The sequence below is a fragment of the Globicephala melas genome, chromosome 12 (genome assembly GCF_963455315.2).
Source record: "Globicephala melas chromosome 12, mGloMel1.2, whole genome shotgun sequence".
In the NCBI taxonomy this organism is placed as follows: Eukaryota; Metazoa; Chordata; class Mammalia; order Artiodactyla; family Delphinidae; genus Globicephala; species Globicephala melas.
In genome coordinates this window covers 81,229,693-81,301,781 of record NC_083325.1, presented here as the reverse complement: position 1 = coordinate 81,301,781, position 72,089 = coordinate 81,229,693, and positions in this window count along the sequence as shown.

The window sequence follows — 72,089 nt, the reverse complement described above, 5'->3', positions numbered from 1 at the left end:
AGAACTGTTTAACTCCACGTCGGGTACATTTCACCTATTAAACTACATTGTCTCTGCTGTCCAACCTCATCATTTATAGATGAGGACAAAAGGAACAGTTTGCTAAGATGCATGGCAGAGCCTAGATCTCTCAACCAAGACTCTGGACACCCATTTCCTTCTCCTTTGGGACACCCACATATTTTCTTTGGTGCATTTCCCAGGGCACCACTCCAGGCTCTCCTCACTAAGCCTGGAAGGCATGAAGCTCTCTGGAGATCCCAGGCAGTATTTGTGGACTGCTAGCTCTGATGCTCTCAGCAGAGAGAACACAGGCGTAGGCAGGCAAGAGGCCCTGATAGAGAGCAGAATGAGGTGTAGGGTACCACATGGAAACCCTGGACTCCTCATCCGACATTCACACTGGAAAGACTCTGGTAGCAGTTAGGACCGTAGGGTTTATTGTGATCATTTGAGTCTAACCTTTGTCTTCCTTTCCCACCTGCTCTTCAAGCAATCCCTAGTTTGAGGGCTCAGAGACATAAAAAGTTGGAAGGAAATTAGCACCTTACTCCACTCTGAACACATACACATTTCTCAACTTCTTGACTTAATAACAAAGAGAATTTTCTCCCACAATGTCAGAATATATGGATACAAGGAGCCAGTTCCTAGCTCCTCCCAGATCAGGAGAGTTTCTTTCCTTTTTCTATAACTATTGACCCTGCATCTTCCCCTGGAAGTACTTGACTCAATTTAATGAGCTCACCTCTGTCACCTTCATCTTGCCTACATCACTGGGGTTCTGTTGAGTGAAAACTACACCCTGTAGAAAACACCTTTGTCTGCTCCTGAGCACCTACGACCCAGAGTCTCAGTTGCCAGGGATCATAGAATCAAGGCAGGATCAGCTACGTAATTTGTGCAGCCCAATGACAAATGAAAATGTGAGGTCGTTCTTCAAAAATTACTGTGCATTTTGAGACCTGACAGTAGAGCGTTAAACCAAGCACAGAACCCATTTGAAGTTGGACACTCATGGAGCCAGCCCTCAGTAGAGCCATGGACATGGGGCAGAGATGGAGAAGAGAGGAAAGGTAAAATTGAAAGATTATACCTCCATCTACTGAGTAGGGTGATCACACTTACCTTGCCAGTTGGGCAGCAACTATCAGTAATATACAGAGAAGTGTTAGATGTTATTTAGGGGAAGTTCCTTTCCCTGAGAAAGAATCTGGTTCAAATCCCTCTTTCGACAGAGGAGGAACCGGAAGCCCAGAGAAGAAAAATGGCTTTTCACCATTTATCCAGATAATTCATTTGTGGTGGAGCAGGGATGGGGAGAGCAGGTGTCCTGATTCTCAGTCTGGTGGTCTTTTCACTAAACCAGGCCATTTCTCCCCTCTCCAGCTGCCTTGAATGTTTCCTGCTTGACTAATGCGGTAGGGCCTTGCTGCTCATTGGCAGATGGTTTGGAAACTGAGTCAATCATCTGTAAGACTGGCCACCACTTCCTGCCCAGCTACTGGGTCCCATGACTGGACTGCACTGAAGTAAACATTATCCTTTGTCACAGGATGCTTGGGGCGAGAGGATATCTTCCTCAAATGATTTATCACATGGTTTGCGATGATGTCACTTTCTCTGTGCATAGTCACTTTGTGGTCACCAGATGGCTGCTTTGGGCATTGACAAATGCCCACATTGATGTACCTGGTAGTAGTGTTATTCAAAGGCTATACTGTAGACAAAGGTAGGGTCCACTGGATCCCTTTCTACTGAAATACCACTGACCATGGCTTTGTCAGTGCTTACTAATAACAATGATACAACAAAAACACCCTCCGGAATAAACTTGGGGAACTATAAACCATTGTCATATTAGATGTCATCACTCTGATAGCAGAGGAAGGGCAAGGCTACTACGATTTTATTGTAATTTTTCAGAAGAGAACACTGGCTCAGAATGACCTGACTATGTGTAAAGTCACATTTGTATACGTAGTAGACATGGTGGTTTCTGAGGAAGGAGATTATATTTGATTAAGTTCTTTATCTCCTGGGCCGAGGAGACAATTATGAACTAAATCAATGATACTTTTGATCTCTAAATTTTACTCAGTCAGAACACAATAGGCAGACTTCCCTGGTGGTGCAGTGGTTAAGCATCTGCCTGCCAATGGAAGGGACATGGGTACGAGCCCTGGTCTGGAAAGATCCCACATGCCGTGGAGCAACTAAGCCCATGTGCCACAACTACTGAAGCCAGCACGCCTAGAGCCCGTTCTCCGCAACAAGAGAAACCACTGCAATAAGAAGCCCGTGCACCACAACGTAGAGTAGCCCCTGCTTGCCACAACTAGAGAAAGCCTATGCGCAGCAATGAAGACCCAACACAGCCATAAATAAATAAATAAAAAACAAAACAAAAAATACCCGCAATAGGCTAGATTGAAAACAAGATGGAATTCAGGGTCCTCTATTCCATCCTGTCTTCCCTGATGCTCATTCTTGGAAACTGAATCCTGGCAGATCTCTCTGCCATTAAGACCTTAATCCTGGTGCTGCTCTTACCAGGATCCTGGTCAGTAGGATGACCTTTGGCAAGGATGTGTGGTTTGGTCTTACGTTCCCTAGTGATCGTGTTGGAAAATTATGGTGCTAGTCTCAAAGTCATATGGATTGGTTCTCTGTGGACAATTTTACCATAATTTATGAATACAGCTGCCATTTTTTCTCTTATGACTCTTGACTCTGTTGTTTAAGGGCCCAAGATTTTACCCCAAGCTTCAGAACTGTATGTGTCACTATCTGCTAGACTTGATTCTTGGGTGAATCTCAAGCATCTCAAACTCACAATGTCTCTGAGCTCCTCTCCCTCCACTCTAAATATGCTTTCCCTATGGATTTTTCTATCCCAGCTGATGCCAACATCTTTATGTATCTTCACTCTTTCCTCCCCTTTCTCTGAAATAATGACTAGGTTACAAAATTCTGTATGTTCTACTGACCTCCCTGCCTCCAGTTTTCCTATTTCCAACCCATCCCCTACCCTGACTCCAGAGTGATCCTTGATTATGTCTCTCCCCAGTGAATATTTTCCCTTTTATTTATTGTTTTGCCAAGCACTATTCTCATTCATAACAATCCAAAAGTAATTATTAATACTATTTTGCAGATGGAAAACTGAGGAAAAGAGTGTTTAAGTCACTTGTCCAAAATTGTACAGCTACTAAATAAAAAATCAAGGATCTGAACCTAGGAAGTCAACTGCAGAGTCTCTGCTCTCGACTACTACATTCTTTTTATGGGCTGAATTTTGTCACCCTAAAATTCATATGTTGAAGTCCTAGGCCCCAGTACTTCAGAATGTGACTCTAGTTAGAGATAAAGCCTTTAAAGAAGTAATTAAGTTAAAATGAAACCATTAGAGTGGGCCTGAATCGAATCTGACTGGTGTCCTTATAAAAAGAGGAAATTTGCATACAGACATGAAGAAAGACCATGTGAGGACACAGCAAGAAGGCAGCCATCTGCAAGCCAAGGAGAGAGGCCATGCAAGAAACCAAACTTGGGACTTCCCTGGTGGTCCAGTGGTTAAGACTCTGCACTCCCAGGGCAGGGGTCATGGGTTCAATCCCTAGTTGGAGAACTAAGATCTCACATGCTGCATAGTGTGGCCAAAAAATAAGTAAAAAAAAAGAAAACTCACTGACACCTTTCTCTTAGACCTGCAGCCTCCCAAACTGTGAGAAAATAAACCTACTGCTTAAGCCACTCAGTCTGTGGTATTTTGTTATGGCAGCTCTAGCAAACTAATACAGTCATACTGCCTCTCACTGAATATGAGTAAAGACTAAATTCCTTCAACATGACAAAGTCCTTCTCCTTCTGATTCATTACCCTCATGACACTAAAAATCTGTATTCCAGACACCCTGAGGACTCAGCCTTCCCCTTCTATGCATTCCCATTATTTCATGTCTTTCTTTATGGCCTCCCTCTGCTCATTCAATAACTTTAGTCCTTTTTTATCTGAAAACTTGCAATTATCTTTTAAAATTTGACTTGAGTGACATCTCTTCTCTGAAACTTTACTAGACCCTCTGTTTGGAAGTCTATTTGGTCTCTCCTGTCTCTATTCTCCCACTAACATCTTGCATGGAAGTCTGTTCACCACTCATCACACTCCATTTCTTCAGAGACCATGAATGAACTCCCAGTGAGGGCCTTGCATTGTGCTGAACATTGAAGATGCAGAGATAAACGTGGTGAGTGCTTGCCCTCAAGAAGGTTATTCTCTAGTGAAGGAGCCTACAATAATCCATGGTGGTGTCAAGTCTAGAGATGGTCACTTAATCCAGCCTGTAAGGCATCAAAGACTTCTTGGAGGAGCTGAGGCTTTAATGACAAATATGAATAGGAACAAATGGAGAGGCACAGAGGCCATTCCAGAAGAACAAAGCAACATGAACAAAGCATGGAGAAACAGTGGAGTGTAATCTTAGTTCCTTCCAATGGACTATAATCTTGAGAGCAGTTATCATGTCCGATTTAATTCTAGGGCCTGCCCAAAATATTTGGTAAATAAATGATTATTGAATGAACAAATGCATGAATGAATCAATGACTCAATGAAAGAATAAATGAGAAGCAAAAAAAAAAAAAATACCCTCATATATCAGTTAAAACCCTTTGGTTGTAAGCACCAGAAACCTACTCCAATTGATGTAAACAGAGAGTTTATTAGAAGGCTGGGGTGGAACTCATAGGATGGGAGGGAAAGTGAAAACCAGGCTGGAAAGGCAGGAACAGGCCTCAGAACAGGACCTGCTGGACAGGGTTGCCCCTGTGGGTGCCACGGCTGGAACACTTGAACCTCCATGTCTTATCTTTTGGGTACTCTCTCTCTCTTCAAGTTCTAGGAAGGGAGATCTAGCATGGGCTTACCTCCTGGCTGAGCCAGATCTCTCTGTCTCTGATTTTATCCAGTGGTAAAGAAAAATTTCCCAAGTAAAAATCAGGTTTCACCACCAAAAATGTGCAATAGATTTTGAGGAATCAAGAAAAATAGATAACCACTACATAGGAGTTTTCAGACACTTCACAGCTGGCTCTTTTTCATGCGCTGAAGCATCTTTAGAAACTTTTTCATGTTCAGAGTCATGACTTGTTTTTGCTACTGCTTTCATCAATCAATTAACCCAGTATAAAGTTTAGACAGGGGGTAAAACTACCTCAGGAATTAATGCATCCTCTTCTAGCACTTACTCCTGTGAGGTAAGGTGCTTTCAATAACTCCCTTCTAAGTACCAGGCCAGCTTCAACACCTTACATTAGTTGCTAATTTCCCCAGTACTACTCAAGAGCAAGTTTAGGTGTTTTTATATTCCTGGGTCTGTTTTATCTGGATTAGGGAATATTTGTGAAGGTACTTGATTCATTATCTAGTGTTCTATAAATGGGAATTGATATTTCTTTTATATTCCCACTAGAGAACAGAGGACTTTGTTTCCCTTATTTTATCAATTTAGTATCAAAAAATTATAAACAGTGGTTCCACAAAGTCTGTTTATTCCCAGAGTTTAGCATAATCCTTGGCTCCCAGTTTAGACTCCAGGAGACTCCATTTCTGTTGTTCTGGTCTTTGATTCTATGGCATTATACTTTTATTCTTAACTGGTCTCCTGGCTAGTATCTTGCTACAGAGAGCCCTTATTTAGATGCAATCCCTTTTTTGGATATATCTCAGGACGAAACTTCACCGACAAGATATAAAAAGCATAGGATTTACTAATGCCATCGTTCATCACTCAGAAGGAAACTTGCATAAGGCCATAAAAGAGCTCAAAAATTTCCTTTCATTTCACATATTAATTTGTTGAGATATTTATATACCTCCCAAGTCCTAAAACTCATTATTTTGCTAAAAAGTAAATTCTCACCTACAAAATACCTTGAGAAAGAATTGCTGTCTTTCTCACGTAGGTGGAATTCCAGTGTGCTTTCATTTTTATGAGGTCAGATGCTTATTTATGGAGGTCTTGATGGTGTGTCCAAGCTCCGGCCCTGGCTTGCCATGGGACCACCACACACCTACAGCCCTTAGTTTCTACATCTGTAAAATGGGAACCATAATACCTATGGTGCCTTTCTGTCTTTACTTTTTGTTACTATTTTTAAAATTGTGGTAAAATACATATACATAAAATTGACCATCCTAACCATTTTATGTGTACAGTTCAGTGGCATTAAGTACATTCACATTGTTGTGCAGCCATCACCACCATCCATCTCGAAAACTCTTTTCGTCTTGCAAAACTGAAGCTCTGTACCCATTAAACAGTAAATCCCCCTTCCCTCTCTCCCCAGTCCCTGGCAACGACCCCTCTACTTTCTGTCTCTATGAATCTGACTACTCTAGGTCCCTCAAATAAGAGAAATTATACAGTGTTTGCCTTTTGTGACTCAATCACTTCACTAAGCATACTGTCTCAAGGTTCATCCATGCTGTAGCATGTGCCAGAATTTCCTTCCTTTTTAAGGCCAACTAATACTCCATTTGGATGCATCCATTTGCATTTAAAGTAAGTAAGTGCAGAGGGGGAAGGACTTATTCTTGCCATTTTGTTATTTGTTTTCCGTGTCTTATAGCTTTTTGTCTCTCATTTCTGCCCTTACTGCATTCCTTTATGTTTAATTAATTTCTTGTAGTGACACATTTTGATTCCCTTCTCGTTTCCTTTTGTCTATATTCTATACTTTCTTTGCAGTCACTATGGGGATTGTATATAACTTCCTAAAGTTACAACAATCTGTTTTAAACTGATGACAGTTTAACTTCGGTTGTATACAAAACTTTACTCCTTTACAGCCCCACCTCCTTTATGTTATTGATGTCCCAAGTTACGTTTTTATATATTGTGTAGCAGTGAACATAGATTTATAATTATTTTTTATGCTTCTGTCTTTCAAATTCTGTAAAAGCACAAAAGTGGAGTGACAAACCTAAACTACAAGAATACTGCTTTTTATTTTTGTCCATGTGTCTACCTTTGCCAGGGAGCTTTTCTCATATATTTTTATATAGCTTGGTTTTTTTTTTTTCATTTTTAAGATTAAGTAAAATTAAATATGTAGAATCACCTAGTTAATATCAAGTACATAAGAAGTAGCTGACAAATGGTCGTAACCTGTCAGTAAATACCTTTGACTTAACTGATCAATCAATTGGATGAATGATTGGATTTCATTCTGCAAAGTGAGGCTTATAACAGGCACAATATATTTCAGCGAGTGGGATTTCTTTGACCACCTGATATGAATGTGGACAAAAAGAAATCAAAGTCAGTCAAAAAACGGGTAAGCCAGGGACATACCTTGACTTTTTCTCCAAAAAGTTCTATGGCCCTTGATGCTAGGTTTCTGGCTTATCACGTAGGTAGGGTCACTGGGGTTAAACTCTATTTTAGAAGATGTGACTTTAAATAGTTTTCCTTTTCCTTTCACTGCTTCAGGAAGTCTCACTCTGAGTCAATGCCAAATGGGTTTGGATTTCAGCGTTTCCCGTAAAAGGTGGTAGAAGAGATGATTCATAAATCCCCTCCTGACCTTATTTATCTCCTGCTCAAGCTGCAGCAGGTGAGCTGTTGGACTTTGAAGCATGGGATTATTACAGAGAAGTAAGTGTGGAAAGGAAAAAAGTGTGCTTGTGAAAGGATTCAGGCAAAGGCATATTTCAAATCACTCATGAACCTACGTAGGCTATATAAACAGACCAAATGAAAAATGAGTGTATAACATTATTATTAAGTGCAATTATGCACATGACATTCGGTGGAACCAGGGAAAATGTGTGATTGCATTTGTTGGATTCAGCTACTGCTTGATTTACAAACATCGTAGGGGGAAAAGGGGGGAATATTTTGCCTGCTACATTGAAAACAATGTGTCTTACAGTCATAGGTTTTGTGCTTTTCTTAAGGAAATATTTATGTCATTCCTTTGTTCAAACGCATATTGTGATGTTACATAGGAAAGAATAATGGAGCTGATGTTGAAGACCTGAGTTCTAATTCTAGCTCAGACACTAAGTACACAGCCCTAAAAAACCAAGCCACAATGTCTTCATCTGTAAAGAGGGGTCAAATATTGGTATTGGGCTTTTTTTTAAAGAATAAATGGATACTATATTTACAAATACCCAAGATAGTGCCATGTACACACAAGCATCAAACAAATGTTAGCTATTGAATAAATACTGGGTTTTTCTTCCCAAGTCACTCCAATTGTTTCCTCCCCTTTAAAGATACATATTATGTATCTTGTATCTAATTATAAAATTTCTACCTGTGTTCTAGAACAATCTTCCATCAAGAAAAAATGGTCATCTGTGATTCTGTCTGATTCTGTGAGATTACATCCCTTGTATTTTTCAGGAAATGTATTTTAATTCTAAAACAAATTTCTATTTTGTAAATGTTTATACATTTGGAAAGAGAGTTGACTTTAATCCACTTATCTGCACACAATGCTAAGATTAGGTTGTCGGTTATATACAAGTATTTGATTATCATATTGAGAGTACTGCATATCATGACAATCCTCAAATATCTTGCTAAGAAAAAGCAATTATCATTGCTTTTTCCCTTCTTCAATAAATCACTTAAATTGATGATTATAATAAATGACAAGTCTAAATGTATGAAATGACAAAAGCTCGATGCAACTTCATAACATACATAGGTCATGATTACTCTTTTATTAAGATGCTGGAGCCTGTATATGAATTCAGTACAAATACACATGATCCCTCTACAAAAAGCAATACGTTTTCAAGATCCATTGGAATTCATCTAATCCATTAGTATTTGGTTTTAACAGTTTAAAATGACAGGATAATTCCAAATCCTCTACTCCTTTTGATTATATTTGGACTGCTTCAATTAGACGCAGGTACATCTTCTTCATTTGTCTCTATCACCTGACTTCCCCCTCACAATTTACTGAGGAAAGGAGGCCCTATGGAAAGCAATGGTGCCAGAAAATAAGAAGTTGAATGCAAATGCATGATAACACGGCGACGCAGAAAGCAGTTGAACCCACTCAGCGAGTAATCAGAACTAGAAAGCATGGCCTGCAAACGCTACCAGTTTTCTGTAATTAATGTATCAATATATTAGTCACTGGTTTCACATAGCCCTGAGTATTTTCCAGAGCTAGACCACTATCATGTCACTAAAGATGGAGAGAATAAGGATAGGAGGAGAGATGAAATGGGAGAAATAGCATTAGACGAAATTGAAAGTAGCTGCCTTATTTTAGGTGGAAACAAGGTTTACTCAATCATTCACAAGATTATCTCAGTTTAGAGTTCTCATACTTTGACGATGGGCTTTAACTTAATCTTCGTAATGAGCCTGTGATAGAGGAATCATTAGACAGAACAAGAAACCAAGTCTCAGGAGAGAGAAAAAAGAAAAAAGCCTTTGCATAAAATCACCCAAGCAGAACCTGGACTTAAAACCAGGTTTTCGTGTTGCAACGTTCTGGCCAGGTTACCCCAGTTACATATTTTGACTTTAGCACTGCGCTGGGGTTTATGGAGATGCAGGATGAATAAATCACAGCCCGTGCTCTCAAGGAATTTACAGTGAGATGCAAAGATAAGTGCCGAATGTTTCATCTGGAGACATAGCTTGTGTGTGACTTCAGAATGGATGCTTAATGCCTAGGAAGAAAGGAAATTCTGTGCCTGACCCTGTGCCGTGTGTGCCGGTGATACTGTGAGGCAGATCGTGGCCATTTCTCAGATTCAGTCATCCAGAAATTTTGTCTAAGTTGCCCATTATTATCTCAGACCAACCAAGTGGGACAGATGAGATCCAAACACACGTCAGCTTCCAAAACCATTGCTGTTGACTGCAAACTATATGCTCTCTCACTTCACTGGGTTCTGAGTCCCTAGCCTTGGATTAGATTTCAGTCTTGATACTTACACAAGGCCAAATATCATACACACACATACATATATATGATATAAATGAAATATTAAATATGAACAAACTGACCTGGGATCCAATCCTTATCCTCTCTGCCATTAGGTTTCATCACTTATAAAATGGGCATAATTATGCCGACTCTGTAGCATTTGGTGCTCAGAATAAACTAAATGTCACATGTCTAGTGCACATCTGGAAAACAGTGAGACTCATAAATGTTTATTTCTTTCCTTCCTTCCTGAAATCTGCACAAGTGGGGCTGCATTTGTCTTAGCACAGTCACCTTGTGCTAAGACTTGCATGCTCTAGAAAGACTGAATCATATCGCATCACTGCAGAATGGGCTTGAATTCATTGCACGGCTACTTAATTCTGTTCTAGGTGTATTAGCACAATTCTTCAATAGTTCAGCCGTGCATAAAACTATAGTAATAATAAGAGTGTGCACTATTTTAATAGCATTTGATAATCACAGTAGCAGGGAGGTCAGATGTTATTATTATTCCCATTTTACAGATGGTCAAGACTCAAGGAAGCTAAGTAGATTGTCCCAAGTCACAAGGCATCAGTTCAGGACCCAGACCAGCATCCTCTGATTCCAAGTTCACCATCCTTGCCAGTGTATGACACAACACAGCACACATATCAAATCAAAAGGGACATGTGGTTATTAAGAAAAACGAAGTGAGCAGAATTTCAACCTTTGAGAAAATGATAAAGGAAAGGTTTTGTTACAGGGTAGATGTCATCACCAAACACGACAGAACACTATTATATCTCCAAAGCTGTGGAAAATTCCCAGGCAACAAAGAGAAATCTGCTACTGCCTGGGAACAGGCGTCTGCCTGACCTCTGCTTTCTGGGGATAGAAGTGTGTACTGAGGTCAGGGAGAGGACCCACTGTCAGCAGGAAGAATCATCATTATTTCTGTTCGGAACGAAGCAAAAATGACATCTGTCAAGGCCATTGTTCTTTCGGATGTGGTTTGAATGAACAACACATAATAAGGATGGGTTGACAACACTTCACTGAAAATAAGAAATCCCAAGCCACAGAATGTAGAGTTTTAGAGCTTTGTGGGGCCTTAGAACCCGAGAAAAGGACTTGCAATTCAAAGAAAATCCCAGCTTCAAGTTCATGCTGTGCCCTTTCACCACCAAAGCTCAGTATCTGCAACTGTACATGGATTTGTTATAAAGATGGATGAGCCCATGCACATAAAAGCACATTGAGAAATAGGAAGTGCTTTGCAAATATGGGATAGTTTTAATTTTTATTTCTTTGATGGGAAAATAAATGATCAAGACTTGCCCAGCTATTATTATGAGAGAAATGGACATGAACTCAGTATTCTAGAGTTCACTACTCATTCCAAGACACAACGTTGTCACAACAATGTAACCACCATTGTCCAAGTTCCTACGATTGGTACTGGGATAAAGAGAAAAATCAGTAAAGCTGATGCTTCCTCTGACCACTGGAAGGGCTAGGCTGGGACAGCTGTCTTTGTTGCTCACTCAGCTCCTGATATTTAGCTGTCACTTATTACCTGTGACACCAGTACATACCAGAGAGTCTGGTCTGAATAGAAGCTCTGTAAATGCAGAATGAATGGTCTCTATACTCCAAAAGCTCCGACTCTAGTTAAGGACCAGATTCAAATAGGTGCTGTGGTAGAGAAAACTGTGCCTTAGAGAACCATAGAGGGAAAGATTCACTCCTGATCTACAGAAAACATGACAGTGTTAACAGCGTTAGGTGAAAAACACAGGAATAGGGAAGGTGTTTAATAGAAGTACAACAAAGGATCGTGTAGCGTAGAAAGGGAATGTCTCTTTCTTGGGGACAGGACAGACTATGCTATGCTCACATCTGTGTCCTGTGGACACCATGCCAAGGGCTGAACTTAGCCTTGAGATAAGCAAGTGGCATTGCTGGAAGGAGAGGCCACGTTTTCACCCTTGCCTATGTCTAGACTCATTTTTGTGCCAATCCCAACTCCTTTGACTTTCTACAACATGCTATTGCTGTTTCACTCCTTCATTCCTTGCTACATGTTGCTTTCTCTACATGGAATGACATTTCTCATCAGACATCTACCCTTCCCCAGCTCACACACTCAAATTCATCCTTGAAACTGCACTCACACATTACTTGTTTGGCAATCCCCTGTTTAATCCCGCTAGAGATATTTCTTCTTTGGCCTGAATATATGTCTACTGTTATGTGTGTCCCCCAGAATCAAAACTGTTTCTTCAGATATTGGCTTTTCCTGATATACCATGAGGACAGGGACAATGCATTCCACCCAAATACTCCCACGGAGCATAATAGCCCAGGGCCTAATGGCCTAACACAGAGTTTGTCCATAGGTGTTCGTTAGAAAAATGCAGTTTTAGTTTTTTAAGGAAACTCTGTACTGTTTTCCATAGTGGCTGTATCAATTTACACTCCCACCTACAGTGCATGAGGGTTCCCTTTTCTCCACACCTCCTCCAGCATTTATTGTTTGTAGATCTTTTGATGATGGCCATTCTGACTGGTATGAGGTGATACCTCATTGTAGTTTTGATTTGCATTTCTCTAATAATTAGTGATGTTGAGCATATTTTCATGTGTTTGTTGGCTATCTGTATGTCTTCTTTGGAGAAATGTCTGTTTAGGTCTTCCACAAAGTAGAAATAGAGACACAGATGAGAACAAATGTATGGATACCAAGGAGCGGGGGTGGGCAAAATTGGGAGACTGGGATCGTCACATATTCATTATTGATACTATGTATAAAATAGATACCTAATGAGAACATATTGTATAGCGCAGGGAACTCTACTTAATGAACTGTGGTGACCTGAATGGGAAGGAAGTCCAAAAGGGAGGGGACATATGTATATGTATGGCTGATTCATTTTGCTGTACAGTAGAACCTAGCACAACATTGTAAAGCAACTATACTCCAATAAAAATTAACTAAAAATATAAAGTTCTTGTTATTTTTAAAGGAATAAAATAAAATAGGTTATATCTGGAGGAAAAATAAAAGAAAATTGCATAACAGAACTGATGGCTTGCTGCTTAAACCCTCACCTGCTGGTGATGGATACGTCAGGTGGGCTGCAGTGGACAAGCTGTCCAAGACCCGGGCTTAGTTACGAGGCTGCAGCATCTATACAGGTTTTGAGTATAACTTAAAGATTTTAATTTAATTTTATCTAAATGAATAGTCCTGCCTCTGATTCTCCAGTTCAAGAAATAGAACAGTCTTTTTTACAGACAACATAGTAGGGGATTTAGTAGTGAGGGCTTTGGTAATTTCCCGCCTGTTAATGGATCAACAACAGCAGTCCTAGTATATCCTGGGCTGTGGGCACTGAATGGTAATTCTCTGGTTGCAGCTTCTGGCAGTGTATTTACTCAGCTGTTAGTGGACCCAGAAGGTGGGAGTGGGCCCCCCAGCCAGCTATAAGAAAAGTACCAGGGACTCATTTATTTACTGTTAAACTGTAACCACTTGGCAGGAAATCTGGTCCCACTTTCCTAGGTTATGGTTGGGTGCTCATGAGACATGGTTGTTAGGAGAGCAGCTGGAATATTGAAAATGTCAAAGAGGAAATTCAGAAGTTTGAGAATCTCTGCGCAGTTTTCTCATGGGGTAGAAGGGGACATTATGTAGAATTAGACCACATTTGTAATCTCCGAGGTTCCCTAGATTGGACTTACCTTGAACTCACACCTGTCACAGCTCTGTTTGCTCTTGTAGGATACGATTTCTTGATTTGGGGATGACAGCAGGGTCTCACAAGGGATTCTGTGGGTGAAAAATGTATATAAAAATACCACATTTAAGTGGGCAGGGAGATTATCTAGTACAGTGGGGGAAAAGGACAGATCTTTGACAAGTATATGTTTTTAATCTTGATCTTGTCATTTAGTCCTATGACCTTGGGAAAATTTATGAAATTCCATGAAGCTTAATTTTATCATCTGTAAAATAGTGTGATAGTATCCACATCAGGGGGCTGTAAGGATGGGTCTGATGCTAAGTAGCATCTTGTCTGACCTGTGGTAGTTGACAAGGGAAATACTTGAAAACATGCCAGGGGTTGATTGATTCTACCTGGTGCCACAATAATTGAAATACTTTTTTTTTTCTAATCTCATCACACCTATTGATACATATCTGGTTAAAAGTTTATGTGTTTCTTGGGCCATTCAGCTGAGTATAGAGATTATATCCCCATTTTTCTTGTCCGTACATTCTTGTAGCGCAACTACACAACGTCCAAGAATGTATTGACCAGGATGCACTGGGAAGACTACACTGGGGAGAGAAACATACCACTAGGAAAGCCCATTAAAAGGTGAGGGTTGATGGTGACATAAAGAGGGAAAATGGCAGTTAGATGGAGACAATTTGGATTAATAGCAACAGCGACAGTTACTCTTTAGAAAATAATTTCTATGTGCTTGGAACTGTGTTAAACACTTTTCAAAGTACTTTCGTTTGACCTTTGGAAGAACTCCCTACAGAAGAAATGATCCTCCTGTATCAGATAAGGAATTTGAGATATAAGTTTCTTATCTGAGGGTGTGCAGGTAAAAAACATCAGAGCTGAGATGTGAACTCAGGCATGTTTGTCTCCAAAGCCCTAGCTCTTAAATGGAAGTCAGTGCTTGACCAGATATAGAATATGAGCAAGAGGAAGAATTATGGAGGTTGTGAGATGCAGTTTATGAGCCAGCCTATATCCACTTAAGCCTGTTACCCCTGGTCCTTGACTTTCTGTGGGTACATCAGCCCTAATGATGGCTAAGGTCTCTCTTGTGGTTTTGAAGTCCATCTGCTACCCACTCTCCATTGTCTAATGAGACTGAGTGTCTAGTTTCCTGAGGGAAAGGGCCACTGAGCTCTCTGAGGAACTCAAGTATCCACATCTGATCTCCCTGGACCCATGGAGGCTTGGGTTTTGCCAGTGGTTTCCCAGAGGGGCTGAATGAGCCAAATAGGAAGAGTGGGGTGTTCTCCTTAGGGGCAAACTTCATTTCTCTTGGTAAATACATATGAGGGAATTGTTGGATCATGTGGTAAAGATGTATGTTGTGTTTCATCTAAGAAATTTCTGCCTAACTCAAGGTCACAAAATTGAATCCTATGTAAATATTATTCAAAATGATTTATAGTTTTATATTTTAAGTCTATTCAATGTTTTGAATGAACTTTTGTATATGGTTCAAGTTATAGATTGAAGAAGTTCATTTTTTTTAATATGGATATCTAATTTTCCAATACCGTTTGTTGTAAAGGCTGTCCTTTATTTACTGAATTGTCTTTGCATGTTTTTCAAAACCTGTCAATATATGTGAGGGTCTACTTCTAAAGTCTCTACTCTGTTCTATTGATCTCTCTCTCCATCTCTATATCACACTGGTTTTAAGACTCTACCTTTAAGTATGGAAACTAGATAGTGTTGATATTTCAGCTTTACTCTTCTTCAAAGTTGTTTGGCTCTTTGCAAAGGGTATTTGCATTTCCATATGAATTTAAGAATCAGATGTAAATTTTCACAAACAAGCTTTTAAGATTGTGATTGTATTTGTGGAGAATTTGCATCTTAACAATATATAGTCGACTGATATACGAGTAGTATATATCTCCATTTATTTATGTGTTCTTTAATTTTTCTCAGCAATGTTTTGTTGTTTTCAGTCTACATGTCTTATATATCTTTGACTAGGTTAATCCCTAAGTATGCTGTATTTTTTATGCTATTGAAAATGGTGTTGCTTTAACTGACAATTCTACCAAGTAGACTTCAGGGCAAAGGAGAAAGATGAATTTTTTAAAAATATGACTACAAGGATTGCATCTGGGTAAGAAGACAGTTTAGGAATGTTTTTCACAGGAAACAAAAAGTGAATGACTTATATTTTAGATTTGTTGAAATTAGTAAAAAAGCCAGGAAGGGCCTATAGGTAGGTGAAAGTTTGGGTCTAGAGTGAAAAATGGAATCTTAGGTAGAATTATAAATCTGGGAATCATTCTATTGAGGTAATGATTAAAATTATAGGTGAGATTAACAGAGCCAATTAGTCCTGCAGAGACCAGGACCTGGATGGGTCCCCAGCAGAAGAATACCATCACTTAGGGAATGGAGGAATGGTTCCCATCCAATAAGACTCAGAGACAGTTTCAGGAGGGGTGGGGAGGGGAGAGTCAGGGCATTCCAGAAACCAGGAACAAGGGTTTCAGGGAGGCATAAATAGAAAAGATGAGGAACGAAAGCAGTCATTAGAAGGTCCTTGGTGAATGGTGAAGACTGGCAGGACTAGAAATCTCATTTGTGTTAAAAAGTGAATGGGAAATTAGGCTGTAGAATCAGCAAATGCAATTGACCTTTTCAAGAGGTTTGTTCGTAAAGAGAAAGAAAAGCAGGGAAGCTATCTCCTGTGCACTCTTGGAGAAGGTTGCTTTCTGGGTTTGGTTTGGCTTTGGTATGGAACAAGGAGAAGAGATATTAGTGCGTGCTTCCAGGTGAGAGGAAAGCTCTGATAGAAAGTGAGAGCTGAGAGAGAGAAGGGTGGTGTGTTGTTTTTGGAGGAGATGTGAAAGGGGTGGCAGATTGACAAAGTGTTCATGGGAACGCTACTGTCTCTGCACTCTTGAGTACACAGTCTGTTAGACCTTAGCTAAGTCTCTCCCACTCCCTCGACATTGTTTTCATTATTTAAACTTTCAGGGGTTTGGACTGTGATCTCTCGTGTCCCCTCTGCTCTATGACTGTCTAGATTCTGTAACGTACAGTGTTGACCCTGTCTTATTCTGGTTCCCACTGTACAAATGCTCCCTGATGAGCTCTGACACTGGTCCAGAGATAATTTATGCAGGTCCATTCCAGAACCCTGACCCAGTGAGCTCCTTGAATTCCTTCTGAGTCATCTAATTCGATGGCTTTAAACATAGCATGAGTGTTTGGTGTATCTCTCCACACTGGGCATCTGTGAAAATAAGAAACCTCTTTAAAATTTGCCAGAACAGTGCAGAATTACTGAAAAGAAGATGTGATTCCTCAACACATCCTTTTTTGCCAATTTTAGACAATATTGTTCCCTGAGGTCATATAAGAAAAAAGGGATTATTTCAGAGTAAATGTTAAATGATCTTAATGCCCTTTGGAAGCACTGAATGTGCAGAGGGTGGAGAAGGCAAAATCAGGTTTAGTAAACGTCTACTGTTTGCCAGCTACTGTGCTAAAAGCTTTAACTACTTTTCAGTGAATGCTTGGATAATCACTGGAAACATATTATGTTTATTTTACAGACAAGGAAACTGAGACTCAGAGAGGTGGGGCCATTTTCCAAGGCCCCCTCCAGATAATAAATAGCAAGGCAGGTATTTGGGCTTAATGATAATCTTTCCTGACTTCTAAGTCAGAACATTTCCCAACACAACTCATATCCTCACCATGGCACCAGTGGCTGGATTCATATTCTAGCTGCCCCCTTTTTAAAATTGAAGTATAGTTAATTTACAATGCTTTGTTAATTTCAGGTATACAGCAAAGTGATTCTCATATATATATATATATATATATATAAACTCTTTTTCAGATTCTTTTCCATTATAGGCTACTACAAGCTATTGAATATAGTTCCCTGTGCTGTACATTAGGTGCTTGTTGTTTATCTATTTTATATATAATAGTGTGTATACATTAATCTCAAGCTCCTAATTTATCTTCCCTCCACCCCCGCTATCCCCTTTGGTACTCATAAGTTTGTTTTCTATGTTTGCGAGTCTATTTTTGTTTTGTAAATAAGTTCATTTGTATCATTTTTTTAGATTCCACATGTAAGTAATAGTATATGATAATTGTCTTTCTCTGTCTGACTTAATGCACTTAATATGATAATCTCTGTATCCCTTTCTAAAAACTTTCCCAGAGATGTCCAAGAGTACGGGGCATATAGTATGGTCTGTTACGAACTAACAGACTTTTTATCTTTGCTGGTCTTCAGTTTTCTCATCTGTAAAATAAGGGATGATTTCTAACTGGATTTCTGCCCTACTTATACCCTAGTAATATTGTGAAGGTCAAATAATGTGATGTATATGAAAGCTTACTGAAATCCAAGGTGCTGTATTTAAGGTATGTGTTATTAAGACTATTAGTATTTCTTACCAAGAGCTCTTCCACTTGCACAGTGGGTACTTGGTAAGTCATGGCTAATTGATGGTGGAAGGGAAAGATCTCGCCTTTTTAAATGCCATACCACATGCCTTAAGGCGGAGGAAGATAAAAAAAAAATGGACCACAGATAGCTAAGTGTAAAGGTTCTGGAGAAAATAGATACTGTCAACTTCTGAACTGGAGGCTCTTCAATCTTAAAGCATTGGAAGGTTTTATACTCTGTTTTCTTTATTGTTTTATTTTCTATATTTACTAAGAAGAAATGTCAATACACTATGCTAGGACTAGACACATGATATCTCATTTTATTTTTAGGATAACCCTGAGATGTATTTACTGAAAATCCCAATTTATAGATAAGATAATTTTGTCAGAAAACTAAGCTGCTCACCCAATATTCTTAACTGATAAGTTGTAGAGGTATAGGAATGGAACCATGTAGGATGCCCACACCCCTGTGGTTTCCCTTCTGCTGCATTACCTTTGTTTTAGCTGGAGAGAGTTTTCCTGCATTAATTTTAGTAGTGATTGTAGGGAAAAATGAGGAAGCCAAACAGATACTTATCCACCCACCTCCCCTAGTAACTGTGGTTTTGCAGGCTGTTTTAATAAAGGCCATTTTTCTTGGGGAGGGATTGATCGAAAATATCAGAAACAATATTTTGATACAAAATGGACCAAACACGTAAAGTAGAGTCAGGAACTATGGGAACCAACTAGGAGGTGAAATGAACAGTAAATATGGAATAAGAAACAGGCCCTCCGTCATTCCTCAGGAGAAGATTATTCAAAGATCATAATAACATATGATCATAATAATACGTCGTCAAATAACAATAACTCACTGCGTGAGTTAGCTTGGGCTACTGTAACACAGACTGAGTGGCTTAAACCACATACTTTTATTTCTCATAGTTCTGGAAGTTGAGAAGTCTAAGATCAAGGTGCTGGTCTGCTTCCTGGCTTGCAGACTTTCTAGCTGTGTCCTCACATGGCAGAATGAGAGATCTCTCATCTCTTCCTGTTCTTATAAGGACAATAACCCCATCGTGGAGCCCCACCCTCATGACCTCATCTAACCCTAATTACCTCCAAAATGGCCCACCTCCCAATACTATCACATGGAGGGGTAGAGTTTCAACATAAGAATTTGGGGAAGACACAAATATTCAGCCCATAACATACATGTGGAACAAGTGAATGCAAAATACGTAGAACCACATTTAAGCAGGAAAATGGGGTTATAAAACTGATAGTGAGGAAAATAATCAACTTCCCTATGAACCTGAGGGTACTGAACCTATTCATTATTTCTAGTAATTTTTCTGTGCATTCTTGTAGATTTTCTACACATATAATATCATATGCAACTAATGACAGTTATGGTCTCTCCTCAACCCCAACCTTATACTTTTCCTTTTTTCTGTCTAATTGTGCTGGCTGGGGTCTTTATTATAATACTGAATACAACTTGTGATAATGGGAAACCTTGTCTCATTCCTGATTACAGAGGGAACTCTACATTTTTTCAATGTAATTTTAAAAAAATTCTATTTTTTGGTTTCAAACATTATCTCAGATTAACAAAGTTTCTTTCTAACAAAACATGTTCAGATATTCAGGAATGAATTTCAAATTTTAATAAATAGGATTATTTTTATCTATTGTCATGGTCATATTAATTTTCTCATTTTTTTCTGTTAATGTAATGAATTACATTGATTCACTTTTAAATGCAGTTTTGGAACAAATGCTGTTTGACGGTAAGAACCCCTGGGAAATTTTCCTTTTTATTATTCTGTAGAAAAGTTTGCCTAAGATTAGTGTTTTTTTTTTTTTAACAAGCCATAATAGAAGAATTTATTCACAAATCACAAATCTGGCAAAGGACTTGTATTCAGAATATGTAAAGCACTCTCAAAATTCAACATTAAAAAATATACCCAAATTTTACAAACAAGAAAAATTTTGAGTACACACTTTGCCAAAGAAAATATACAAATGGAAAACAAGTTCAACGTCCCTAGTCACTAGGAAAAAAAATTAAAATTACAATGAGATAACACTACACACCTATTTGAATAGCTAAAAGCAAAAGAACCAACAATACCAAGTCTGGCAAAAACATGGAGCAACTGGAATTCTCACACACTGTTGGTGAGAATGCAAAATGGTCCAGCCACTTTGGAAGACAGTTTATCTCTTATATAAATATACACTTGTCACATGGCACAGCAGCAATCCCACTTTTAAATATTTATACAAGAGAAACAAAAATTTAAGTCCACAAAACAGCTGTAAGCTAACATTTAAAAGCACTTTATTCATAATTGCTAAAATATTGGAAACCATCAGAATGGCCCTCAATTGATAAAAACTGTTGTACACATGTTCAACACAATACTACTCAGCAATTAAAAGGGTCTAGCTACAAATATGTGCAACAACATGAATGAATTCCAAATGCAGGATGTTAAATGAAAAAGCCAGACCCAGAGAACACACACTAGTTGATTTCAGGTACTTATGTGACATTCTGGAAAAGGCAACAACCATCGGTCAGAGAACAGATTATCAATTGCCAAGGGCTGGAGTGAAAGAGGGGTTGATTCCAAAGAGGAAGCACGAGGAAAATTTTTTTTTGGTTATGAAACTTCTGCATCTTGATTGTGGTGATGGCCACAGGATTCTATATATAAGCAAAACTTATAGCACTATACAGAGGAAGCAAGGAAGAAAGGAAGGAGGGGGGAAGGAGGAAAGAAAGTTTGTTGTAAATTTAATAAATTTAAAAATAAAGAAAAACTTTAAAAAATGATTATATATTTATCTTTGCACAATAAACTGTGTGTGTGCCTAAGATTAGTATTATTTATTAAAAATTATTTTATAATTTACCGATGAGTCATCTGGGTTTGGAGTTTTCTTTGTGAGGTTTTTAATTTTGTATATTTAATCTCTTTAAAATTTATGAGCTATTCATATTTATGTTTTCTTCCTATGCAAGAATTAGAAATTTGTTTAGGCATTTGTTTGTTTATTCTTCTAAATTGTTGAAATTTTTCAATTACCTTCAGATATGCTATTTAAAATTCTGTAGTATCTGTAACATAGCCCACTTTTTCTTCCTAATCTTGATATTTTGTCTCCTGTTTCCTTGGTCAGTTTTTTCTGGGGTTTCTCCATTTATTAGTGTTTTGGCTTTGTTATTCTCTATTGTATATCTATTTTCTTTATCATTAACCTTCTCCTCATATCTTTATTGTTTGCTTTCTTTGGGCTTAATTTGCTATTCTTTTCCTAACATCCTGAGATAGATGTTTAGAAAATACTTATTTTTCAGCTTTTGTTCTTTTCTAATGTATTTATTCAAGCCTATAAATTGCTAAGCTTAGCTTTAGCTACATCTCACTAGTTTGCTATGCCATGGTTTTATTGTCACGTTATTCAAAATGTTTTAATACGCATTATGGTTTCTTCTTTGACCCATTGGTTCTCACAGTATACTTCTTAATTTCTCAACATATGTGAATTTTCAAATTACTTCCTAGTGATTGATACCTTAATTGTACTCTGGCTAAAAAATATTCTCTGAATAATTTTTGTTCTTTTAAATGTGACAAGATTTTATAGTCCAGCTATGGTCAGTTTTTAGAAGTATTCCATGAGAAGTAAAAGGAGTATTGAATAATAAATGGGTGACAGTACATGGTCAAGGGTTCCAGTTCTGATTGAGGTGGGGTGAGTACATGTCCATTTTAGATCCAAAGGCAGCCTAAATCCGCCTGTGTACCGTGCACTAGACGGAATAAAACCCGTCTCTTCCTGGCTTGAGGTGACAGAAGGGGGCTTACAACTGAAAGACAGAGTAGGAAAAATTCTCTTATTTTTCTTCTCTTGGTCCTGATCCCAGGCAAACCCCAGATTTATATATGGTAGAAAGGATTTACTTTACATTCGAAGCTCATTTTAAAGCCTTTGTTGAATTCATTCCTGCTGGAAAATTGCAGATAATAGTATTTGTTTTGTATTTTGCGAAGCTGAAATATAGGGAGTGTGGGTGACTTTGTCAATGATACACATTGCTCATAGGACCAATTTTATCCCAATTAAATTAAGCGAATGTTCACTTACAGACTGTGTGTTTTATCTGAAAATTACAGACTTCATTAATAAACCAAATTCATAGATTTCAAGGTTTTTAGTAGAAGGAAAAATTGTTTAGAAACAGAAGTTGCTAGACCTTCCAATTACAGCTCTTTTTCAAACACTCCCTTTGCCCTGGGAATCTATTGCAATTACCACCTCTGCCAATGATCAGGCCTCAGAGGTTCACAGCTTTGCCTGGGCCATGGTAAGAACATGCGTGGAATCGAAATTCTCTGCAGCCGGCTGGGATTAGAACAACGTATTCAACATAATTGTATCGAATTATGGGAAATCTGACAATTTGGTTTATAAGCCTCCTCTTCATCATTTGGGTCCACATTCTACACAGTCCCGCCTGGCACAGGTGAGTGTAAATCCCTAACCAGGACAGGGTGGGAGCGAGCCAGATCCAGACTGAGGCAGAGCCTGAGCTCCTGCTACCCTGATCCATGTACATCTTCTTTCCTTTCATCCTTCTTCCCCTTGCCGAATACTTAGTGCACCCGCTTAATGGGAAACAAGGGGTCACTGCAGTAATAGGCCATAGAAAATAGGGCACAAAGCAGAAACCATCGTAAGGAAACATAATAAGCCCGTCATATATTTTAATACACTACATAAGATCAGGAGTCTCTTTTCTTCCAGATCTCTGTGCAACAGACTTTGAGGGTTATATGGTGTACTGGAATGGATAAGGTTCCCCCCCCAAATTCATGTCCACCAGGAACCTCAGAATGTGGTCTTATTTGGAAATAGAGTCTTGTAGAAACCAGGTTTTTGTTGAGATGAGGTATTTGTGGATTTGAGTGGGCCCTCATCCAATGCCTGGTGCCTTTACAAGAAGAGAAAACAGAGACACACAGACACACAGGTAAAGCAACGTGTGATGACATAGGCAGAGATTGGAGAGATGCTGCCACAAGCCGAGAGACACCAAGACTGATGGCTGGTGACAGAAGCCAGGAGAGAGGTCAGGACGAGAGTCTCCTTCTGAGCCCTGAAGAAGGCATTGATCCTGCCGATGCTTTGATTTTGTACTTCTAGATTCCAGAATTGAGAGTAAATTTCTGTTGTTTTAAACTACTAAGTTTGTCATCATCTGTTACAGCATCCCTAAAATCTAGGACAAATTGAAAAGATATTGTTGAACTAAGATGGGACAAATGAAAGGCTGAAGGAACTTTGCAGAAAACTGTTTGATCCTACTTCCATTTATAATAAAACTGGCAAAGATTTTGTATTATCTATTACTTACGGATGTATAAATACCTAAAACACAGCTATAAATATATTTACATATTTAAAGCAAACACTCATATTTTTATCTGTAGATACAGTTTTCAAAATATCAATTATTTCTGATTCTTACAATTACTCTGCAAAGCAAGCAGGTCACATGTTAGGTAGTTCATTTTATAGACATGTCAGATGGCCCACAGGAAGACAACTTGACCAAAGATCCCTTATCGAGTTAGTGACAGAGCTGGGCTAGAATCCTGATCTTCTGGCTCTCTAAATATTCTTTGAATAATGGAGTAATCAAAATAATATCTTTACTTGAAAGAGGAGGGAACGGAGGCTCAGAAGCACAAGTAACTTACCCAAATTTGCTGAGCAAACAGCACAGACAGAACGAGGAACCAAGGCTTTCTAACCATTAGGTCTGTGTTCCCAAATATCATCTCCTGCATCCCCACTTGGCCTGTGTGTGTGTGTGTGTGTGTGTGTGTGTGTGTGTGTGTGTGTGTGAAGTGATGACATCAGGGACTTGGGTTAAAAAAAATGTTCCCTGTGACTGCTTATAAGTGAATTCTATAGCATAAAGAAAAATGAGGAGAAAATATTCTGTTGTTTTTGATTGTCCTTTGATGAAATAGTCAGGATTTAATGCAAATAGTTTGGGCACCTCAATCAACACAGAATTAGTATGGTTGAACTGAAAGTCAACCATATTTAACCTTACTTTATAGCTACTTTGTGCTATGTTACTTAAAAAGCTTTAGTTTAAATTAATCTGTCCACTAACTGAGGTGAATCAAATATCTTTGAGATGTTCAGAGACTGCTTGGAACTTAAAATGCTCAACTGGAAGGTCTCCCTTGCCCACCTCACCTACCCTTGCACAGTGATGGTCCAGCATAGGTGCAAGCACCTCCAGGTCATGACATTCACCACTACCCTGAGTGTTAGAAAGCTCTCTCTTATTCTGGTCCTTGTTTCCAAAAAGAAGCATCTAATCTCCCCTGCACATGAAATGTGGGTTTTCCTTTTTGTTCAGCTATTCAAGTTCTAACATTCTGGTCCCTCCTTGATGAATGTCAACACATCTATTGGTTCATTGATTCATTCCACAAAAAAATTGGTATTGGACTCAAACTATGAGAGAAAAAGTATTCAACATCTATGTAACATTTATCATGAGACAGGCATGGCTCTGAGAGCTTTATAAATATTCTCTTTGAATCTTCTCAACAACCTCATGAAGTAAGCACTATTATTCACCTGATAATACATATTTAAAGTTTAATAAATATGTTTTCAATAAATGAGCCAGCAAATGGATAAATAGATGGATATACAATAAAAATTATTTCATTATATGGGTTTCCCTAATTCTCTCTTATTACTCTTTTGATTTTAAACCCAGGGACATTATATGATACCCAGAATGGACAATGCCATTAGGGGCACACTTTGGATTCTAAAACAAATGCCTCATTCTGAACCGTCCTCAAGAGGCTGTTCCACAAGATGCTTTGAGTTGATAGGCTCTTCTGAAATTGTTCAGATGAGTGGGTGACAGGAGACCCTGTAAAACCCAAACCACAATGAAATGCATGACGTCTGCCTAGGGGCAGCTATATTCTATAATCAAGACAATTCTACTCTGAATGGATCCTAACCCTTTCAGATATATTCACTCTGGCTCTAATTAGCTCAAACCCCAAATTATACATGTAGCTCATTTCTTTGAGGGCTCTTCAAACTCCGTGATGATTACGGGTTGCAATTTCTGTTGCCATGATAAGAATGACCTTCAGCATTCCCTTCAAATAATTGCACCTACTAGCGTATGAACAGAGCTGGCCCTAGTGACTCCGGCTGGTACAATTCTGCTGCATATCAATATCATTAAGCAGTTCTGAAAAAGAAATGGCCTCGATCTCAGGGATAAATGTCCATTTGCAAACACCTACAAATTAACTTCTTTCATAAATACCTACAGGTAGTTTTCAAAATGTTCAAGAATAATTTCATTTTTGAGGGAAAATAAATAAAGGCAAAATACAGAAACTTGGCCCAGGTAGAAATGGATTTTATTCCTATAAAATTCCATGAAAAACCACTAAACTTTTGGGATAATACAGACTGTTTCGTTTTGGTTTCATTTTCTTTTTTTTCAAACAGTGATAATCACAAAGGCCCAGTTTAATTGCGTCAGTGTGTCTATGTGTAACATGCTATCCCCGATTCTCTAGACAGAAATTATTTCTTCTTTATCTAAATCCATCCATTTAAAAATTTCTTCTTGTCCCACTCTCCAATGGAGGAAAAGTGTCTCCTTGAGTTCAGGGGATATATGACGTTTACGTCTGTTTTATTTCTTCATCTACCTGAAACGGGATAAACGAGGCAAAGTCCCTCCTTCCATGGAGCTTACAGTAGAGTGGAAAAGTCAGACAGTTTTCAGACAGTTAAAATTCAGCCTATATTCCAGGATAGAAATAAGACCAGGGGCTCTTGATTCCCCCCAAAATCATCACTTATTGTCCATATTAAAAGAAATTCATGTTTGTGACTGAGTAGTAGGCTTGTCTTCCTGATTCCTCCACATACATGAATGTGGATCTCCAGGACTCTTTTTCTTTCCTAGTGTCTCTGTCCTTTTTTTGCCCAAGTTGACACAATTCCTTTAAAGATTCTGCAGGGTTCCCATGTGTCAATTTATAATATCCACCATTAGACATAGGTCACACTCACAAATAGCCTTGTGATCATCTCTTCTCTAACTTGGACTCCCTCTGAGGCTGGCTTGGGACACAGTCCTTATAATTCATGGAAGCTCTATTGAAAGAGTGTGTGAGACATGCCCTTAAGATCCTGGATGAACTTTCACCTCTTTTAAAGGGTTTATGAAGCACCAATTTAAATCTTTCTGAGGTGTTGTCAAAGGGTTTTTACAATCACATACTTGCCTTTACCTTCATTCTAAGACTTTTTTTTTCTGGCAACACTCTCAATTTGATCTTTGCTCTGAGGACTTTTCTTAACCTGAAAATAGTCTGCTGGGAGAGACTAAGGATAAAATATAGGGTTTTTTTTTTTGTTTTTTTTTAACCCAACACATCCTGAATACTTTATATTTACTTTAAATTTTTCTGAAAGCTAAAAGATTCTTTTTTTATCTCATCTCTTTCTATTTTCATCTTATCATACATGGCTAAAATAAACCAGATGGAAATTTTAACAATCTGCTTTAAAATCTTAGAAAAATCCACCAGTTTGTTAAGTATATTTTCTAATTTCCCTGAGATTACAGGTGACAGTGTTGACAAAATTTTCTCTGAACTCCCACCTTCTCTCAAGGCCCTCCCAGTTGTATCACTGCCTGGGCCTATAACTAATGCCACATGTTTTGGAATTTTTCTTATAGCTGTGTCCACAACCTCTTTCAGGCACCGAATTCTGTTGCAATCATTAATGCTACATCACAGACTACCTCAAACCTCAAAACAATCACCATTTTCTTATGCTCATGGATTCTGTAGGTCAAGAATTCAGAAGGGGCCCATCAAGGATAACCTGTTTCTGCTCCATGATACCTGAAGTCTCAGCTTATAAGGATTTAAGGCTGTGGTGACCCAATTGTTATGGGCTGGGATCAACAAGTCTCATTCACTCACTGTCTGGCAGATGAGTGGAGAGGATTTGAAGGTGAAGATGAAGATGAAAACTAAGGTGCCTATGTGTGTCCTTAGGCAAAGACAAAAAGGTCCTACATCTAACGGAGTGATTCCAGCTTCACCGCCCTCAACAGTGCTTGGTGTGGACCAGCATTGCTAACACTGTCTTACCAATACCTGCATCCTCTGGCCTCTCTCTCTTTCCTTTGTTTAACACTTGCTCAGCAAAGCCCCATCCTTGGGTAAAGTGGTTACTTACCTTTACCATGACTATGCCTGGAAATCTTATACTTTCAATAAATTTGATTTCCACTTTTTCATACTTCTTCTTCTCTCCTTGAGCTTCTGACCTTTCTTCTCCACCTTAGTCTGAGTGGAGACCTAACACTTCATAGAAAAAAGGAAAACTAACACAACATTGTAAATCGACTAGATTTCAATTAAAAAAGACAAAAAGAAGAAAAAGAAAAGCCTATTTATAATGACTGTATGTGATACACTTAAAATCTGAGCCATAATCTCTTAATAATAATAATAAAAATAATAACGATTATTATTATTAACCATATGTCAAAGGATTAAAAGAGCAGTGATGTTTCCTCAGTGAAATTTCCTGCAATATTTCAAAAGGGCCACTGGAGAACAAGAGGGAGATAGACCCTAGTTCCTGACCCTGAGCTACGTTTAGATCTGATGGTAAGTAGCACACCTTTGAGAGGTTGACCAGTTAAGATACAAAACAGAGGGCATGTTAGTAAAGAGGTTGGAATACAGGGCTTGGTGTAATAGGGAATCAAGATTCCAAGGGATACAATGGGAAGACTTGAAAGGGAGAGGAGAAGTGGGAGGTGGTGTAGGGGACAAAAGGGCACAGCACGGTGCAAAGGCAGAACAGGACAGATGCCTGCATGGGCCGTTTATCTTAGAAGGTGAACAAGTACATTAGCCATTTGTGTTCCCATGGTGACGACCTAGGCCTTCCTAGGGACAACAGCCACACCGCTCTCCAGAGTGGACAGTGTGTGAGCCCAGAGGACTTCTGCTCTCCTCCTCAAGGACACGTGCTGAGGATTCCCTCTGTTTGCCTTTACTGCTCTTTATGTCTTTTTCTTCTCTGACAAATGGATTCATCCTCACACTTCAAAGACTAGAAAAATAGTACTCAGAAATGAAAGTGTTTCTAATTCTCTAGGCAGAGTTAGCAACTATATTACAGTACTTAATACACTGTAATACAGTGAATTACTTACTGCCTTTTTCTCCAAGTAATTTTTTCAGAGCTATGTATTGCCTTTTATCCCTACATATTCTCACTCTTAGCATACTTCTTCAGCCATAGTAGGAATCCAAGACATATTTGCTGAATGAAGATTCCAACTGCATGTGTACGTATCGGTCTTCTCCACTAGAGTGTGTGCTCTTTGATATAAAGGATTTTTATTTTATTCATTCATTCACCGCAGCTTTAGAACATTTTCTGCCACATAGTAGGTGCTTATTAAAAGTTTGGAGAATAATAAATTTGTCTGTATTCTTCCCTCCTATTCACACCATGATTTCAATGGCAAAAGTTACTTTGATAACTGATGAGGAGAACTGATATTGGTATAAATGTTTCCCTGCCAAATTGTCCTCCAAATACATACAGCTTACAAAACGAGAAAGTAAATTTCATTTGTATTCAGCGATGCTGCAATCTTTCCAATCCGGTTTAGCCTAGACTCACACGACTGAGCTAGAATGAGGTTTAGGAATCCCGAAGCTCTGCTCACTCAATCTGCAGGTGTGTTCCCAGGAAGGTACAACAGAAACGATAGAACTTCCATGCTTTTTGGTTCCTGTCACCTTTCCTGTTTTCAGTCTCGTAGAGATTCGTAATTGCTAGGGAGATCTCTCCTGGATGTAATTTTCTTTTCATTAAGATTAGAATTATCTGGGTAATGAAATGCTATCTTAACATTTCCAAGTATAAATCACAAATTCCCAAGAAGTAATTTCGTATTTATTTACCTAAGAGCAATTTTAGGTTTAGAATCCTTTGAATCCAGTTCAGCAGAAACTCATGGGTCCTTGACTCTGAGCCAAGTGCGTGTCAGGTACTGTGGAAAGCATCAGGGAACTGTATCCCACGTGAGGCAGCAGAAGCGTGGTTGTGGATGTGCCCCTACCCCCATCCCAGACAAATGCCCCTAAACCTATGTGAGACACACTCTGGCCAAGAGAACTTTATCAGATACTGTCCTCTCTGGACACAAGAATCATGACCTGAATTATCTCACTCAATTTAGGTATTTCCTAAAGAGTGTTCTTTAGAACTCCAGCATTTTAAGATGCTCAGGAGGGCAGCGGGGAAGCAGGTGGGAAACTGGGTTCCTTGTGTTTGGAAATGCTGGATGCTGTAACTTCCTCCTAAAGAGATTTTTAAAATATCTCATGGAATTTTATTGCACACATTTTGAGGAGCAATACCTGAAAAGCTTCTTTTGACTCTGAAGGGATGTTTTTAAAAATTGTTTACTTTAAATTATTGAATCTACATTCTGTAATGAATGTAACTACTGTATCTCCCAACAACTTTTCCCAAATGATTTTAGTTTTCATCGATGATACATGCCTGAATCAACTATTATATTGGTGGTTGGAAAATAGTGATTTTTCTAACCATTATTATTTCTACATTTATAAGCTGACCTTCTTTCCACTTCCCCCCTTTTTCTCCCTATCTTTTCTGCATAATATTTATGGGTATATGGATTTTAAAAAAAATCAGTGTGATCCATTTCCGAAATTAGTCTTTTTATGTTCAAATTATCACACATTTAGACAATAAGAGCCTCTAAAAATGGCTTCGGTGTTCCACCTGAGTTTCCAATTTTAGTTTCAATTTCAAGTTTATTCAAGTCATTGCAAAATCTAGTTTTTCAGCTGTAGAACAAAGAAGCAGAATCAAGAAAACACACAAAGCAGTTATGTTTTTTATTTTTTAAAGCATTTACAAATTAAAGCATTATCTCCTTAAAAAGTTAAGTGGCAAAATTAAAATGTGGTAAAGGGATCCATGACCTGAATCCCCTGATTCTTTGGTGTTTTGCTCTCTGCCTTGCCTACCACCAAGTGTCCTCTGCCTGCTGATACTCTGATCTTTCCTGGAAAGTCACAACAGGGAGAGCACAAGGGTTTTTCGATGAAAGTAGCTGGGAGAGGGGAGGGAGGAGGGTGGCAGTGCTGAGTTTTGTGCTAGTTAACATAGGACCTGAAAGTTACCATATGCCTCACATTCTATTAGTTCCAAGTTACATCATTGACTTACATCATTTGGGTTAAGTCATTCAGGGTTACATCATTATTCTTGAATGTTCTCACGCTCACCACGTTTGTATCTTTCCTAAGCAAGGTGGCCATATGCCTATCGGAGTAGCTGAGTCTCATTTGGGGTGACATAACCAGGGATTACAAGCAAACAGGATGAAGCAAACTTTATTATATTTTGAAATACACATGCCAACCACACTCCTTTATTCATGGCCCCCTAGGCTTTGAGCACTTTTTTGCCTTATGGTCCATGAGATTGAAGATTTATTGCAGCCTTTCCCCGTCTCAGATCTGGAATTAGCTCTTTCTTAGGGAAGTCTGACTCCCTGGAATTTAGAAACTAAGATATGGGTGCCATGTATGCTCATTGCTTCTGTGGCATCCCTGGTTGTAAGTCCTTTCAGTAGAAAAGCTAGGAAATATTTATATATTTAAATCACAAGTTCATACTGATATTTCCAATTCAAATTTTATATCACAGGGTTGCCTTTAATTTCTTTTATTGTATATTTTTATTTGACTTCTTCTACAGCAAAAACCTTGGATTCTCATAATATCAACATGCTTACTTATTTGCTTAGCTATAATATAAAGAAATACTTCCAGATTTTTAGTATCAATTTAAATATTAACAATAAGACTGCTAAGTAAAAATTAAATTTTCTTGATTTTTTTGTCCTTAAATAATATTATGCTACAAATGCACATTCAGAGTACCACGTTCAATTACTTGAATTAGTCTCTTTGATTATGTTAAAAATTGAAATACAGTTAGAAGTTTACAATTTTTATGTTTTTATTAAATTGGATTTTCCAAAACTCCATAATGGTTTTGATCCTAAAGATGTTTGTTTCTTTAAAAGTAGAGGGTTGTACCTCTTAATTATTTTCCATATCTTGTTCTTTATTCCCTTTTATCTCTTCCATATGTTTCTTCCCACTAGAAGAGTAATACTAATGATAATTAATATGGATTGAGCCCTTCATTTAATACTAACAAATGTAAAGAGCAGTTACCATATGACAAGCATGATTCCAAGCGGTATATACAATACAGTTGATCCTTGAACAGCACAGGTTTGAACCGCACGGGTCCACCTACACGTGGATCTTTTTTCAGTAGTGAATACTGCAGTACTTCACGATCAGCGTTGGTTGATTCTGCGGTTGTGGAACCAAGGATACAGAAGACCGCAGATATGGAGGAACCACAGATATGGAGGGCCAACTGTAAGTGAAACGTGGATTTTGACTGGATGGAGGGTTGGAGCCTCTAACCGCTGTGTCACTCAAGGGTCAACTGTATACTAACTTAGTCCTGACAAAAGAAATAAAAAATAAAATTGTTTTTTTTTAAAGAAATCAATTAATTCATTTACTTTATTTTTGGCTGCGTTGGGTCTTTGTTGCTTCGCTCGGGCTTTCTCTAGCTGCCGCGAGCGGGGGCTATGCTTCGTTGTGGTGCGCAGGCTTCTCACTGCAGCGGCTTCTCTTGTTGTGGAGCATGGGCTTTAGGAGCGCGGGCTCAGTAGTTGTGGCTCGCGGGCTCTAGAGCGCAAGCTCAGTAGTTGTGGTGCACGGGCTTAGTTGCTCCGCAGCATGTGGGATCATCCCAGACCAGGGATCAAACCCGTGTCCCCTGCACTGGCAGGCAGACTCTTAACCTGCACCACCAGGGAAGCCCAAAAATAAAATTCTTATTTTCATTTTGCAGATGAGAAAACCAAAGCATTATATACAGTAGTAACTTGCAAAGGATACACAGCTAGAAAATGAGGAAGCTGGGCCATTTCATATAAAAGATTTAACATTAAACTATACCCCTACTCTGTATATTACATCTTTCTAGAGATTGCACTTCTTGGTAAAAACCATAAGAATAGAAAAAACGAGGATAAAAACAAATGTAGGCTTGGACTGGATGAATAGAAGCAGAAGCAGAAGCTCTGAATTAAGGTGATTGCAATAGGACCCTGGGGAGACATAGTATATGCCTGGCATATAATGTCCCTCAGAACATTTATGAAATGACCACTGTGTGCTAGGTGCTTTCATATAATTATCTGACATAATTATCACCAAAGTCACTTTAAAATAGCTTTTATTAACCCCTGGTCCAACAACCAATAAGTTCAAAGATGAGATTGCATACAGGTCAGCTTGAGGTTCTTTTACTAGGATATTGCTTCTGTAGCTTAAAGGAAGCCTGATACTCACGGGCAATGCATTTTGGTTTACCAAGACACGATAATGAGATTATCTTTCCTGGGGAAGGATTTGTACCTCAGTAAATAAGAGAGCTACATTCACTACAAGCTCATTGGTCTTGCCTACATAGAAATGACCATATAATAAGCATCAAAACTTGGAAAACCAGATAATAGCTCTTATTTCTTCTGGGCTTGAACCTGCAATGTCTACTGATTCTCTGCCAAGTTTTTGAGAATGATCAGGGAAAGTTGAAAGCAGATCAAATTAATTCATTTTAAGATCAAAAGGGTATGCATATGACATGATTTCATTAAGAATTAAATAATCCACATGATTTCAAGGTTAAAGGCAAAAAAACTACTCCACATAATGGCTTAACAGTCCCAGAAGGAGTTTGAATGAGGAATAATGGCCTTTAACTAAGAACAGGCCCTTCTAGGTTTAATAAGAAGTGATTTCTCTTAATTGCAATTGCCTTGAAGAAAGGTATTCAAGGTCTCAGAATCTGATAAATTGTAGCTAGAATTGACATAGGAGATTTAATTGGGGGGGGGGAGAATTTTTTTAAAATTCAACCAAATCTAGGATCTTCTGACAGAACTGAGCAATTTTACTCTGCTTAATGTAGACCCTCAGGAATATCAAACCAAATTGAAGAAAAATAATGTGTGGAAATTACTGAATTCGTTGAGTGCGTTGGTTTTTCCCCATAGCAGAGCTGTAACTTAAGAGCCAGACTAATGCCTCTGCATGAGGAGGGGGCCTTATGAGAGCAGGAAGAGAAGCTTGAGGAACTCAGATCACAGAGCCTGATGGTGAGAAGCTCTGAGAAGAGGATGCTGAGAGACCAGTAACCAGTCAAAGATAGGAGACATTTGGGCAAGACAGATGGACCCAAGAGCCGATGCAGTGAAGATATGGCATTTACTGTGAGCTGGATGGAGGTCCACAGTTCTGAGCCTAAGTCCTTCTAGAAAGCAAACAACCGGATAGGTCATCGTCTAGAGTCTATGACTTGGTTTGCCGGGAGGGTTGTTTAGTTTTGTTTTTCAGGTAAGAAAATCATTTGACTCTTAATATGTTGGGCCCAACATCTCTCTGAAAATCTGGTGGAAGGCAATGACCTCTATAAAAATATGCATGTATTTATACTTTCACAACATTTTGCTTATAACATCAGGTGTTTGTGATCTAAAGGCCATGCTCTGTACTGGTTAAGAACCTCTGATGCACAGGACCAATAAAAGCAGGTAACTCCATTCTCGGGGATTTAGTGTATGATATTCCTTTACATTTATCTTCTGATCTAATCTCTACCACAGCCACATAAAGTGGATGTCTCTATCTCCATTTATCTAGAGGAAGAAATAAAGTTCAAATAATTAGAGTAATGAATAAAGTTCATGTGACTAATAGGCTGTATAAGATAAAAACATTTACTAAGTATCCCTGTGCTCTCCCGTGCTTTTTCAATCTCCATTGTAATTAGGTGAGGCCACGAGACTAGTTCTAGCCAATAGATTGAAAGAAGAAGTGATATGTGTCATATCTGGGCTAAAGGTAAATAGAGTCAGTGAATGACCGTCTAGCTTTTCTTCCCCTACTTGCATATTGAGAGGTTGGACAAGTTATGCTGCTATAACATACAAGCTCTAAGTGCTTCTCCGCCTGGGGACGGCAGCAGCTCTACTGACTGTAGTTACTCAGGTACCCAGGCTGAAGTGTGGTCCACCTCGGCACATACTTCCATGACTGTTGAGACACTTTTGGTCTGTCTTTCAGAAGTGACAAGCATTACTTCTTATTTCATTAGCAAGGAATTTCACGTGGCCACTGTGATGGCTAGTTTTATGTGTTCACTTGGCTAGGCTATAGTACTTAGTTATTCAGTTAGACACTAAGCTGTGTGTTGCTGTGAAGGTGTTTCGTTAATTAGCCTACTAATGATGGGGAGCCTTTAACAAGTTCTTTCCCTTCTAGCCTCTGATTCTTCTCCATCTAGATCTGGGTGGGCAGATTCACACCCACCAATAGTGCTAACTCAGGTTTCCAAACACTTAAGGTCAGTAAAGTTGGAAATTAGGGTTTTGTGAGCTGTTTCCCCACAGCTGTTACTAAAAATTTCAAAATACAGAAAATTCAGAATAATAGTATAATACATACCCGCATACCCTACACCTACATTTGTTTATATTTTGCTATATTTGCTTCCTTTTTCCCTCTCTCTCTCCCCCTCCTCATTCCTCCAGCATTTTTGTTAAACCATTTAAAGAAAATTGTACATATCATTCACTTAAACTTTACATATTTAAACATCCATCTCCTGTATATCAAGGATAATCTCCTTCATAACCACAAAATTATTAGCAGTCTTCAAAAGGTTAATAATTTACAATACCATCTAATATGCTCTCCTTATTAAAATTCTACCATTTGCACCCAAAATGTATTCTATCACTTTTATTTATTTATAATTTTGGAGCCAGAATTCAACCAAAGTATGGTATTTCATTTGGTTCTTATGCCATTTCAATCTCTTTTAAGCTAGAGCTATACTGTTCCATATAGTTTCTGAGTAGCACTGACCATGTTTCAGGTACTTAATACCCACAGATAGCTAATGGACACCATGTTGGAGTTTCATTATTGCTGGAAGTTCTATTGGATGAGTCTGAAAACAATTCCTGAATATTTTCTTTTCATGATACCGACTTTTGGAAGAGTTTAAGAGTGCTGTCTTATAGATTTCCCATGTTCTGGGCTTGTCTGAGTTTTTCTCCTTGGTGTTTTCGAACTGGAATTTAGATCTAAAGCTTGATGAAATTCAAGTTCAACGTGTTTTGGTGTGAATAATATGCAGGAAATGTTATATTCCCTAAGGTATCTCATCATCAAAAGGGTAATAATACCAGGTTGTACAATGTTGCCAATACTATATTTTATCACTTGGTTAAGGAGGTGATCATCAGATCTCTCCATTGTCAAGGTATGCTTTTCCCGTATAATTACTACGTAATCCATGAGCTGACATTGTAACATCATGCAAAGATCCTGTTTCATAAGTAGACATTGCCCAATAATTTCTTAAACCATGATGATTCTTGCTTGAATCAATTATTATGTATTCAGGGTTGCAAAATTATTTTTTAAATACAATTTTGTATCCTTTCTATGTTTATTAAAAGGCATTATTTTGTACAGGAAAGCTTCATTCTCTCTATTTTTCCTTTTCTTTTTTGGAATAAAACTATGAATGCATGGATTTTTACTTATTCAACTTTTAAAAATCAGTCTTTAAAACCAATCTCTCTCAATTTTATTCTCACATATCCTAAACGTGGCCAGTGGGAGCTCCCTTGAGCTGGCTATGCAGTCATCTTGTCATGACCACATTAACCTTCAAGCACTTCTTTTTTTTTCTGGCATACCAAGATTTCTCAAGCTCATCTTGTACTTTCTCTGGCCTAGACCTGGCAACAGCCATTTCTCTAAGAAGCCCTGGTTATTTCTTGATTGGGGAGTGAGATTTGGCATCCAACAGGTGTATGAGCACTGTGTCTGGGAGCTATTTTAATATCTAAAAAAATCTAACTGTTAATGAAAACATCAAGTTTCTTTTCTTTCAAATGAAATGACATCAAATTTGTTTTTTATATACTAGGTGGATTATTCCATATGGATTAGAAACCCTCATGAGTATTGCCATTGACTGAGGTTAATTTATAAAGGAAAAACAAGGCTTTACCCCATCACCATTGCAGTAGGATAATCTCAGTCCCCTTTCTGTTCTACCTCTTTATTTGAAAGAGCAAAACTCAGCTTTTAACTATCTCTAATAACATTTTAAATTGCCATTCATCTCAGGATTAACAGTGTAGCAAGATTATGGTGAATAATCCTGAAGCTTCAGGCTAAGAAAATTTCTCAGAGGGACATGAGTTATTCCAAACTCTGGCTACCTAGTTCTTGCTTGGTAAATGGACCATAAGTTATCACAGAATGGAATTTGTTAAAACTAATTTGCCAGAACATTTAGGGTAGAGCCTCTTCTGGCGAATTATATCTTTTAACAGGCTTTGATATAAAATGTTATTTTATATCTCCTTTCCCAAATGTTAAATGTTTACTTCTAAAACTTTAAACAACAAAACACCTGTTAAGTACTAGGTGTTTGATAGAACACTTTTACATATAACATCATTTCTTGATTTTAAGGTACCACCAATTATAGTATAACCATAAATTTAAGAAAAAAATTAAGGACAAAATGTTTTAAAATCAATAGAATATATTGCAGTAACTGATATGACTATGCATATAGTTGTCCAATTAAAAGTCATTTTTTTTAACTTTTATAGTGAGATCTGATTTAAATCTCTTCATGAGAGGCTAAAGACTCATTTGAAAAACTGGTGGCCATTGGATGACATTCATAGATTACTGAACATGATGGTACACTCCTTTTCATAATCCACGCTCTGATTTAGACTTTTCAACAACTGACAGATCAATGTCAAAACGTATTGAAGAACAACAGGACTTTGTATGCATTTCCTCTTTGAGTCATCTTGGATTTCTTTAGATAATATTTTAAAATAATTTATTGAGGGCTTCCCTGGTGGCGCAGTGGTTGAGAGTCCGCCTGCCAATGCGGGGGACACGGGTTCGTGCCCCGGTCCAGGAGGATCCCACATGTCGCGGAGCGGCTGGGCCCGTGAGCCATGGCCGCTGAGCCTGCACGTCTGGAGCCTGTGCTCCGCAACGGGAGAGGCCGCAACAGTGAGAGGCCCGCGTACCGCAAAAAAAAAAAAAATTAAAAAAATAATAATAATAATTTATTGAGGTATAAGTTACATATTGCATCCTTTTAAGGAGGTATGCTTGGAGGAGCTCTGAAAGATGTGTATACACATGGTATCATTTCAATAATTCAAACACAGAATATATCATCACCCCAAAAGTTTCTTTGATACCCCTGTAGTTCCTCCAACTCCAGGAAGCCACTTTTTGCCCCTATAGATTAGCTTGTATTTTAAAGAATTATCTGTAATAGGATCATCCAGAATGTGTATTTTGTTTCTACAATATTTTGAGATTCATCCACATTGGTACATTCGTTCCTTTTTATTACTGAGTAGTATTCCATTGTTTGGAAATAGTCATGTTTTGCTTATCTGATCACTTGTTGATGGGCATTTGGGTTGTTTCCAGTTTTTTTTTTTTTTTTTTTTTTTACAATTTTTAATGAGGCTAACATAAATATTTATGTACAAGTTCTTGTGTTTCCATGTTCTTGAGTAGATATCTAGCAGTGAAATGATAAGATCATGTAGTCAGTGTATGTTATACTTCACAAGACACAGTATGTACTATGCAGCTTTTCTCTGGCTGTTTAAAGGTACTCTCTTCATCTTTCGTTTTCAAAAGTTTGATTATGATATACCTAGCCATGCTTTTTATTCATATGTCTTCTCTTTGTGATTTTCTTTGAGCTTCTTAAATGTGAAAATTTATATCTTACACCAAATTTGGGAAGTGTTTGACCTTTTTTTTTTTTTTCTTGCGGTACGCGGGCCTCTCACTGTTGTGGCCTCTCCCGCTGCGGAGCACAGGCTCCGGACGCGCAGGCTCAGCGGCCATGGCTCACGGGCCCAGCCGCTCCGCGGCATGTGGGATCCTCCCGGACCGGGGCACGAACCCGTGTCCCCTGCATCACCAGGCGGACTCTCAACCACTGCGCCACCGGGGAAGCCCCCGACCATTATTTATTCAAATATTTTTCTGCCCATTCTGTCTCGTCTCACTTTCTGGGACTGGGATGACAGTCCCACGTAGGTTAAGCTTTTTGATATTGTACTACAGATTCCTGAGGCTCACTCTTCCTCCCTCCCTCCCTCCCTCCCTTCATTACTTCCTTCCCTCCATCTATCCCTTCCTGTGTTTATTCACTTTACTAAATTGGATAATTCCTATTGATCTATCTTCAAGTTCATTAGCCATCTTCTGTGATCACAAGTCACAATTTTATTAAATCCATCCCACGTTTTGTTTTGTTTTTAAATTCAGATATCGTGTCTTTGAATTTTAAGATTCCTTTTGGTTCTGTTTTGTATCATCTATTTCTCTGCTGAGATATCCTACGTTTTTATTTAAAATGAGCTTATTGTCTTTAGCCTCCCTAAACAAATTTAGAGATGCTGCTTTAAAATGCTTGCCTGCTAATTTCACCATTCATTTAATCTCGAGTTTTTGTCTCTGTGACTATTTCTTCCCTTGAGAATGGTCTCTTTTTCTTGGTCCTTCTTCCATCAGGCAATGCTAGATTGCACTGTGGGCACTGCAGAGGATTTGTTAATGAGACTGCAGCTTTATTATTTTCCTTTTAAGATTGTGATGCCTTTGTTTGAGCGGATAATTCCTTTTGCCTAGACTCAAACTGAAATCTTGTCTCACCTGTGGTTCAAATCATAATCACTTCTTTTATCTTTCAAGGAGGTTGCTTTGAGCTTGCCCCAGGAACCGGCCAGAATCTTGCAGAGTTTGCACACAGAACCTGGGGCTTCCCATCTCTAACTCTCTCTCTTTTAGGATTCTCCCCTCTCCTCCTGGTGGTTGCGGTTATCCTAGGTTCTGTTGTTCTATGCCTCAGAGCAGAAGGACAGTGGGATTTCCATGGGAACTTTAGCCATCCCACGCAGTCGCACAATATGATTACTGTCTGGCAAAATCTGTAAAAATGTGGAACTTATATTATTCCCTTATTCAAAATTTCAATACCTTTCCAGGATCTGTCTGCTTTTGGTCTCTATTCAGAGACTTCTAGAAGTTGTTTTGTGTATCTTTTCTTCCCACATATGTTGATCTATTAGAAGCTTACACTGCTGTGTCGAAAGTGGAACAACCTTAGCTAAAAATTAAATTGCTGGCAATTATATAGTTGCTAGTGGAAGTCAAGGTGAGGACAACTTGTTCAAGTTTGCTGCCTACAGTAGTCAGAGTAAGGACAGAGTGGAGGATATTTTAATGGGATGAGACCAGAGCTGGTAAGGCAAATGAGGAGGTTTTTCAGGGGGTATGCCAGGAGAGGATAAGTGCTTGAGATTGTGAAGAGGGGATGAAAGATATTTAAGAAGTAAAATTGACAGAGCTTGATGTGCCAGGATTTGGTGAGTGAAAGAGGGTGGTATTTGAGACTGGGTCTCGGTGCTTTTCTGGATGAGTGACTACTTGATTATAATGAAAGAAATAGAAGGAGTTTTTTTTTGTTTTTTTTTTTTCCATGGGAAGGAAGTGGGTATAAAGAATCTGGTTTTGGAAATTTTGAGTTGGAGAAGCTTGTGGACAACCAAAATGGGTATGTTTATCATATGCAATTTGATGTGTGGGTTTGGACCTTTCGCAAAGAAGTCAAGATTCAGGAGTCATCAGCACATACGTGGCAGTGGAAGGAAGCCCTAGTAGTCACTAGGATTTGTTTCTGTGGGCAGTGGCAGCTGCCAGAGCCTTGTGGACAGGACATTGAAGGGACCCAGTGGAACGCTTCATCTGGTTTAGTGGAGGGCAGCCTGGACTGGTTGGGTATGAGCTTGACAGTAGGTAGGCCAAGTAATAAACTTACTTCAGTAACCTAAACGTGACAGCATCCAAGGTGATACGCCTCAAAATAAAGAGGGTGCAAGGGGGAATAGATAGAAGTAAGACTTTCTGGAACGTTAAAGTGAACAGAACTTTTGAAATACTTGTATGTTCTCTTAACGTGTTTCACTCTTTGGCCATGAATGAAAAAAAGCAAAAAACCAAAAGAAAGTTTCTCACAAGTACATCACCTGTAGCCAGTGCCCATACAACAGCATTGCTGATCTGGTGATGGGAAGGAAGCCCACGATCCCATGACGTAGATCAGGCCAAACAGAGCAAGGACTACACTTGTGGAGGGACCATGGATTTCAAAGCAAAGGCCTAGGGAAACATAATGAACCTCCAATGATCAAGTTCAACCCTAGAAAGTCTTAAATTATTCATTCTTTTTATCACTTGCAAGCTCTTTCCTCTGACATTCTACAGGGTTATTTCTCTCCTCTGAATCCTTCAGAGCCTTGCTTTTATCACTTGTAACATTAAAAATAATCCCTTAGACTTTGGACCTGTCAGTTATTTATAGACAAATGGCAGGGCTGCCATGCCAAGGCTGCAGATACAGAATGCTTGAAGACTCCTTTAACCTTTGCATTATTCATGTCATGACAAGCCTAGCTTTTCCTGAAGTCCTTTATCTCCACCTTCTTTTTACATTCTTGAAGCTCTCAAACTGAATTTTGGGGGTGAGAATAGTTCTCATCAGAAGGTAAGAGGAAAAACAATCTCCTTATCAGGAATAGAGCTATTTTTATTCACAGGCAGCTCCATATAATGGATTTAGATTTTGTTGATGAGACGCCATGATGCAGTGAACTGAAGCAGCCTCTGCAATTCAAGAAAAGTTGGGTGCATCCGTGCCTTAAAACAGGGACATAGACTGTATACCTGCTATGTTGTCTTCTGATGGAAAATCAGACTTCGATTTCTCTTATGGAATGTATGTGTGTAGGTAGGTATTATCAAGCACTTATATAATGCATTCCATATGGTCAAGCTGTCTTTTAAGTGATTTACAAACATCTACTTGGGAGGTAATTAAGTTTAGATGTGGTCTTGATGATGGAGCCTTCACGACAGGATTAGTGTCCTTATAGGAAGAAGAAGAGAGACCAGAGTTCATTCTCTCCAACTTGTGAGAACACAGGGTGAAAGCAGCCGTCTATAAGCTGGGAAGAGAGTCCACATCAGGAACTGAACCAGCTGGCACCCTGATCTTGGACTTCCCATCCTTCACGATTGTGAGAAACAAATATATGCTGTTTGAGACACCCAAACTGCGGTATGTTTTTAAAGCAACCCAAGTAGCCTGAGACAATGCTTCATCTAGATGAGAGGAAAAATGTCCCAAGATATAGGTTACATAGTATGATTTTGTATTTCATAAAGGTAGGAAAGAGAGAGGGAGAGCAGGAGAGGGAGGGGGAGGACGGGGTGGGGGAAAGGGAAGGGGAGGGAATATCCTACCTGACGAGAAGTCATTCTCATACAGTATTGTTAGGTGTATAATTTAGTACACAATTAATGAAAGGCAGTAAGAAAATAGGTACCAAGTCTTACAAATATGTCTACACTTACAATGCACAACATTTAAATTAAAATTCTCCAGGAAAATCTGGAGGTAGGATATGGTTATTATCGCAAGAACCATCTACCAGCCATGACTGAGGTATGTATTTTATTTTAGTTTGCCTTAGTCTTCTAACCACAAGACTGGGTGGCTTAAAGAAGAGAAATCTATTTTCTTACAGTTCTGGAGACTCTGGAAGTTCAAGGTCAAGATTCCAGACTACTTGGCTGCAGCTTCCTTGGTATTCATGCCCCTCCTTTCCAGGGTAGTCAAACTTTCTCTTGTAGCTGGTTGATTTTAGCCTGGAATTTCCCATCTTTCCTTCGGTGGTGGGATATTTCTGCTAGACATTGGTATCAGATTCTGGGCCCAGGATGGTTTACTTTCTCTCTCATGGAGGTAGAGGATCTTTATCTCCTAGGTAGTTTTCTTTTTACTAACCTGTATGAGGGCCACTTATATCTCTTATGTTCTGTTACAGGTGAGAGGATTTGAGTTTCCCTGTGGGAAGGATTGGCCCTATTTAGAATTCAGGCTACATGGTTCTGTTCTCTGATGGGCTCAAGAAAACTGATGATTTAATGTGATCAAAGTACCTACATTGTCAGAGTTACATTCTCTGCAGCATTCTTCATCTTAGGTGGAAGCAGAATCCCACCTTTTTAAGAGATTAACTGTAACACAAGGCTCTGAACTGAGAGAAAGAACGTGGGGGAGTAAGGAAGGAATGAAGGGAGGAAGGTAGGTAGCCTTTTTATAGCATTTTATCATTCATAAAGTACATTCCCATATCCTATGTTACTAACAAAATTCTACTGAGCTGTTACTGAGCCAGGTGCTTCTTAAGCCAGATCCCGCCAGTGTGAAGCATTTCATTTATCAAATCGAATCTTACAACATGCATGCTACCATTATATTCACTTTACATCTATTGAGACCTAGAAAGTTGATTTTGTTCAAGATTGTCCAACTAGGCTTTTTATCAGCATCATTAAGTTCATTCCTTTTTATGTAAGCCACCCCAAAATATCTGTGCTATAAGTATCATTGCTTTATTTCACAGGAGAGGAGTCTGCAGTACAGAAACAAAAAGTGACTGCTACAAGATCGTAGAGAAGAAACGTAAATGGTGGAAACAGTTGGAAAATAGGTGCTTGATTCTGAGTTATGAGTGCTCTCCATTCTACAAAGATATTGGAAATGGCTTGAAGCAGGGCTCATGGAATATCATCTCTAAATTATCCACAGTCATTTGCACATTGCCCAGCATATAACAAGACAAATTCTTGTTGAATGAAAAAGGAAGAACAATGGGAGAGATGCATGGGGAAGAGAGAGAGAAAAGGAGAGACATAGAAATAGAAGGAGGGTCATAAAGATAAAGGGGACAGGAGGAAAAAAAGTTCCCATTTATATAATAGTTTTGAATGAAAAATAAAATTGCCTTTTCTGTGCTGTTAGGACATGATTTTTAATTTGCAGAAGTCATCAGCTGCAGACGTTGCCTTCCATGCAGCTTGTCTGATCACCATGACAAAGGCACTGCCTCATCTATAAATAGATGGTCAGATGGATTTCACATCCTGCCCTGGTTCTCCCAACTGCTTGATGATCCTGACAACAGGATTGAAGAGTGATTCTCTCCACCTCAACTGCGGAGGCTTCACTTGCACTCTCTTCTGGAAGATGACAATCACACTCATTAAATTCAACATGAAGGAGCTTCAAAGACGTGTCCTTTCAAAGAAATTGAGCCAGAGCCCTTTTCCATTGCATCAAAGGGAGCTGTGATATAATCAGCCATCCAGCCTGAATCTATTGTTAGGACAACAATCTGAACCTTTCTTTTGCCTGTTTGGATCAATGTTAACTGGAACGTACATGGCGGAGCTGATGTCAGTCAAGGCTCAGGTAAAAGAAAGCTATTCCACCGGACACTTGACGCTTACAGGTTTCCATTGTAAGTGCTGCTGTGATGTATTTGAGACACCTGGAACTCAGATCCCAAGAATGAACACTGGGTCCTCCCACAGTTCTTGACCTTGGGCAAGTCATTTAATTACCCCCGAGGCTCGGTTTTTCCTTCCTACTGTGCTTAACAACAGAGCTTCTGCAATAAGACAGCACTGGTTAAAGCACCAACTCGGCAACTCTGTAACTGTGGGCAATTTACTGAATCTCTCTGAACCCCAGTTTGCTCACCTGTCAATAGAGACGCTGGAAGTGTGTCCCTTAGAGGTTCTTGTGAGCGCTCTGAAGAGAGTGTCTGGTACATGGTTTCCATGGCATAAGATGATGGTGAGAATGAGGGGTAATCTCACAGTGTTGTGAACATTAAATGACACATTATGTAAGGTGATTTTTAAAATATTAAGGTGTTTTTATTATGATTGAAATGCAGCAGGGTCCTTGCCCCCCATCCCCCAGGTCCTCAGCCTGACTTTTACCTGTGGAAAAACTTTAGCCAAAGAATAAGTTTAATCAGAGAAGTGAGAAAATGCAAAAACAAAGGAAAACAGTCAAAGGAGACCAAATAATAATAGTTTAGTCATTAAGCAAAGTCAAGGACCTTTAGTTCCTCCTCAAGGGCTATAGATCATATTCTGAGCCATGTCCTGTGAGCTGTCTTATAGACACTGAAACCCTCACCAGGTGGAAGAAGGTAACTCCATGATGACCAGGCTGTAGCCATGACATGAGCTGCCACAGTTCCAAGAACTGGCCTCAAAGAAATGGAAACAAACTGAACCTGGAACTGAAGATTAATTGTACCTAAACTAATCAAGATGACCAGTTTCACGATGACTGTCGCAGCTGACTGGGCTGTTTATGCATGTAGCCCCCTGCCTCTGTCTATAAAAGCTCTCGCCCCCTAATTGTCAGAGAAGGAAGTCGGCCTTTGGACAGGGTTCTCTCCCCCACCCCCAGCTGCCAGCATCCATAATAAAGCAAACTTTCCTTTCCACCAACCTGGCCTCTTTATTGGCTTTTGAGCGGCGAGCAGCCGGACCCCACTTTCGGTTACATGATTACAATTGAAAGTATTAAGGATGCTTAAATATTAATACACATTCATTCATTTAATTAGTATTTATTATGGACATATGCAATTGAGCTACCTACAAAACCAGAAAAGAGCTTTGTCCTTTGTAACAAAGGTCAAGAATCACAGACCCCTTGGGAATTCCCTGGCCGTCCAATGGTTAGGACTCTGCACTTTCACTGCCAAGGGCACGGGGAACTAAGATCCCACAAGCTACGTGGCATGGCCAAAAAAAAAAAAAAAAAAAAAATAGAGAGAGTCACAGACTCCTTAACTTACTAAGACTAATTTAATTTACTTTTTTTTTCTTTTCTTCTTTTTTGCATAGATCAGTTTCATACATACCTGAGACGCTTCACTCCCGCGTAGGTGGTTAGATCAGATGCCATTTCTCTTGGTAGTCTTCAAAGCAGGCATGTTTGTGAACAAGAAAGATCATGTCTGAAGGGTCCCAGACAACAGGAAGAGTGCTGTACCTATACAGGACTCCAAATTTCTTCCATTTAGTTGTGCCCTTCTTCCTATGTCAGGAGTCTCCATGTACTTGAAGATTTCTCTGATGCTCTGCCACTGTTTTGACACTGCTTGTTTGGCACTCTGTAACAGAATATAAACTTTCACTGCTAAACCAACCCATCTCAGTAAAATCAGGGAGGAGAGTTGAGTCGCATTTAGGGCCGGAGATTTGTCTCTAACCAGAAGCTCAGTGAATTGCTTGATGTAAGTGTCATCTCCCCAGACGGTGAAATCTGAGGTCCCGAATGGAGAGTGCTGAGGTGGGGGAAGTCGTCTGTGCCATGCTAAAGTCCTTCCTGATGGCAGTGCAGAACCAGGCAGAGGATGAAGGAAGGGAGGAACATGGCAAAGACGAGCTTTACAAGGGTCACTTGGATAGCAGCATAAGGAGTTTTACCCTGCCAAGGTGCTGAGAGATTTTTCAATAAGTGACACAAAATGTTACCTGGAGCATGTGTATCACACAAATCTGAGTATTGATTTGGTATAACTTGATGACTGGGTTGGGCTGTGAGATTTTTCACTTGTGGCTGGATTGACTTGGGTCTATATTAGGTAACTCCCAAGTGAGGAGGAAACCACTTTAGAATGGGTACGTGTGTCCTTTTACTGGAAGTGAGAGCTTTTATTCTTCAAAGGAATCAGATTTTCCAGTGACAAGGCTCTTGTCAGGAGAAACTGGTTTTGGATTGAGTGACCAGTCTCAGTTCCTTTCCTTTCCTTATTTTTTGGGAGGGTGGGTACAGATCGGGAGTGCATCTGCGGGGAAAATTACATAGCAGAAGAGGCAATAATGTCTACCCTAGTGGATTGTTGTGACTATTAAATTAGATAGTAGAAGTCAATAGAAGGATGTGTCTTCATAAATAAGAGATTCAACGATGAAGGTGAGTAGTAATTATTGTTATTATTTCACTGGAAAATAGGATTTAAAAAAAAAAAACATCATTCCTCTGTGGGTAGCTCGGAGGCTATCTGGAGAGGTAGACAAGCAGACAGGTCATTTGGGTACAGGTCCATATAACAACCTGCCTCTTGAAAGTCCACGGCAGGAAGCCCAGGGATGCTGCCATGCCTCAAGCAGCAGGGAGGGGAGACAAGCCCAGGAAATTTTTCTCAGAGAAGGTGACAGCTGAGCTAAGCTCTGGATGGACCAGGATACCTGAGCTGTTACAGGATTTGGAAATGGAGAATAAAATCTATTTTGAGTCAGTTTTCCTTCTAGAGAATGAAATACAAGAAGTGAAATTTAGATTCTTGTGGAATTGGTTTCCTTTATTAACGGTGCCTAATGGCCTGTAATTAAGGCACAACTTGTTAGCTAAACCAACAATTACTGTTTGTTTGAAGTGCAAAGGGAGAATAATGAGTGACCTTATTCCACAGATTTCCTTTCTTTTAGTAGCTTTAGCAATCTCCGGTTGAGTTTCAATGTCTCTCTCTCCCTTTCCCTCCCTCTCTCTCTCTCCCTCTCTCTCTCCCTCTCTCTCCCTCTCTCTCTCCCTCCCTCTCTCCCTCTCTCTCCCTCCCTCTTTCTTTCTATCTCTCTCCCTCTCTCCCCCCACTCTCCCTCTCTCTCCCTCTCCCTCTCCTCTCTCTCTCTCTCTCTCTCTCTGTCCTCCTCCCTTACTCTCTACACCCCTCACTTCCCCTGGACACAGATACCCATGCTCACGTGTGCGCACACAAATACACACACACACTGAGTAGAATCTTTTAATCTATACAGAAATTAGCTTGCTCTCTTTAAGCATTTGGAAAAAACTGCCCTTCATTTAAACGTATTTCACAGCTTTCATGACCACTCCACCTTTGCTCCAACTCCTGGTGTCTGTATCGAAATGAGTCTTAAACAGGAAGAAGGATGAGGATGGGTGGGTAGGTTGGTGGAGCAAAGTAACCATGGCTGGGTTAGATGGTAGAACACCTGAGAAACAGGACCACATTGACCCTTTTAATTCATTGTGAGATGGATTTCCTGTTGGAGGTGGCCATTGCTGCCGTGACCTGGGCAGAAATGTGTGTGTGTGTATATGTGTGTGTGTGTGTGTGTGTGTGTGTGTGTGAGAGAGAGAGACAGAGAGAGATACAGAGAGACACAGAGAGAGAGGGAGATTATTTCCAAGGCATAGGAAAGCTGGGAGAGGAGCCTGGGAGGCACATCTAGGCCAGTAGTTGTCATCCTGAAAAGCAAGGGCAGGTGTGGGGAGGGGTGGGACTGAAGCTTCTTGTAGCCACGTAGCTCAGCGTGGCAGGGAAGGAGACACCTTTCTTTGTCTCAGGCATTTTGTGGATGCTTGGAGTGGGGGTGGGGAAGCTGGTGGTGTTTTTCTAAAGTTTCTGCTATTTCGCACATTTGTGCATTTAACAGAGAGGAAAAAATCAGAGGAACAGATGCAGATGTATGGTCGGTATGGATCTATAGGGAGGGCCTTTTGAGCACATATAGGCAGAACACTGATTCTTCTTGGCAGGTATCTCTTCCATGGAAAAGAAAGACATGGCTATTCTGACATCGTCCTGGACATGGGTTGCTATTAGCTCAGGATGTGGATGACTAGCGAATGCATAGCTGTTACGAAGTGAAAGAAGGAAGGGATCACATCACATACAAAACTCTTTTTGTCATAATTTCTTCTTAAAGAGCTTGTCAGTGCTGCTCTACCGAAAATTAACTGTCACTTAATAACAGGACCTCCTTAGATGAATCTTTAAATTCTCTGGAAGATAATTTTTATAACTATTGATTAATCCACATATAACCCCTCTAAGGTTTGTTTAGTCTTAATTCTTTGTTGTCTTGATAAAATTCCAAGTTGAAAGAATCCCTTTAAGGAGTGTGTGTGTGTGTGTGTGTGTATGAGAGAGAGAGAGAGAGAGAGAGGGATTGAAATTAATACATGGAGTAGTATTTTTGGAGACAAGCACATTTGAGTTCAAGTCCTGGGTCTGTCATTTATTTATTATCAGTGCTGAGTTTTCAACCTCGCTTTCATTCTCCTTACCTTTAAAAGACTTTACAAGTATTGAATAAAATAATGTAAAAATCCATAGTGTGAGGCCTGACATATAATCAGTGCCTCATATATAATAATAGTTATTCTTTATGGCTGTGAATTGAATTGTATCCCCTCAAGTACATATGTTGAAGCCCTAACCCTCAACATGACTGTCTCTGGAGATAGGGCCTTTACAAAGGTAATTAAGGTTAAGTGAGGTTATAAGGGTGGAGTCCTACCCCTATAGGATTGGTGTATAAGAAGGAGAGATTAAAGCTGTCTCCAAGAGGCCAGTAAGAGACCTCTCACCAGAAACCGAATTTGTAGACAACTTCATCATGGACTTCCAACCTCCTGAACTGGGAGATGTCTCTTAAGTTGCACAGCAGGTTGTGTTCTGTTTGGGCAGCCTGAGCCCACTAAGCCACTTTAATTGCATTATTATATCACCTCTTTTGTCCCACTCCAACTACCTCAGAGTTACTGTCACAAGGCCAAGAATAGAAAGCCTCACCATGAAAGGCAGTGGGGAAGGGGCTGATTCCTCAGGGATGGAGGATGGGGCTGCCACTCCTCAGAACATGGACCATGAGGTCTCTCTCAGCCATTATGATCTCCAGAGACCCTTGTCTAACCCTCTCCAGTTCTTGGGTAAAGTACAGAAACATGCACAGAGAAGAGGTGAACCTCTCCTCTCTAACGTTACATGAAGGCCATTTTCTACCCAACGAGGTCAACTCCAAATTACCTAAAGAATTTCAAAGAACGTTCATGGTTTCCCAAGGCAGAAGTATACACATTTTCATATAGAGTTTCAGTGAGTCAACAGTAATAGAAAAGATGGGTGAAATGTCCATCTTGAGTGACCTTTAAAGTTAAACCCATTAATAGTAGGGGAGCCAGCAGTGGCTGCACATAAAGAAGACAGAACAGAGCAATGTTGGTAATCAAACATGATCAAATCCTCCTGCTGCAGACTACTGTTCCCCAGAGTTAGAAAACCCAGGTAAAAATATGACTTCTTCCTAGCTCTCTGTGCTCCAGGGCACACATTTCACAGATAGTCTCTGGCTACAGGTAAAATTCTATCATAGCAAACTCAAAGCTGGTGGGCAGGGCACCCATGCCATTCAATACCGTGTAACTGTGGTATAAGATTTAGAATAAATCCAAATAAAAACGAGCTACTTACAGATTCTTTTGACACATAGCTCCTTCTTTGCCCCTCCCTTGTATGGATTGCAAAGGACGACGAAAACAGCATGCGTTTTCGGGGTCACTCCTCTGAGTTTGATTCTCAAAATCTGCTGATGTTACCCCCCAGGACTCAGCTGCTTTTTCTGTCACACCAGACGAATAATACATATCTCTCACAGTGTCTGGATTAAATTACAAATATTACCTAGGAAGCCAGTAGAAACATTCCTGGCACACACACACCCTTCTCAAGAAGGGTCTGCTTTTGTCCTCTTGTCACGATATTATTCCATTTTTAAACAGTAAGAGAGAAAGCAGGATGTATGGGTGTTGAAGTCAGAAGACCTGGGTTTGAGACCTGGCTCTGCTATTGACTGACAAGTTGGCTAAACAAAAGGCACCAAGATTTCTGGGTTTCAGTTTCCTCATCTGTACAATAGAAATAATATTACTCATACTTCTTTCCCCTTATATGATTGTTGTTCAAGTAGTTTAAATGACAGAGCAGGAAAGTGTTTATCGTGTACTACACTATAAACCAATGTTCAGTAGTACAGGGCTTAGAGGTAGGAGAATTCTTCATCTCAGAATGATCTCTACATCAATAGCATGAAACTCAAATTCCCTGCCATGAAGGATGAGAAATTCCAGGAGAAAACTGTGCATATAGTAACAGGATTGTATTTTTACTGAAAATATTTACCTCTTAGGTAATTCCAACATGTCTTTCCTGGTGAAAACTATCCCAGTATACAAAGATGTGATATTATGATGACAAGTAGCAAGGTGTAATTAATAGTGCTCTCATTAACTTCTAGTCCTCTGATATGTTATTTGGTTTAAAAATTACATCTAAATTGTAAAGTAGGAATTACTGTGCTTATATTAAAGATTAAAAAACAAATAAAAAGCTATGCAATTATGTTAACAGAAGATAAATTAAAATAGTGGAGATTGAATTCAGACCCAGGCCTGTCTCATTCACTGTCTCCATCCTAACTCTGCTTTTAGAGGGTCTCATGCTCCATCAACTGGTCTTGAAGGACAAAGGCTCAGGATGGAGACTCATCATCATGGTATGGGTGCTATTTAGTGAGTGACAAGTTTTACATGTCAGTTTCCTAGTCTAGCAGATGAATATAATGATGAATGAGTGAATATTGTAGGACATTTCTGTATAATAATGTTTTAACTCCCAGCAGTAGGCTAGAAGACAAAACCTTATCAGTCTGAATTTTGAGTGTTTCTCAGTAGATAGCATGGATCTATTTCTTTGATCATAACATTATGGATAAGAGAGTGAAAATGGAATATCAGAGGAAAATTAAGGAGATCAAGACATATTTTGGAATTTACAACTTCCAAGTCTGAAAATCCCCTAGAAACTCATCAGAAGTGTTCCGTGGGGTATACGTGGGGGGCACACCCTAGTGTCCCCTCCCATCCTTACTGCTAGTGATTTTACCCACACCTACTATGTCATAATACCCTTTCTGGGTCTCGAAGAAATAAAATTTTTATAACTGAAGGGATTAAAGGACTTGCAGTTATTTCTACAAATCATGAAAAATAACTTTAAGCTAATTATTTAATAATTTCACTACCATACATCATTATCTATAGAAAACCTGTAATCAAAGGTAAACTACAAGCATCAGTTCATGGAGAGACCCACAAGTTCATAACTTGAATGGTCACCAAAGATAGTCATCAACAATTCCTCCCCACCCCCAGACCCCACAATAAGTTCCTCCTCTCAAAAGTGGAATCAGTTTCCCTTTCTCTTGAATCTGGACTGGCTGATGACTTACTTACATAATAGGTCATGGAAATATTTCTGTGGACTTTCAGGCCTAGCCCTTAAGAGGCATGGAAGGTTGCCCTTTTGCTTGCTTGACACCCAGCTGCCATGCAAAAAAAGTCCAAGCTACCCTGCTGGAGAGAAATGCCATGGGGGGAGACTTCGGAGGATGAGACACCATATGGGGAGTGGGGCCATGTGGAGGAGAATTGTGATGCCCTATCTGACAGTCAGCTCTAAGGCCACAGACATGTGAGTGAGGCTTTCATGGACCTTGTAGGTCACCTCAGTCATCAACTGATGCAAAACCACTAAGTGACCATAGCAGAGACCATGGAAACAGAAGAACGACCTAATCAACCTACAACATCGTGAGAAAAGCACAAATTATTGTTGCTTAAACCATGGGTTTTTGGGAGTGGTTTGTTATGAGATAAAAAGGGACTAAAATTAAATCTCCCATCACAACAGTGCCTCCATTGTGCAGTGAAGTGGGATGGGACAGAGTGGGTGTGCAGGGTGTGCGTATGGTGGGAAGCAGGGATCTGTGTACTTTCCCTGATACCACCCTGCAGTGTTTCTGGGTACCACTGATGAATACACAAGTGATCTGTTCATCTAAACAGCTGTAATTTATTTAGAATGTGTCTTGAGAATGTACTGAATAGCCTTGTCTCTCATGAGTTTGCAAAAGTTGCAGATGAAAGTTTGCAAAAGTTGCAGAGGAAAGTTTACTGGAGTTCACTGAATAGGACTCTTGATTATAGTTATACATCAATCAGTCCATCCAGCAGTTTTTTGGATTCTGTTGAGCTCTATGCTTATCACCTTGATCAAAAGTGCTATGTAAACACTTGGAGAAATGCCATCCTCATCTTTTGACAAAACTCACTGTGAGTAACCAATGTTACCGAGGGAAACGTAGAGCATGTAAAGTGAGAAGATTCAATTATATATGAAATCTTAGGTTCAGAAATAAAGGGAACTCCAAAACCAGGCCTGATGCTCTATAATATGACCTGTGTGGAGAAGAAAAGCCACCAAGAAAACTTCTAGCTTATGAATTAGCTTTTCCTACCTCAGCCTTCTCAAGTAGGTGAGTTGTGTGTACTTGTTTCCTATTGTGATGTAACAAATCATCACAAACTTAGTGGCTTAAAATGATATAAATTTGTGTCTCACCGTTTCCATGTGGCTGGAGTCTGGGTAAAGCTTAGCTGGATCCTCTGCTCATGGTCTCACAAGGCAGAAGTCAAAGTATGATTTGGCCTGCTTTCCTTTCTAGGGTTTGGAATCTTGTTCTGAGTTTACATGGTTGTTAGTAGGATTTAGTTCCTTTCGGTTTTAGGACTGAGGTTCTTGCTTTCTTGATGAAGGTCAGTTGGGGCTACTCTCAGCACCCAGAGCCCACCCAGAGTTTCTCTTATAACCTGGCAGCTCACTTCTTGCAGGTCAGCAGGAGAAAGAACCTCGCACTGTAGTCCCCTATGGTAGAGTCATATAATATATCATAATTTTGAGAGTGATTATCCAATTACATTTGTCATGTCTTATTGGCTAGAAGTAAGTCACATTTTCCACCTGCATTTAAGAGCAGGAGTTTATGCAAGGGCATGTTCACTGGGGCTCATCTTAGAATTCTGCCCACCACATTACCTTAGGAGAGGTTGCTCCCCAAACATCTTCAGATAAAGATTGCAATTGTAACACCACAGTGTGTGGAATAGCTCCCAGATTATTGCTGATCCTTCTGTGAAGAGCCACTGTACAAGTAAGGGAGACCCACAGAGTTCAGAAGGGGAGGAGTGAGGTGCAAGAGAAAGATTCTCCTGGAAACATGCATATTCAAAATACCAGGGGTGCTAGAATGAAAACTGCTAGATGGAAATCCAAAAGCCTTGAGTGTGGCTGGAAGGAAGGTGTCATCCTCAGTATTTTCCTTAAATGCCAAGGCGCTTCATCAGAAGGTTTCCAGTGATTATTTTTTCCTGGGTCTTACCAAATTAGTTTGAGTAAGTGTATGACAATAAATCTAATCTCTGGAAAACTAATTGTACGTAGTGATGATGACTTCTGTGAACAGTGCTCCAGGGAAGAACCTGTTTACTTTTGTGGAGGCAGATTTTAATAGGGCAGCAACATTATGCTAGGCTACTTCACATAAGAACTGTATTTATTCTTCCCAAGGAGATAATGCTATTTCCACTTTCTATTGTAGAAAACAAGACCCAGCGAAATAAATAATTCGCTCCATCTAGGTCGTGGTTGCCTTAAGAGCTGGGACTATGCCTTGGTCACGTCTGTATATCCAGTGCCTTCAGATCATAGAAATCAATCCTATCCATCAGTGGATCAGTGGGTATCACATAGCTGCTAAATGGCATTGTCAGGATTCAATCCCCAGTTCCTCTAAATTCAAGGTCCAAGCCACTCTACTACCATGGCACCCTCTTCATCAAAGTTAGGGATTCTCCCTTTTTTCTTGGATCTCTATCAAATGATCCTAGGTGTTCATTTTTTGTGTTCTTCATCAGTAGGAATGTTTTTAGTGTTTCACATGAGGAGTCATGCATCAGAAAATGATTACAGAGTGTACCCCAAAGGGAACTTTCTGGGGCATATAGTAGGGAAGGAAGAGTAGAAGGGCAGGAATGGGACAAGGGTGTTATGAGTAAGACATTAGCCTGGGGTACAAGATATAAGGAGGCTCCAAAAAACTCAGTAATCCTGATAAATAATATTTTAATGCAAGATTTTTAAAAAATCAAAATTAATGCAGAAACATTCGTGATGAATAAAATACCTAAATTTTAAATAAAGGCAGGATCTGACCCTACATTTACCTGACTTGTCTCACTTGCTTCACCCTTATTGCTCTCTTGAGCAAGGAGAAGGAAGGGGAGAGAGAAGCAGCAAAAATAGGGTCAGACAGAAGGAGAGCAGAGAAAGGAAACTGTCATGCTCCCATCTCCCCAGCCTTCTAAGAACTGGAATGGGGAAGAAGAAAATGACCTCTGGTCCACAGAGATCAGATTCCAGAGAAGTGACTGCAATCTCTACAAAAAGTGCTAAAGCAGAAGCTTACCCAGTAAGCCACCATATCCATGGTTTCACATGTCAGGAGACTGTGCCCTAGTCTGGACTTCGGCACTGACTTACCGTGATTTGGGTCCAGTGCCTTTCTCCCCTCTGGGCCTCAATTAACCCATTAGTAAGGTGGGAGTCTGGAGACAGATGCTTTCTGAGGTCCCTCCCAGCTCAGACATTCTGGAAGGCTAGACTGTGGAGTAGCAGTACCTTGGGAGGATACTCTGTCTCTTGTTCTATGTGAAAGGGCAGAATTACAGAGAAAGTTTTCCAATGGGTCAAATATGAACATCTGCTGTCTGTTGACCTTCCTTGGCTCTTTCCTCTTTTGTTTGGCAGTCAGTGGGTCACAAGAAGAGGCCAGCAATCATTTCTACTGGTCCCCAAATGTCAGGCCACAAGGAGGGTTGATTGAAGTATTTATCTTCTTGTGACTCAGAGCTGATGATATAATATTTTCAGCTACCTCGTAACTGGGTTTATGTTTAAGATAATGGCTGCTGCATAAGGATCCTTACATGTGAATAATAGTTGTGAGGCTGCATGCAGAGAGGTTGTCTCCAGCACACAGCTGGCTGGTTTCAAGTTCTGTCTCTGCCCCTTACAGATGCACTGGTCAGGGCACAGCCAGGATGCAGAGCATGCAATTTACTTTGACTAATGGAGAGAATTTGCAAATGATTGTTAACAGGGAATAAAGTGGTTAACTAGGTGACTGAAAAGGTAAGAAGCGAACTGTAAGGTATCATAGAAGTAGCAACTGCTGGATGTATCTACTGCCCCCAGGTCTGAGGGGATGAAGGTTTTAGGTGATTAAATCATTGAATCATAACATAGGGCCACTTAGAGCTAAAACACAGACTTCTGAGAAGAAGGCCAGCTGGCTGGTGAGCTTTGGGGGGTGCACAGTAGAGCTTGTCCTACAAGTGGTAGAAAAACTGCAAAGTGGATTTAGCTGTAGCAATAGGAAAACATGGCTTCTGCCAGGGGAACAGGTGTTCTAGGGGACTCACAGTGGACAGGAAGTGATACAAGTGGCAAACAGGAAACAGCAGGTCCCTTGGCCTTGCAGAGGCTTATGGGAATCTGGGTGGCAAAGTAGACACGTGCTTTGCAGAGCCCCAGCCTCAGCATCACAAGGCAGAGAATAGAAGGGAGGTTTGGAGCTGAGAGTCAACAACTTCACAACTGGCACACTAGCTACTTAACCTTAGGCAAATCAGCTGACCTTTCTGTGCATCTGTTTGCTCATCTGTAAAATAGGAATAATAATGGAATCCTCTGCATAGCCTTGCTATAAAAATTAGATTAGGTAATCCCACAAAAGCGCTTACAACAGTCCCTGCAACAAAATATGTGCTCAATAAAATTTATCCAGCATTATTATACAAAGGGAAGAGGTGAGGACAAATATTCTGTCCTGCCCCAGGCACTAGATTGGGATTTTCCATATATTTTGTACCTTAATATCCAGTGACCGAGACGTGAGTGCCATTTTCCTGATGTTTCCACGTGAGGAGATTTGACAAGTTTACTGAAGGCACGCAGGTAGAAGGATTTTGCCGAGCAGGACTTCATGTCGAGATGTGTTCCACTCCAAAGACTATACTGTTCTCATGGCAACGTGCTGCTTCCCCTGGAACAGGAGACACAAGGCAATTCTTATTCTTATTTCACCTCCCACTTATGAAAAGCTAAGCTAAGCCTTACTCTTTCTAAACCCCAGATCAGCCACCTGTAAAATGAGAATAAAACACTTATTTGTAACATCTGATCAAACTTTATAAAAAATAACAAAATTGATCTCAATAGACACCAGGTCCAGCAAGATAAAATATTTAAGGGAGAACACAAATTCCTATAGGGTAACCCTACAAATGACAGCGCTGTGCAAAGTATGTAAAAACCACAGGACTTAGGGAAAAAGGGGGGACTTAGGGAAAAAGGGGGGACTTAGGGGAAAAGGGTGGAGGTCACAACACTCAAAAACATCATCAATGACACGTGCTCACAAAGATAAGCACCTAATAAAAATGGTACAGAGTCGTGCACACGTTCAGTGGTGAAGATACACAAACATGCCACAATAAACATGACATTTTTCCTTGGAGAAGGCTTGAAGTTTGCTGATTGGCCGTGGTTGTCAGAGGGGGCAGCTGATGAGCTGTAGTGAAGTAGAGGAAAGAGGGTGATCAGAAATTGGAGAGCAGATTCTCATACCAGACGTGGCTGGGTGTGGTCATTACATATTTGGCCTTCCTCAGTAGCTGGGAGAGGTGTGAAGCCTGTGTATTTTGCATAATCCTATGAAGCTTGGTCGGCTGAATGCTATTTCCAGGTGATGAAATCATGCATACACAAACACAGATACACATGAGGCTCAAGTTATCCCCTAAGGTATCAATCATGCTGGAACGAATTCACATTTTCAAAACAAGTGTTTTGAAACGGACCGTTTTTAAATCCAAGCACTTAGCCAGCACTAAGATGGAAGGGACCTGGGTTAGCAGCCATGTGGATGAGGACGTCTCTTGAGTAGGCGATCAGTGCCCTGTGAAAGCAGTGTGCTGGGTAAATGAAAACCCAGTTTGCATTAAGAAATGATAGCGTAGGACAACAGTAGCAATACTACTGAAGTAGCTATCCCCTGTTTAATCTGTGCTATGATGCTGGGTGCCCTGCTTACGTCATCTCATGGTATCTTGTTGATTCCTCTGAGCAGTGCTGTGAGGTAGGGTTTTGCAGAAGAAGAAATTGTAGTTCATAGTATTTTTTCTTTTTTTTTTTCTTTTTTTGCGGTATGCGGGCCTCTCACTGCCGTGGCCTCTCCCGTTGCAGAGAACAGGCTCCGGATGCACAGGCTCAGCGGCCATGGCTCACGGGCCCAGCCGCTCTGCGGCATGTGGGATCTTCCCGGATCGGGGCATGAACCCATGTTCCCTGCATCGGCAGGCGGACTCTCAACCACTGCGCCACCAGGGAAGCCCTGTAGTGCATAGGTTTTTAATCACTTGTCCTTAGTGTGGGCAGTCTGGGATTTGAATTTAGTCCCCTGACTCTGAAGATGCTTCAGCAGACACTGGACAGCCATGTTTTATAGAGGAGATACAGGTATTTAGAGAAAGTCTGCTTACATGTGCTCATGCGGTTAAAAATAATAACAATTATCACATGTAAAAGCATCTTGGAAAATTTAGAACATTCTTCACAAACGATGCAATGCTTTTATTTTTAAATGGGTTATCATAACACTTTATATTTCTTTTTACAATGCTGTCTTATATAGCATCTTAGTTGAATCTCATAGCAACTTGGTGAAAATCAAGCAGACATTCTCTCCCCATTTCACAGACAGGGATCTGGGTGGGCAAGATTATGTTAATTTATTCAACACACAATTAGAATCTCTTCTGTGCCAGGCAGAGCCAGCACCATCCCCAGAGAAGATGCTGGTCTACTGAGATGACAGACCGTGGAACACACTTCCTGTAAGCACATGGGTATCATTATCGCCATTAATCCTGAGACCAGGATTTAAGGCAGTTGCTTCCTGGTCCAAAGTAATTTCCACTGAATGATGCCGCTGCCTGTATTGTCTTGGTGAGAGAACCTGTATCTTTCCTGCTCTCCTGAGCGTGAGTTCGTCTTAAACGCTAAGTCTTCTCTAAATGATTAACCAGGCCAGACTCTCTTGAGCAGAATGACACCACTCGGACTTGGACACAGCATGGTCTCTATCTAGATACCCGGGACTAGAATAAGAAGCAATGCCTTTTGAACTATGCATTTATTCTGCAGAAGTTCTCCATGCCCTCCACCCCCAGCCTCTTTGTAGGTGCAGAGCCTCCTCTTTGCCCCACCCTGTGCTATAGTTGTTGTTGGACCGCCCGCCTATCTCCCTCACTAACCCAGAGCTTCCAGGGAGCAGAAACAGGCTATGTTCATCTTAGGACCATAGGCTCCAGCCCTGTGCTTACACACAAAGCGTGCCCATGTCAGCTCCCTGAGGACAGGGACCTTGTCCCAAGGCCTGTGGCATCTAGGCCAGTCCCTGGCAGCATGGAGGTACACATTAATATTTGTTAACTGACTGTATGTTCCTTTTCATTAAATCAAATAATTAAATAAATATCTGTACAAAATTCTGTGATCAATGAAAAAAAATCCAGGAACTTTTAATGACATGAGGAGATGTTCAGAGTATAATGCTGAGTGAAAAAAAAAAAAAAATGAAGCTATAAATATGCAAATTCGATATCACTCCCATTATGTTTAAGAAGTGACCTCTGGGGCTTCCCTGGTGGCGCAGTGGTTGTGAGTCCGCCTGTCGATGCAGGGGACACGGGTTCGTGCCCTGGGCTGGGAAGATCCCACATGTCACGGAGCATCTGGGCCCGTGAGCCATGGCTGCTGAACCTGCGCATCGGGAGCCTGTGCTCCACAACGGGCGAGGTCATAACAGTGAGAGGCCCGCGTACAGCAAAAAAAAAAAAAAAAAAGAAGTGACCTCTGGTTTACAATGGCTGTTCCTGGGCTCTGAGACTTGGGGTGACTTTTATTCTCAGCATTATACCTTTAGGTCATGTTTTCCCAAATTAACTAAAATAAATCTGCCTTATTTGAAAAGTTAAATCACTTTAAGAACAAATAATTCCACGGAATGCTTTCGCTGGTGTGTTTATTCATTTGGGCGCTTTTAGGGATAAGATGACTGCTGATAAGGGAAAATAGAGCAAAATTGTTTTCCTTTCTTGGCTTTAAGAAGTCCAAACTTTCTTTCAGTTCAATGACTCTGGGAATTCTCACAGTTAAGTGCTGGTCACCACAGCGGGCAGTGCCCTGAGAGAGAGCATCTTTATTTCTGGTTGCTATGACAGAGGTGAGAAAGGATCTGGGAACACTAGGGCCTTACAGCCTTGTTTTATTTTGCTTTGTTTATTCTAATTGTGTGGGTTTGTTTCAGTGCCTGGAGGTGGTACAAAATTAAAATACATTAGCATTGATTAAACCAAGGATGATTTCCAGTATTTTTTTTTAAGGTCTCTGAGTGTTCTGTGGAAAAATTGTTGAAAACATTATTCCCCTACATTTATTTTTATTTCATCACAGTATATGCCACTTCAAAAAGAAAAAGAAACTTACTGTCATGAATATAGTCCTTTTCACAATGACGTCATCATTCCATATTAAAAAAACCAGGGGTCAACATAATATCCCACATGGCCAGATCTGGCCCACAGCTTGTTTTTATATGGCCTGTGAGTTAAGAATGTCTTTTACATTTTTAAATGATTTGAAAACAAATCGAAAGAAGAATAATGTTTCATGATGTGGGAAATCTATGAAATTCAAATTTCAGTGTTCATAAATACAATTTTATTGGAATGCAACCACACCCATCCGTCAGTATATTGTCTATCATGGCTCTTTCTCAGCAAAGTAGAGTCGGGTGGTTGTGATAGAGACCAAATGGCCTGCAGGCCTGAAATATCGGCTCAGGCAGCCCTTTACAGAAACCATTTGCTGACTCCGGTATCAGACCTGTGTCAGTACTGAAAGGAAACTTGGAATGACTTCAACCCCTATAAAGATGAAAGGAGATCAGATTCAAAAAGAGACTCAGAATTTTGTTGTGGTGTTTTTTTGCAGTTCTATATGTTAACTCACACCAAAATTCTATTTTCTTTTTCTTTTCTTTTTTTCCTTTTTATTATTATTATTTTTTTGCTGTACGCAGGCCTCTCACTGTTGTGGCCTCTCCAGTTGCGGAGCACAGGCTCCGGACGCGCAGGCTCAGCAGCCATGGCTCAAAGGCCCAGCCGCTCCACGGCATGTGGGATCTTCCCGGACTGGGGCACGAACCCATGTTTCCTGCATCGGCAGGCGGACTCTCAACCACTGCGCCACCAGGGAAGCCCCTATTTTCTTTTTAATTGAAGTATAGTTGATTTACAAGGTTGTGTTAGTTTCAGGTGTACAGCAAAGTGATTCAGATATAGATAGATAGATAGATATTCTTGTTCAGATTCTTTTCCCTTATAGGTTATTACAAAATATTGAGTAGAGTTCCCTGCGCTCTACAGTAGGTCCTTGTTGGTTATTTTATACACAGTAGTGTGTATCTGTTAATCCCAAACTATTAATTTATCTTCTCCCACTCCCAACTGCCCCGTTATCCCCTTTGGTAACCATAAGTTTGTTTTCTATGTCTGTGAGTCTATGTCTGTTTTGTAAATAAGTTCATTTATATCATTTTTTAAGATTCCACATGTAAGTGATTTCATATGACATTTGTCTTTATCTGAGAAAAAGACTCAGAATTTTGAGCTGGAAGAAATCCGGAAAACATACAGAGTCCCATGGAGACGTGGTTCAGGCCTTCCCCCTCTGTCGTCTGAAGGCTCCAGCAGCCTCTGAACCCGCCCCTGCCTCTCACCTTGACCCCCACGCTGCACACCCGCCATCTAAGCCACCCTCCCACCCCCCTCCACCACTGTGCCGCATTTACCTTCACAAAGGGAAAATGTGATCACACCACTCTCCTGCTTAAAGCCCCCCCAGGGCTCCCAGTAACCCACGATAAGTCTTCACTCTGCCTTGAGGAGTCCTGGATCCCCTGGAGGAACATGTAAGGTACAGAAATGGTACCAGAGGGTCTGTTGAGTGGGCAGATATAAGGATCCTCCTCTCTGTGTCTTCACTTCAACCAGAAAAGCTCTAGTTTGCCTTATTTCTATATCGTATTTTATTTGAAGAAAGGATTCTGTTTTTAAACAATAGCTTGCAAACCACTAATAGATAAAGTTGAAGCCTCTGGCAACGTCCTCTGTGATGTGGTGTGGTAGACTGTTGGTGCTCACCAAACGTGTTGTGTGCTCTCTTCCGTTTCCCAGTCTCCCCTGCAGGGGATGGGGTTATGTGACAAATTCTTGACAATGAGCTGTGAGTAGAAGTGACTCCTGTCATTCCTGGGCTGAGACAACTAGAATCGTCTCCTCCACCTCTTTTTTCTCTCCCTTGGTGACCTGGCAGGCAGGCCACTGGTTCAGGATGCTGTAGCTAAAAGATGGTCCCTGAATGATCACCTGGAAGATTATCCTTCCCTCTGGCCTACTTGAGACATGTAAATTAAATGAAAAGTGAACTTTTACAGTGGAAAACCTCTGGAATTTTGAGCTCTACTTATTAGTAGAGAATAACATTCCTATCCTGACAAAGGCATCCGGCCTTTGCACATACATCATTTGCAGTTGGTTTGTTGATGTATTGGTTGGTGGATTAATTGATTCACTCATTCATTCAACAACAGATATACATGAGTAGCCTAATACGTATTATGTCAAGTGCTAGGGATAAAAATATGTATCAGCTATAGAGCAAGGTTTCACGACCCAAGCCCCAACGCCTTATAGACCCTGAATCTCAGTCATTCTGAACCATTTGTATATGCCTGAACTCACCAAAACATTACATATGTCTGTGCCCTTTCCTGCAATACTTCTCTTGCTTATGGATTGAAAACTGAACAACTGATACCATAACCTGGCTAAAACATACTATAATATTTCCTGTTGTTCAGAAATCTGTTAAATCATTATGGAATAAAGGAAGCATAAAGTCTAGCTGAGTCTACTTGGCCTAAGTCAATTTGGCCAGTGGGTCACGTGATCTAAGGAAGAAGGAAAACTTCTGCTGTTTGTTGCGATGCCTTCGTTTCATGATGCTCAACATCGAGACATTGAGAAACACGTGTGGAGTCCTTCTGCCTATGATGATGGGCATGCTCTACATTGGCTATGTCAGGCCTGGCAGCCACCAGCCACACGTGGCTGTTGAGCAATGAAGATGGGGCTGATGTGACTAAGGGACTGAATTTTTAACTTTAATCACTTTTAAACAGCTACACATGGCTACTTGCCACTTTTTAAACCTATTTCACTCTAGAAAATATTTAGATCTGCTTCTCCAAATTTTTTTGGTCTCTATAGCCTATATATAATATTAAAAAAACAAACTGTAGACACATTTGGAAATAACCAAAGAGAAGTTTCTGCCAGTTCAATGCTAAGGCTTCTTTGTCTTTACCAATGCTTCCTTCAGGCTCCTTTTGGTCCTTCTCTCAGTTAGATATAGCTCTGGCCTCTAATCCAGGCCACTGGACCAAAATACAAGGTTGCCAGAGTCCAGAGGTCCCCTCAGCTGCTGAGACCTCACTCTGAGGCCATCTTGCAGAACAGCAAAGGAATAAATTCAGTAGTAACATTAAAAACGTTCAAATAAAGATATTTTTAAAAGATTTATGCATTTTATCAACAATAACAAAAAAAATATTAGAAGCCCAGTATATGGCAGGCAGTACTATTCTAGGCATTCGGGGTACAGCAGTGGACGAATCAGAAAAAGATTCCTGACTTTCTCAAACTTACGTTTTAGTAGAGAGACCCAGTCAATAAAGGGAAATAAATAGAATACACAGGTAGCAGTAGAAGTACTATTTGGAGAGAAATGGAGCAGGATAAGGAAGAGAGAGACAGTGGTATTTGAGCAAAGATTGAAAAAGGTGAAAGAGACATCTGAGTGTCTGGGGGAGGAGCGTTCTAGGTATAACTTCTAATTCTCTGAAAAGCAGTATAGTGTGCTTGGGACCCAGGAGAAGGGCAGACACAGGGCCCAGGAAACATCTGGGAAGATCTGAACTAGAGACAGGGCCGTTGGCCCCTGGAGGACTTGGATGGTGCCTCCGTGAACTGAGCTGGAAGTTTGGATCTTTCTAGGTTGAGGGCACTTTTATATTGAATGACTTTAACTTTTCCCCATTTATCTCCTAGAAAAGAGTACAGTGGGGTAAAACAAACACATACCTCCCTCCTGGTTACCAAGAGTCAAGGCTTCTAGTCAACCCCTCCCCTCTAAGTATGGGGGGAACCTTCTAGATATTATTTCCTCATGGATCCTCAGGTGATAGCACTGAATGATTTCTAAGTGTGCCTTCCACCTCTAACAATCTCTAACTCCCAGGAATGTTAGGCACATACAAACTATATTAGTTTTCGAGGGTAACAAGATGCCACAGGTTGGATGGCTTAAACAACAGAAATTTATTGTCTCAGTTGTGGGTGTGGAAGTCCCAGATGAAGACGTTGGTGGGGCAGGTCCCTTCCGAGGGCTCTGAGGGACAATCTGTTCCATGCCTCTCCCCTACCTTCTGGTGGTTTGCTGACAGTCTCCGGTGTTCCCCAGCTTGTTAGAAACATCACCCCAAACTCTGCCTTCATTGTCACATGGTGTTCTCCTTGTGGACGTGTCTGTGTCAACATTTCCTCTTTTATTAGGACACAGTCATGGCAGATGCAGGCCCACTACTTCAGTATGACCTCATCCTCACTCATTACACCTGCAAAGACTCTATTTCCAAATAAGTCCACATTCTGTGATACTAGGGATTGGTACTTCAACATATGAATTTGGGGGGAGTGCAAACTGACCTATAACACAAGGTTAAGACTGTGAAACTGAAAGGCTGTTCCCGGCTAGACCTGATCCTTATTCTTTGTGCAGATGTGAGCAACTCGGCAGGTTTTTCCCCAAAAGACACTTCTCTCTATACCAGTGGGTGGTCATGACACGAATGACTTATGGGACAGCTTCAAAAATTATGCCGACATGAAAGACACGGATATTATAATGATTTTTAATGTAAAAGAGAAAAAAAAATCTTATTTGGATCTCTTTTCTTCTAGAAGTGGATGTCTATTTTCAAAATATTGCACTGGCAGCTTCAGCAGAAGCGATCTATCGCCCGCAAAGGGGGAGCTGAGCCAACAAATGCATGCGGATATCAATACAAGCCTGGAGTTATACATAAGCAGAGGGAGAGCTGACGGGATGCTGGGCAGCCTTCCACCCAGGCGCTCTCTTATAAAACGCAGTGTTCCGTTTCCCTTACAAAATACGAAGGGGTTGTGTTTGATATTCATAGAAGCTGGGGCAAAAGAAATCTCTAGTCTATTCTGAGAGTAACTTGCCGTTGATGTGGATCCAACTAGAGAAATCACAATTCTCTAGTTTTCATAACCGATCAAGGTAATGTGCTCTTACCCTAAAGTAGGTAATCTTGTAGTTTACTTCTATTTTATAGATCATTAAACAGAAGCCCTAAGTGAATTATTCAAGGTCATGCAGCTTTTCAGTGGCAGAGCTGGGATTAGAAATCATTACTTCAGAGGGTTGCAAAGTTCATATTCTTTCCATTACCTGCACTGGTTCCAGACATGAAAACTGGGTTTGAAATCGAAAAGCCAAGAGGGGGAAAAAAGACACTCTAAGATCAATGCATTTCTAAATAAGAAAGGCACAAAAAACACAACTCAAAACCTTCTTAAAGACATAAAGATTTAAAAAAAAATCCACCTGTGTGAAAGTTTGATTATAGGATTAAGAATACCAAAGGGCATTTGATGGTTTACTAAGTGTTTTCACACTTAAGATCTCATTTAATCCTCAGAAGTTTACAGGATGTTTACTTGGTTTTACAACGAGGAAATCGAGGCCCAAGATAGTAAAGGATGAAATTAACATGTCCCTGACAGGATGTAGCTTAGCAGAACTCAAACCTGTATTTAAAGCAAAAACAAATATTAATTCACCTAATCTAGTTTTATCCCTTACCATTTGTTTGCTTTGATCTTGGCCCTTTAATGAAGCAGGCAGGCCAATGAAAGCAGTTTCTAAGGATCTATCATGGCCCCTCTCTGTGCTGTCGACCCTCTATTGACCCCTCCTCACCGTTGTTTTAGGATTCTGCTGCTGGTGCCACTGCGAGCTCTCCTGGGGTTTGCCTCGCAGGGAGAGGTGTACAGGGTGCAGGACATGGGGGTCGGAGCTGGAGAACCCTCTTCCCTGGCTTAGCTGCCTTGCTGCATTTTTGTCCAACCCCTTAGCTTTGGTTAAGAGTCAGTCTCTCTCCCCCTCTAGCCCTGAGCAGCTCACACCAGCTGGCCTGGCGCTGAGTGAGAACAGGGGCGTGGCTGGGTGGCCAGGAGGCCCAATGCTCACACTTTTCTGTCCCTCGCCAGGCTCAACACAGACAATGTCTTCCCTCAGGGCTCAGATCCACACTGCAAAATGCCCATAGACACTACTCAAACCAAGGAGGCAGAAGGAGGAGGAAGGACCTCCCTGTGCTATGCAGCTGCTTCCCACTGGCTATCTATTTTACGTTTGGTAGTGTATATATGTCCGTGCCACTCTCTCACTTTGTCACAGCTTACCCTTCCCCCTCCCCATATCCTTTGTGCATCCTGGTCCTTCAGAGGGTCCCCTCTAGGGCTGGCCATCTCCATACAACACCTGTGTGTCCCTGCTTCTGTTTCTTCCTTGAGCTTGTGGACACTTGGAGGGCAGGACCGTGCACCCCTTTCATGTTTGGATGTTCAGCATCTAACACTAACAGACATTTGGGGATTTGTTTCAAAGTAAATGAGTGGGTGGATTCTGTGATATGGCCTGTTGAGCATGTGCTATTAGAAATGTTTTGAACTGGAAAGCAAGGTGAAATGGAGAGAGCTGGTGAAGTGCACAGAGAAATATACTAGAAGTCGGGAGATGGGGGTTGTCGTTTGAGGTCTGGAGGACCTATGGGGTAAATCCACCTTAGAATTTACTCTCAAGGAAAAAATTCTCTCTGTCTCCCAAGAACCAGTTATTTTTTTTTTAAGATAATAAAAATCATTACATCCATCCTATTACTTTTGTAGTTTGGCCTTATAAAGTATGGCGTTAAAATTAACGTAGCAAGTTAGTCCATTTTAGGGCATAAGAGTGAGAAGAGAATTTATCTTCCCAGTCCCCCTAAGGGTTTTTTTGACCATATATACATTATAAGGATCCTTAAAAAGAAAACTATATAGAGAGATCCTTATATATATTATATGCCTTATATACATTATAAGTATCCTTTTTATATATATATGTGTGTGTGTGTGTGTATATATATATATATATATATATATATATATACTTCCAAAAAACTTATACTTCTATATAAATATAAAGGCTACCCTTTTTTTGGAAGTAGAGCTAATAATTTCTAATAACCTTCTGCCTATGAAAGCTAATTCAAATTCTCAGTAGGAAAATAATTTTAAATCAACCATTTGAGTTTTAATCACACCTGAATGCCTTCTGGATGATTTTGGAATAATTCATAGACTATTTGATGGGTATTTCATTAATCTGAGCTCTTTTCCACCAGGGTTTTAGACTCACAAGCTCAGGGCTGGAAGACCTGTCTCTAGCAGCCGTAACATCTCCCAGCATCCCCTGATGCCAGGACATGCCCTGCTTCCTGGAACTTCCTGTCTATAAGTATTGGAAAGCTTATACCTTAGACTGGGCCATTCTTTCTATTTCTTCAGATTACTCGTCTGCATCTGGTGTTGACACATAGCTTCATACGGAGTATTCTTTTATGTCTCCTGCATGGCTGCCCTTATGGGTCTATCTGGGTTTATTACAGTGAGATTTAACCTATGCAGAAGTATCACCCTTACATGAGATGATTTGGAGTTCTTTCTACACTTTTTTGCACTCCCCAAATGTATTTCAGTTTGTCTGTATGTTTGGGCACTGCAATTACTGTTTATTTTTATTCCATGTTTTTCCAAGTTAGCTAATTATAGACTCACAGTGTTTTTGAGTGAGACTCGTAGTGGGAAAAACTTACGATAGCATCCATAAGTTATAGGGATGGAGAGGAGACTGAGGCCCAGGGAAGGAAGGTGACAGGTGAGAGGTCACCGAGCAAGGTAGAGGTAGGGCTGGTCCAAGAGCTGAGAACTCTGCCTTCTCTGTTCCATGCTGTTCCGGTCCCAGTCCGCTCCCTGCAGGGCCTCTGTGAAGGTTGCTCTCTCATGCTCCAAAGACCCATGACTGTGTGTGATCAAATAGGCCACCTACTCACTCTCATTTTTATTCACACGTATTGCACCTCCCGCCCCAGTCAATACTTAATGAGCGCCAGCTCCCGAGTGAGCATCCATTTAGGTAGCACCTCACGTAGCCTGACAACAGCATCACTGATTCAATATCTCTTCCCACTTTACTAACAAGGAAACTGGAGATTTGGGAGAAAAAGGAGCATTCCTCAAATCACGCAGTTAGTAAATAGCACATCTGTGATGCAAAGCCAGGTCTGCCTTCTGCTCAAGACGCTGCAGGTTCAACGTCGGGGGTCATGGCCTCTTCCCACATGAAGTACAGCTCCTGGTTTTACACCTTGGGTTTTTGATATTTAAATGCTGAAGTAATACATTAGAATCAGGTGAGACATCTGGATCTGTGATGCAAAAAGTCAGACAGTGGTCCCCCTTCGAGGACGATGGTGACTGGCAGGGAGCACTGGGTGTGAAGCACATGGCTGTGTTCACCTTGTGAAAATTCAATGAGCTGCTAGGATTTGCGTATTTTTCCGCATTTATTTACACTTTAATTTTTTAAATTAAAGTAAGAATTTTAAAGATGTATCTGTCTGGATTCTCAGCATTTGGTCCCCTCTTTTACTCTTTCTACCTCTATGGACAATGGGTACATTCAAAGGTATCCCTCACTGTACATCTCCCAAGTGGGGTTTACTAACCACCCCTTTCCCATCCAATCACGCCATCTTCCTGGCCTGATGGAAGCAACTGTGCCCCTTCTCCATGAACTCCCCACCCTCCCACCCGGACATCCCATCCCAGGTCCCCTCATGTCCACATTCCTTCCTCTCCAGGCCTCTCCTGCTTCCTTTCCTGTGTCTCGTCTCCCATCCCTTCAGCCTCACAGATGGACAGGCTCCTTGCTGCCACGTGGCACCCTGAGCTTCCTTTAGAGGCTGGTCCCACATAGTCATTTCAAGTCAAGCGCGTGCTGGGGACAGGGCTCACCGCAGAGGGCTAGCTCGGACCCAAGCCTGGTCTTCCTGCCCTGCTGCAGGCCCTTACTGCTTGGACCTGCAGGTACCAATGCCCCCCAGTTTCTGCCCAGTCCCACCCTCATTACTGAGCCAGTCCTGGCCTGGTCAGGGAATGTCAGGACCATGGAAGCATTCGATTCTAACATTCCATCAAATCACTAGACTTCTCTGTGTTTGCTTCCTTACGTCCAAAGTGTCAGTTTCCATACTTGCTTTACATACACCTTCAGGAAAGCAGTGAGTATCAAACTAGATTTTAAAAACAGCAGTGATAACAATGGCAACAAAACTTTAGGCACAGGTCCACCGTTTTAAGTGACTGAGCTCCAGACTTGTCAGGTCCATCCTGCCTTGGTGGTAGAGAGCTGGGGCCTAACTTGTCTCTATCCTCAGGGAATTCACAGTTTCAGGAAAAAGGAAAACCAAAAAACAGACATGAAAACAATCAACTCTGCAAAATGCCTGTTTGAATAACGCTTTGCAGCTAAACCCATTGCATTGCCTAGGCTCTATTGCATTTAGTTTTATAACAACCCTGCTGGGTAAATGTTAATACTTCTCTTTGAGCAGAGAAAACTGAGTCCCAGCAGAAGGAGATCTTTCACCTGGAGTCAGGATTTGAATCCGGGATTTTTTGCTTTTCGTTTGTTTGTTTTTGTTTTCACTTCTAAAGCCTAGTTTTTAATCCCTTTTGGACCCAGCACCATAAATGGCTGTTTTTCCACGCGGTGAACTCAAATCGACTATAACACAGCATTTCTAAGAGTGCGTCACCATTGCCTGTGACATTTCCTTCCAAGCTGTGACACCATTTTGTAAGCTTTGATGCTGGTGGGTCGTTCTCCAATGAAGACTATTTGCTTCACTAATATCAAAATAATGCCTTACTTCTCGCGTTCTCTGCCTTTTTGTGCACTCAGATGGCTTTTTGCTTTAATGCTGAATCATAACATAATCTCCTTGATGATTTTTTTTAAGAAATCTGTTTTTTTTCCAGTTAGCCTGTGAGGTTTTTTCAAAAACGGGGTCTCACCCATGCATACTTGGCATCTAGGGAGCTGAAAGAAAAGAGCAGGTAGCTAGTGTTTATTAGGGGTTACCCGTTGTCACATAGATTGTTTAGTTGGATCATCACAACAGCCCAAGTGTGAACAGCTCTTTGTCCGTCTCACAGAGTCATTTTTAAAAGCCATTGTGGGGCTTCCCTGGTGGCGCAGTGGTTGAGAGTCCGCCTGCCGATGCAGGAAACACGGGTTCGTGCCCCGGTCCGGGAAGATCCCACATGCCGCGGAGCGGCTGGGCCCGTGAGCCATGGCCGCTGAGCCTGTGCGTCCGGAGTCTGCGCTCCGCAACGGGAGAGGCCACACCAGTGAGAGGCCCGCGTACCGCAAAAAAAAAAAAAAAAAAAAAAAGCCATAGTGGGGCTCCTAGCATACTTTAAGGCACTCTATAAGATGCTGGCAGTAAATGCCTGCTTGTGAAATGAATGAATAAGTAGAGATTAAATAACTTGGTCAGTCAGCTAGTTGATATTGAACAAAAACTGATCCTTGGCTCACCTGACTCAAAGCCCATGATTTTGGCAACACGCTGGTCTGGCAATCAAGGGGTCTGGCAACCAGGGGGAGCCAAAAATGTTTACTGAGTTGGAAAGTTGAAGGAAAAAGGAGGGAGTGAAAGAGGAAAGGAAGGAAGGAAGGAAGAAGGAAGGAAGGAAGGACAGGGAGGAAAAAAATAGGGAGAGAAGAAAAACACAGAACGAGAGGATGAAAACAAGGCAGGAATCTGTCAGCAATGGCTAAACATTAAGTAACTGGGTTGGAAAGATACTGTTTTTACAAAACCAATGCTGGCTTTCTTCCAGATTTTACTAGTTTTACAGTGATCCCAGAAAGTTCTCTAAACATCAGGTTTTGAAAACACGAAACAGCTCTACAACCGCCACTTGTTTTCAGGGTCTTGACCAACAGAGGATTAATGAGTAATACAGCTGCTCACGGTGAGCTGAGGAAATCAATACCCAAGAATACATCACACTGGTTGGCTATGTGAGAGAGTAAACCCCTCCCCCAGGATTTTATATAGGGTATGCATACACTTAAATTGATAACTTATTAAGAAATTAAGTGATGAGACTCCAGGGCCTAATTCAGCCAACACACTAAATACTTAGACTCAAGCATTAACCCCACAGAACAGGTGGGAATGCTCCATTCAACAGGAAGAGCATTTTAACCAAGATCCAGTATAATGGGGGAAGGGAGAAGGGAGACTATTATCAGAGGCAAACATTTTCTTTCTCATTAATCTCCTTATTCAATAATTCTTCTTGCCCTTTCAGTTCTGGGTGAAGTTCTCATTCAGGTCAGAAAGTTCTTGATATGCAAAAATTGTGATAGTGAGAATATTGGAATACAGATCAGGAGAGCCGCGTTCTAGGATGGGTCTTGCTACTGACAAAGACTCTCTCCTTGACCGAACTCCAGCCAGGCTCCTCCAAGCCCTCTGCTGGGCTCAACCTCTAGATCTCAGCCTTGGCCTATACAGACTTGAACAAACACTGACACAGTTTCTGAAGGCTCAAGGCTGCATCTGTAGGTAGACCCCAGCTCCCCTTAAAGTGCTTGCCTGAGAAATCTCAAACCTCAGAAAGAATTGACTGTGTGTTCCAGCCGCTACCTGAGGTTAGGACCCCTGACCCTCAGCCTCTTGGAGGGAAGAGCCTAACTTCTATGAGCACCAGTTAGAAAACCCAGATGTGTTTCACGTGGAACAGTGTGCCTCTTCCTTTTTTGTGATTTTTCCCTTTCCTGACTCTACTGAGCCCCTCTGAACTCCACATGCTCGCCCCTCATTCTGCCTTTAAATCTCCCAGACCCCTCTGTACAAATGGAGGTCATGTTCAGTTCACACTGGAGTCTTTTTGCTATTGCAATAATATACTACTGGTTACAACCTGTCCTTGTGACTTTACGTAGACTCTGGCTTTGTACGTAGACTCTGGCTTTGTTTATCTTTGACGCTACACACTTGCGACATGACCTTGGATGAAATGCTTCATTCCTCTGGGTCCCCTCAAGATGGAGGATGTTAAACACTGAAAGATTCAGGAGCACTGCTAAATAGGTCATGCCTTTCTGCAGTCCCAGTGTCTGTGGGTGGTAATGCATCGCCAAGGAGAACTTTCTATACTCCCAGAAATAACATTTTGTTTTTAAATCACAGGTTTTAATTGAACCATACCGTAATACAGATTCCTCATAGAAACTTTGGAAAATATGGGAAAAAAATGTGGAAGAGAAGGAAAGATAATCCCATCATGCAGAGATAACTTATTGATATTTGGATGTATTGTGTCCAGTATTTTTTATGCACACAGAGTTATAAACATATTACGGAGATGTTTATATTTAACTTTTTTTTACTTTTTACTTTGAACAAGCTCCCATGTCATTAGTCTTTGAAAAATCTGATTTTTAGGAAGCGATTAGGAAGAACTCCATCAAATGGATTGACCGTAACTCATGTGACTATTTTTCCACTGT